The sequence below is a fragment of the Hevea brasiliensis genome, chromosome 10 (assembly GCF_030052815.1).
Source record: "Hevea brasiliensis isolate MT/VB/25A 57/8 chromosome 10, ASM3005281v1, whole genome shotgun sequence".
Classification (NCBI taxonomy): domain Eukaryota; kingdom Viridiplantae; phylum Streptophyta; class Magnoliopsida; order Malpighiales; family Euphorbiaceae; genus Hevea; species Hevea brasiliensis.
In genome coordinates this window covers 93,455,056-93,525,530 of record NC_079502.1, presented here as the reverse complement: position 1 = coordinate 93,525,530, position 70,475 = coordinate 93,455,056, and the positions used below count along the sequence as shown (strand labels likewise).

The following is a 70,475-nucleotide window of genomic DNA, read 5'->3' as shown; positions in this document are numbered from 1 at the left end:
ATCTCAAATTGAGGGGAGGATGAAGTACTATGAGGATAAGCTGGCCGAACAGACTCATGTTCTGGCTGAGAGGGATCATGCTCTTGGAGAAGTCCAGGCGCTCCGGGCCAACGAAGCTGCTCAGGTCGCTCATCTTATCGAGAAGCTTAAGGCAAAAGATGAAGAGATGGTGACAGGAATAGCCAGTGCTTACGTGAATGCTCATAAGGATCTCTTAGCTGAGCTCCAGAAGCGTTACCCAGAGGAGGACTTCTCTTGGATGGCCGACCTGGCTCCCGGAGGCGAGGGTGAGGATAGTGAGGAGGAGGGTGAGGGAGAAGACGGACAAAATGTAGATCAGACAAAATGTAGATCAGACAAAATGTAGATAGAGAATCAACATTAATCGGGACTTGATTAAAATTGGAAATTTGGTAAACCCACTTAAAATCAAGATCATCATTACATCGGATTGGAATCTTAATTATTCCTAAACTTAAAATGAGAGATCTACAATAAGACCAGTGACATAAAGATCTAGTATTGATTCAATTTTGTTTGACAGGAGAGATCGGGAAAGTAATCGACCGGTCAGGAAATTTGACAATAAGCTTGAGAGATCGGTGAGCAACTTGGCAAGACCTTAGATGATACGAGGGCTTAGCATTGATTCAATTCTCTGTGAAGAGAGATCGGTAATATGGCAAAGAGAGGTCGGAAATGTAGTTGGCTGGCAAAGGAAAATTTAGTGCTGGGGATCGGTTTCAAAGTTTATTAATTCTAGGGATCGGTTTCAAGGTTTATTGATTGTGGGGATCGGCCAAAATATGGTGTCGACAGCTGCCCCTCTTTACATAATTTCTATTAAGGGAAAATTTCCCGTGTAGGAATTATGTAAAGATTTAGACCCGTATTTTGGACGATTAGGTGTCCGAAACTAAAGCATACCTAAATCCGTGACCTAGGGATCAGTATCAGAAGTTAAATTAAAATCAACTTGGATCAAGGGACCAGAGGTTAATAACAGGAAATGTAAATTGCAAGAAATTAAAATCAACTTAGATCAAGGAACCAGAGGTTGATAACTGAAAATGTAAATGCATGAAATTAAAATCAACTTAGATCAATGAACCAGAGGTTGATAGCAGGAAATTTAAATTGTAGGAAATTAAAATCAACTTAGATCAAGGAACCAGAGGTTGATAACAGGAAATTTAAATTGCAGGAAATTAAAATAAACTTAGATCAAGGAACCAGAGGTTGATAACAGGAAATTTAAATTGCAGGAAATTAAAATCAACTTAGATCAAGGAACCAGAGGTTGATAACAGGAAATTCAAATAGCAGGAAATTAAAATCAACTTAGATCAAGGAACCAGAGGTTGATAACAGGAAATATAAATCGCAGGAAATTAAAATCAACTTAGATCAAGGAACCAGAGGTTGATAATAGGAAAAGTAAATTGCAGGAAATTAAAATCAACTTAGATCAAGGAACCAGAGGTTGATAACAGGAAATTTAAATCGCAGGAAATTAAAATCAACTTAGATCAAGGAACCAGAGGTTGATAACAGGAAAAGTAAATTGCAGGAAATTAAAATCAACTTATATCAAGAAACCAGAGGTTGATAACAGAAAATTTAAATCGCAGGAAATTAAAATCAACTTAGATCAAGGAACCAGAGGTTGATAACAGGAAATTTAAATAGCAGGAAATTAAAATCAACTTAGATCAAGGAACCAGAGGTTGATAACAGGAAATTTAAATAGCAGGAAATTAAAATCAATTTAGATCAAGGAACCAGAGGTTGATAACAGGAAATTTAAATCGCAGGAAATTAAAATCAACTTAGATCAAGGAACCAGAGGTTGATAACAGGAAAAGTAAATTGCAGGAAATTAAAATCAACTTAGATCAAGGAACCAGAGGTTGATAACAGGAAATTTAAATCGCAGAAAATTAAAATCAACTTAGATCAAGGAACCAGAGGTTGATAACAGGAAAAGTAAATTGCAGGAAATTAAAATCAACTTAGATCAAGGAACCAGAGGTTGATAACAGGAAACTTAAATCGCAGGAAATTAAAATCAACTTAAATCGAGGAACCAGGGGTTGATAACAAGAAATTTAAATTGCAGGAAATGAAAATCAACTTAAATCAAGGAACCAGAGGTTGATAACAGGAAATTTAAATTGCAGGAAATTAAAATCAACTTAGATCAAGGAACCAGAGGTTGATAACAGGAAATTTAAATAGCAGGAATTTAAAATCAACTTAGATCAAGGAACCAGAGGTTGATAACAGGAAATTTAAATAGCAGGAAATTAAAATCAACTTAGATCAAGGAACCAGAGGTTGATAACAGGAAATTTAAATCGCAGGAAATTAAAATCAACTTAGATCAAGGAACCAGAGGTTGATAACAGGAAAAGTAAATTGCAGGAAATTAAAATCAACTTAGATCAAGGAACCAGAGGTTGATAACAGGAAATTTAAATCGCAGGAAATTAAAATCAACTTAGATCAAGGAACCAGAGGTTGATAGCAGGAAATTTAAATCGCCGGAAATTAAAATCAACTTAGATCAAGGAACCAGAGGTTGATAACAGGAAATTTAAATAGCAGGAAATTAAAATCAACTTAGATCAAGGAACCAGAGGTTGATAACAGGAAATGTAAATTGCAGGAAATTAAAATCAACTTAGATCAAGGAACCAGAGGTTGATAACAGGAAATGTAAATTGCAGGAAATTAAAATCAACTTAGATCAAAGAACCAGAGGTTTATAACAGGAAAAGTAAATTGCAGGAAATTAAAATCAACTTAGACCAAGGACCCAGAGGTTGATAACAGGAAATGTAAATTGCAGGAAATTAAAATCAACTTAGATCAAGGAACCAGAGGTTGATAGCAGGAAATTTAAATCGCAGGAAATTAAAATCAACTTAGTTCAAGGAACCAGAGGTTAATAACAGGAAATTTAAATTGCAGGAAATTAAAATCAACTTAGATCCAGGAACCAGAGGTTGATAACAGGAAATTTAAATTGCAGGAAATTAAAATCAACTTAGATCAAGGAACCAGAGGTTGATAACAGGAAAAGTAAATTGCAGGAAATTAAAATCAACTTAGATCAAGGAACCAGAGGTTGATAACAGGAAATTTAAATTGCAGGAAATTAAAATCAACTTAGATCAAGGAACCAGAGGTTGATAACAGGAAAAGTAAATTGCAGGAAATTAAAATCAACTTAGATCAAGGAACCAGAGGTTGATAATAGGAAATTTAAATCGCAGGAAATTAAAATCAACTTAGATCAAGGAACCAGAGGTTGATAACAGGAAATTTAAATTGCAGGAAATTAAAATCAACTTAGATCAAGGAACCAGAGGTTGATAACAGGAAATTTAAATTGCAGGAAATTAAAATCAACATAGATCAAGGAACCAGAGGTTGATAACAGGAAATTTAAATCGCATGAAATTAAAATCAACTTAGATGAAGGAACCAGAGGTTGATAGCAGGAAATCAACTTAGATCAAGGAACAAGAGGTTGATAACAGGAAATTTAAATCGCAGGAAATTAAAATCAACTTAGATCAAGGAACCAGAGGTTGATAACAGGAAATTTAAATTGCAGGAAATTAAAATCAACTTAGATCAAGGAACCAGAGGTTGATAACAGGAAAAGTAAGTTGCAGGAAATTAAAATCAACTTAGATCAAGGAACCAGAGGTTGATAGCAGGAAATTTAAATCGCAGGAAATTAAAATCAACTTAGATCAAGGAACCAGAGGTTGATAACAGGAAATTTAAATCGCAGGAAATTAAAATCAACTTAGATCAAGGAACCAGAGGTTGATAACAGGAAATTTAAATCGCAGGAAATTAAAATCAACTTAGATCAAGGAACCAGAGGTTGATAACAGGAAAAGTAAATTGCAGGAAATTAAAATCAACTTAGATCAAGGAACCAGAGGTTGATAACAGGAAATTTAAATCGCAGGAAATTAAAATCAACTTAGATCAAGGAACCAGAGGTTGATAGCAGGAAATTTAAATCGCCGGAAATTAAAATCAACTTAGATCAAGGAACCAGAGGTTGATAACAGGAAATTTAAATAGCAGGAAATTAAAATCAACTTAGATCAAGGAACCAGAGGTTGATAACAGGAAAAGTAAATTGCAGGAAATTAAAATCAACTTAGATCAAGGAACGGAGGTTGATAACAGGAACTTAAATCGCAGGAAATTAAAATCAACTTAGATCAAGGAACCGAGGTTGATAACGGAAAATGTAAATTGCAGGAAATTAAAATCAACTTAGATCAAGGAACCAGAGGTTGATAACAGGAAATTTAAATCGCAGGAAATTAAAATCAACTTAGATCAAGGAACCAGAGGTTGATAGCAGGAAATTTAAATCGCAGGAAATTAAAATCAACTTAGATCAAGGAACCAGAGGTTGATAACAGGAAATTTAAATTGCAGGAAATTAAAATCAACTTAGATCAAGGAACCAGAGGTTGATAACATGAAATTTAAATTGCGGGAAATTAAAATCAACTTAGATCAAGGAACCAGAGGTTGATAACAGGAAATTTAAATGCAGTAAAATTAAAACCAACTTAGATCAAGGAACCAGAGGTTGATAACAGGAAATTTAAATAGCGGGAAATTAAAATCAACTTAGATCAAGGAACCAGAGGTTGATAACAGGAAATTTAAATTGCGGGAAATTAAAATCAACTTAGATCAAGGAACCAGAGGTTGATAACTTGAAAAGTAAATTGCAGGAAATTAAAATCAACTTAGATCAAGGAACCAGAGGTTGATAACAGGAAATTTAAATTGCAGGAAATTAAAATCAACTTAGATCAAGGAACCAGAGGTTGATAACAGGAAAAGTAAATTGCAGGAAATTAAAATCAACTTAGATCAAGGAACCAGAGGTTGATAACAGGAAATTTAAATCGCAGGAAATTAAAATCAACTTAGATCAAGGAACCAGAGGTTGATAACAGGAAATTTAAATCGCAGGAAATTAAAATCAACTTAGATCAAGGAACCAGAGGTTGATAACAGGAAATTTAAATTGCAGGAAATTAAAATCAACGTATATCAAGGAACCAGAGGTTGATAACAGGAAATTGAAATCGCATGAAATTAAAATCAACTTAGATGAAGGAACCAGAGGTTGATAGCAGGAAATCAACTTAGATCAAGGAACAAGAGGTTGATAACAGGAAATTTAAATCGCAGGAAATTAAAATCAACTTAGATCAAGGAACCAGAGGTTGATAACAGGAAATTTAAATTGCAGGAAATTAAAATCAACTTAGATCAAGGAACCAGAGGTTGATAACAGGAAAAGTAAGTTGCAGGAAATTAAAATCAACTTAGATCAAGGAACCAGAGGTTGATAGCAGGAAATTTAAATCGCAGGAAATTAAAATCAACTTAGATCAAGGAACCACAGGTTGATAACAGGAAATTTAAATCGCAGGAAATTAAAATCAACTTAGATCAATGAACCAGAGGTTGATAACAGGAAATTTAAATCGCAGGAAATTAAAATCAACTTAGATCAAGGAATCAGAGGTTGATAACAGGAAAAGTAAATTGCAGGAAATTAAAATCAACTTAGATCAAGGAACCAGAGGTTGATAACAGGAAATTTAAATCGCAGGAAATTAAAATCAACTTAGATCAAGGAATCAGAGGTTGATAGCAGGAAATTTAAATCGCAGGAAATTAAAATCAACTTAGATCAAGGAACCAGAGGTTGATAACAGGAAATTTAAATCGCAGGAAATTAAAATCAACTTAGATCAAGGAACTAGAGGTTGATAACAGGAAAAGTTAATTGCAGGAAATTAAAATCAACTTAGATCAAGGAACCAGAGGTTGATAACAGGAAACTTAAATCGCAGGAAATTAAAATCAACTTAAATCAAGGAACCAGGGGTTGATAACAGGAAATTTAAATTGCAGGAAATTAAAATCAACTTAAATCAAGGAACCAGAGGTTGATAACAGGAAATTTAAATTGCAGGAAATTAAAATCAACTTAGATCAAGGAACCAGAGGTTGATAACAGGAAATTTAAATAGCAGGAAATTAAAATCAACTTAGATCAAGGAACCAGAGGTTGATAACAGAAAATTTAAATTGCAGGAAATTAAAATCAACTTAGATCAAGGAACCAGAGGTTGATAACAGGAAATTTAAATCGCAGGAAATTAAAATCAACTTAGATCAAGGAACCAGAGGTTGATAACAGGAAAAGTAAATTGCAGGAAATTAAAATCAACTTAGATCAAGGAACCAGAGGTTGATAACAGGAAATTTAAATCGCAGGAAATTAAAATCAACTTAGATCAAGGAACCAGAGGTTGATAGCAGGAAATTTAAATCGCCGGAAATTAAAATCAACTTAGATCAAGGAACCAGATGTTGATAACAGGAAATTTAAATAGCAGGAAATTAAAATCAACTTAGATCAAGGAACCTGAGGTTGATAACAGGAAATTTAAATCGCAGGAAATTAAAATCAACTTAGATCAAGGAACCAGAGGTTGATAACTGAAATGTAAATCGCAGGAAATTAAAATCAACTTAGATCAAGGAACCAGAGGTTGATAACAGGAAATTTAAATCGCAGGAAATTAAAATCAACTTAGATCAAGGAACCAGAAGTTGATAGCAGGAAAAGTAAATTGCAGGATATTAAAATCAACTTAGATCAAGGAACCAGAGATTGATAGCAGGAAATTTAAATCGCAGGAAATTAAAATCAACTTAGATCAAGGAACCAGAGGTTGATAATAGGAAATTTAAATTGCAGGAAATTAAAATCAACTTAGATCAAGGAACCAGAGGTTGATAACAGGAAAAGTAAATTGCAGGAAATTAAAATCAACTTAGATCAAGGAACCAGAGGTTGATAACAGGAAATTTAAATTGCAGGAAATTAAAATCAACTTAGATCAAGGAACCAGAGGTTGATAACAGGAAAAGTAAATGGCAGGAAATTAAAATCAACTTAGATCAAGGAACCAGAGGTTGATAACAGGAAATTTAAATCGCAGGAAATTAAAATCAACTTAGATCAAGGAACCAGAGGTTGATAACAGGAAATTTAAATCGCAGGAAATTAAAATCAACTTAGATCAAGGAACCAGAGGTTGATAACAGGAAATTTAAATTGCAGGAAATTTAAATCAACTTAGATCAAGGAACCAGAGATTGATAACAGGAAATTTAAATCGCATGAAATTAAAATCAACTTAGATCAAGGAACCAGAGGTTGATAGCAGGAAAAGTAAGTTGCAGGAAATTAAAATCAACTTAGATCAAGGAACCAGAGGTTGATAGCAGGAAATTTAAATCGCAGGAAATTAAAATCAACTTAGATCAAGGAACCAGAGGTTGATAACAGTAAATTTAAATTGCAGGAAATTAAAATCAACTTAGATCAAGGAACCAGAGGTTGATAACCGGAAAAGTAAGTTGCAGGAAATTAAAATCAACTTAGATCAAGGAACCAGAGGTTGATAGCAGGAAATTTAAATTGTAGGAAATTAAAATCAACTTAGATCAAGGAACCAGAGGTTGATAACAGGAAATTTAAATCGCAGGAAATTAAAATCAACTTAGATCAAGGAACCAGAGGTTGATAACAGGAAAAGTAAATTGCAGGAAATTAAAATCAACTTAGATCAAGGAACCAGAGGTTGATAACAGGAAATTTAAATCGCAGGAAATTAAAATCAACTTAGGTCAAGGAACCAGAGGTTGATAACAGGAAATTTAAATAGCAGGAAATTAAAATCAACTTATATCAAGGAACCAGAGGTTGATAACAGGAAATTTAAATCGCAGGAAATTAAAATCAACTTAGATCAAGGAACCAGAGGTTGATAATAGGAAATTTAAATCGCAGGAAATTAAAATCAACTTAGATCAAGGAACCAGAGGTTGATAACAGGAAAAGTAAATTGCAGGAAATTAAAATCAACTTAGATCAAAGAACCAGAGGTTGATAGCAGGAAATGTAAATTGCACTTACAAAGCAAGCCTAATCTCGACACAAGTAGTTCTTCCCCAATGAAGTGTACTTAACAGATTCCCGAAGGCCGATGATGAATGGAGGACAAGTCGCAATACTTAACCTATGGCCTCATTTCTTCAAATGCCCCATTTCTGTTCTTCTGACTTTCTCCCGAAAAGTGCCCTTACGGATTTTCACTTCCCTTTCGTCTATTTGACTAGAAGCGCCCTTACGGGTTTTTACCTCTAGTTTTTTTTTTTTTTTTTTTTTTTAGGCTCGCTCTTTCAAGATGCCCTTTCGGGTTTTCATTCCTCACTCATTTTACAGAAAGCGCCCCTTCGGGGTTTTCACCTTCTTTCACACATTCTGCTAGGGGCCCCTTTTCGGATTTTCACCCCTACCCCCCTTTTTCCAAGTCATTCCCTGCAAATCTCATAGTAAAATACATGAGGTTATCGATTGTCAAATCCTAATCTTAAGGCAAAAATTTTAACTGATTAATAGCGCATTGAATAACGAGATTGCAGAAGGATAATGTTAAAGAATGAGTATAAGGGAAAGATAAAAGCATAGGGAATGAAGTATTATTTTATTACGGCTTTAATAAAAACAAAAATAAAGTTTCAAAGGAAAAGGGTACAAAGATAGATCTCACATATTCCTTGTAATTAGCTTTGAAGCCCCTTAACTGCCATTATTTCTAGTACTCTGAAGTCTCATGCCATGACGGTTTATTTCCCTTCTTGGTTTCATACTCCTTTCCTTATTTCTCCTTTTTGGTTCTTGGGATGCCCTTTCGGGTTTTCACCCCTAGATTTTTTTTTTTTTTGCTCACTTTTTCAGGATGCCCTTCCGGGTTTTCATCCTTCACTCATTTTGCAAAAGGCGCCCTCTCGGGTTTTCACCCTCTTTCACACATTTTGCTAAGAGCACCCTTTCGGGTTTTCACTCCTACTTTTTCTCTTTTTTTTTTTTTTTTTTAGGCATAATATTTCTTGACGGTGTCAGCATTCACAAGTCTCGGAAACTCTTCACCGTCTATGTGGGTCAAGATCAAGGCTCCTCCAGAAAATGCCTTCTTAACCACATAGGGTCCCTCGTAGGTTGGTGACCATTTGCCTCGGGGATCATTTTGATTCGGCAGTACTTTTTTCAGAACTAGGTCCCCGGGTTGGAATTCGCGTGGGCGAACGCTTTTGTCAAATGCCTTAGCCATTCTCCTCTGGTATAACTGCCCATGACATGCCGCTGTTAATCTTTTCTCATCCAGCAAGTTTAACTGATCCAATCTCGATCGGATCCATTCTGACTCATCAATCCCTGATTCCTTCAGGATCCTTAGGGAAGGAATTTCAACTTCTACAGGTAATACTGCTTCCATCCCGTAAACCAGTGAGTACGGAGTTGCCCCGGTTGAGGTTCTTACAGAAGTCCGGTATGCGTGAAGAGCGTAAGGGAGCATATCATGCCAATCCCTATATGTGACTGTCATTTTTCGGATTATCCTCTTGAGGTTTTTGTTTGCAGCTTCCACTGCTCCATTCATCTGGGGACGGTATGGGGAGGAATTGAGATGTCGAATTTTGTATTGATCACACAATTTTTGAATCTTTGGACCATTGAGATTCGTGGCGTTGTCAGTGACGATTTTATTGGGGAGACCATGCCGGCAGATGATATTGCTTCTGAGAAATTTGAGAAACGTATTCTGTGTGATGTGCGCATAGGATGTCGCCTCGACCCACTTGGAGAAATAGTCGATGGCTACAAGGATGAATCTGTGCCCATTGGATGCCTTGGGATTGATGGGACCAATCACATCGATGCCCCACATTGCGAAAGGCCATGGCGAGACGAGGTTGAACAACTTGTGAGGTGGCACATTTATCGGATCTGCATAGATTTGACACTTATGGCATTTTCAGAAATATTCGATGCAATCCTTTTCCATTGTAGTCCAAAAATATCTCCGTCGCATGATTTGCTTAGCCATCATGTGCCCATTGGCATGGGTTGCACAATTTCCCTCATGAGTCTCAAAAAGGATCTTCTTTGCTTCTTTTGCATCCACACATCTCAACAATTCGCCTTTGGAGCTTCTCTTGTATAGGGTTCCTCCACTGGGGAAGTATCCCAATGCTAATCTTCGGATCATTCCTCTTTCGTTTCTGCTGGCCCCTGGAGGGAATTCTCTGGTTCTGATGTAGACCAGGATGTCATGATACCAAGGTTTACCGTCTGGTTCTTCCTCAATCATGAAACAATACGCTGGCTCACTTCTTGCCTTAATCTTCAACATCTGAATCATCTGACCCTCTTCGATTTGAGCCATAACAGCTAGAGTAGCTAAAGCATCAGCAAATTGATTCTTGTCTCTGCTAAGGTGAGTGAAAGAGATTTCTTCGAATTTCTTAATTAGCTCCAGTAAGTACCTCTGATATGGGATTAGCTTGGGATCCTTGGTTTGCCATTCTCCCTTGACTTGGTATATAATCAGGGCTGAGTCTCCATATACCTCCAACTTCCTGATTTTCATTTTGATTGCAGCCTGTAGACCCCTCACACAAGCTTCATATTCTGCGACGTTATTGGTGCAGTCAAATCTCAACTTAATGGCTATCGGGAAATGTTTTCCATCTGGGGATATCAACACAGCTCCAATTCCATTACCGGACAAATTGACAGCTTCGTCGAAATACATTTCCCATACATCGGTTGGCCCCTCTTCTTCGCAGTCTACTTCATTAATATGCTCATCAGGGAACTCAAAATCTAGAGCTTCATAATCCTGGATAGGATTTTCTACTAGGAGATCAGCGATCACGCTACCTTTCACCGCTTTTCGGGTCATGTAGACTATGTCATATTGGGAGAGTATGACCTGCCACTTGGCTATCCTACCTGGCACGAATGGGCTTTCGAATGCATATTTGATAGGATCCATCCTGGAGATGAGCCATGTCTTGTGATTCAGCATGTAGTGCTTGAGGGGATTCGCTGTCCAGGCTAATGCGCAGCAAGTCTTTTCTAAGAAAGAGTATCTTGACTCACAATCATTGAATTTTTTGCTCAGGTAATAAATAGCCCTCTCTTTTCGGCCGGTATCGTCATGTTGTCCCAAAACGCACCCCATCGAGTTCTGTTGGACCGCCATATACAGGATAAGAGGCCTTCCTGCCACGGGTGGAACCAACACTGGTGGGTTTGACAAGTACTGCTTGATTTTCTCAAAAGCCTCTTGACAAACTGAATCCCATTGGGTGGTGTTGTTCTTCCGGAGTAGTCTGAAAATAGGCTCAGCTTTGGCAGTGAGATTAGAAATAAATCTCGAAATGTAGTTCAACTTTCCCAGGAAACTGCGCACCTCCCTTTCTGTTTTTGGGGATGGCATTTCTTGAATAGCTCGAAACTTGTCTGGATCAACCTCTATTCCCCTCTCGCTTACTATGAATCCCAACAACTTTCCCGATCTAGCTCCGAATATGCATTTGGCAGGGTTCAGTTTCAACTGGTATTTCCTGAGTCTCTCGAATACCTTCCTCAGTACCTGCACATGGCTTTCTTTTCCTCTGGATTTAATGATCATATCATCCACATACACTTCCACCTCTTTATGCATCATATCATGGAATAATGTGACCATTGCGCGCTAGTAGGTAGCACCAGCATTCTTCAACCCGAAAGGCATGACCCGATAGCAAAACACTCCCAATTGAGTGATGAAAGCAGTCTTATCCTTGTCTTCCTCATCCATCGGGATCTGATTGTACCCAGATGCCCCATCAATGCATGAGCACCTGCCCAATCCCGCAGCATTGTCTACTAACACATCAATGTGGGGGAGAGGGAAATCATCTTTTAGACTTGCTTTATTAAGATCCCTGTAGTCGACGCACACCCTGACTCTCCCGTCCTTCTTCATTACCGGGACGACATTAGCCACCCATTGGGGGTATTTGACCACTTCCAGGAACCCAACGTCATACTGTTTCTTGACTTCATCCCGAACTTTGAGCAGTGTGTCGGGGTTCATTCTTCTTAACTTCTGCTTTACCGGAATTGTCCCTGGAATTAAGGGAATTTTATGTGTCACTATCTGAGGGTCCAAACCCACCATATCATCATAGCTCCAGGAAAATACGTCGAGGAATTCTTTAAGCAGACTGATCATATCTCCCAATTCTTCACTCTCCACTACCTTAAGTTCCCTTTTTACTTCTTCTGTGCCTAAATTTATGGTGTGCATTTCGTCTCCACAAGGCACTAGGGAGGGTTCATCCTTTTCATTGCTTTCTTCTGTAAGGTCCTCCTCAGGATCACTTGAAGTAATGGCAGTTATGGGGATTTCAAAATTAACCAGAGGAATTTCTGAGTCAATTGGATTATTAGGTGTTAATTGATGAATGGTCCTGAATGAATAAAAATGGAACATATTATAAGGATGAAATTCAAAAGGAAAGAATTGGAAAGAATTGGATTTAAAATGCGCTATTAATTCATTAACGTTCATGCCATAAGAAAAAGGTCCATTTACAGTATTACACTTGTCACCATGGACAAAATGATCAAGTGTAGATAACCAAAGGTACTTTACTCGAAATTGAGTACGTGGATGTCCTCTGTCCAGCTTGTCCAGTTCTTACCCTCGCCATCGGGCGAGACCAGAGCTTCAGAGAAGGAACCTGTGTGAATGACATCGATGGATGGGTCATCAGGTGATTCTTCAACATCTGCCGGATTGTCAATGACCGGTTTAGTGAATACATCCGTAATTCTCGGGACTACTTTCATTCTCCCGATTTTCTGGTCGAATCTACGATCTCAAGTCTGCTTTCATCCGTAATCGCCCATCCATGAGAGCATCTTCCTCATAACCCAATCCGCAACGGCCTATCTTCTGGATAGCCGGTATCGGCTCAATGATCCCTTGCAATGCTGTGCCCAAGCCTTTGCCCTCCTGATATCCATTCTTTGACATCACTTTGGCCACCATAGCCATAGCCTTATCATTTCCGGTGTCTTGTAACTCAAGGGCCTGGAAAAAACTTTCCAACGACTCATCGGCCGCTTCCACATAAGGGAGTGATTGCGGCTTGGTGACTAATATGGCTTCTTCTCCTCTCACCGTGATGATTTTGCCGTCCATAATATATTTGATCTTTTGGTGCAAAGTTGAAGGAACGGCATTCGCAGAATGGATCCACGGCCTCCCCAACAACATAGTGTAGGCCGGCTCAATATTCATCACCTGAAATGTGACGTTGAAAGTACATGCACCGACTTGGATTGGCAAGTCAATGTCTCCTAGCACTTCTCTCCTGGTACCGTCAAAGGCTCTTACCACCATAGCACTCTGACGTATATACGATTGGTCGACCGGCAGCCTGGCTAAGGTAGCGCTAGGCAGTACATTGAGGGCTGATCCGTTATCAATGAGGACCTTGGCCACTATACAACCCTTACATTTCATAGTTACATGCAGAGGTTTATTGTGCCCTAAGCCTGCAGGGTCTATCTCCTCTTCAGAAAAGGCTACAAAGCTGGATGCCTGGATTTGTTCTACTATCTTCTCAAACTGCCCCGGAGTGATGTCGGGGTTTACAAAGGCTTGATCCAGGATTCTCTGCAAGGCTTGCCGGTGCACCTCTGAGCTCAAGATCAGTGACAGCAGTGAGATCCGTGCAGGCGTCTTCCTCAACTGTTCCACCACATCATACTCACTTTTTTTCATTATTTGGAGCAGCAGCTCCTCCTCTTCCTTATGTCCAGCAGGGTCTACTTCCCCTGCTTTCTCAACCTCCTCTTCTGTATTTCTTGATGACTCTCCCATTTTTACTTTCCCTTTCCTCTTTTCTCTTTCTTCGTTCCCGTAACACCTCCCACTTCGAGTTATAAACTCGACTTCTTGCTCAAGGGAGGAGGGTTTTGTGGTAGTGACAGGTTGAGGATTAACCTGGGGAGTAGCACTGGTGGTAGGTCCGGCGTAAGTCATTCTAAAATGCTCATGAGGAGTGAAACACGGCTTTGGTGGTGGTGGAGGTGAGGCAAGGCTAGGAGCCGGTGTACTGCTTGACGCTCCTTGGGTGAAGACTTGGAAATTGTAGTTCCAAGGTATGGCATGGGTGTTGGTAATAGGGAGCTGAGATGGGGCTCGGATAACCATTACTGGCGGCGAGGCTACTGGGGGTGAGAAGGTGATTCTGGGTTTGGAGGTAGAAGCAGTTTGGCTGAATCTAGTGGTGTTCACTCCCCCTTCCGTCTTTGACTTTGTCTGGCATCTCAGAACTTTGAGGGATAACAAGTTCTGGACCTCTTGTTTGAATCCCTCACAATCTCGCAGCTCATGGTCAGTTGCCCCTCCATGGTAAGGACATCCCGTATCTTTTCCCGACCCTGATATCCGGGGGCAAAGGTAGCCTTCTCTTACTGCCATGGCAAAAATCCCCTCAAAGTGAGGGATGAGCTCGTCTACCTCTGGTGCCAACCTCTCTCCATCTGGCTCTATCATATTTACTCAATTACCCGCATTATGGTTGGGCAATGGATTTGAGGTAACATTGGGGAGGGAACCATTTCCCTCGATCTTCAACCACCCATTCTGGATTAAAGCGTGCACTCTCCCTCTGAGTGCCCCGCAGTTATCAGTTGAATGCCCTTGTGCCCCTCCATGGTACTCACAACGGGCAGTGGCATCATACCACCTGGGATATGGCGGCTGGATCGGGTCTAAGGGAACTGGTATAATTTGGTTTATGCCGACAAGGTATCGGTATATTTCACTGAGAGGGAGGGGAAGAGGTGGATCAGGGTTCCTTGGAGGTCTCGGGTTGTTTTGTGGTGGTCTTGGTTGAACAGGAGGAGGAGGTAGTCTTGGTTGGTAATTTGCAGGCGGGGGATATTGTGGGCGCGGGTGTGGATAATTTGGGAGAGGAGGCGGAATGTTTGCGATGGTTTGGCCATGAGAGGAAGGATATGGCCGGTAGTTATTTTGGGAAAATAGGGAGTAATTATTCTGCCGAGTGATGGAATGCACATCACTCTCCTTTTTCTTGCCAAAATTGGCAGTCTTCTTTGCAGGGTTCTCAGCTGACTCCTGCAGTCGTCCCATTCTTAAGTTGGCCTCAATTCTCTCACCCGCCTGGATGATGTCAGAGAAGCTGTGGGAAGTGTTTCCAATCATCAAGTTTAAGTAGGGAGCCTTCAAAGTCTCGATAAATAGAGAGCATAGCTCATTATCGGTCACCGGGGGATGTACTTCTGCCGCCTTTTCTCTCCATCTCTGGGCATACTCCTTGAAGCTTTCCCGGTCTTTCTGCACCAGATTTTGAAGATCCCTCCTTGTGGGGGCCACATCGCAGTTAAATTTGTACTGCTTCAAAAAGGACTCGGCTAAATCCTTCCAGGAGCGTAGTCTGCTCCTGTCTAACTGAATGCACCACCTCAGGGCTGCTCCAGAGAGGCTCTCGTGAAAGAAGTGGATTAACAGTCTGTCATCATCTGTCATAGAGGACATCTTGGCAATATAGGTGGCCAAATGAATTTGAGGGTCCGAATTCCCAGTATACTTGTCGAAATCGGGGACTTTGAACTTGGGCGGCACCACCACATCCGGTACTAATCTTAGTGATGCCACGTCAACTGAGCCATACATATTCAGGCCCTCTATAGCTCTCAATGTCTCTTCCAGAGCGGACAGCTTCTCATTTTCTCTCATCTTACTTTCTCCTCCTGTTGTGTGAGGTACTCCCCCAACTGGGAAATGAGGGGCGGAATGAATTGGAGGGTTCGGGACCGAAAGGGATGGTTCGGCATTCGGGATGGCTGGATAATAAGAGAAAGGAGGTTCATTATTTAGTGGAACCGGATTGACAAAGGATCGCTTGATCCGGATTGATGGCTGGAAAGTGAAAGAGGTTGAAGCGTAGTGAGAATCAACCGTTGTAGGAGGTGGGGGAGGTAATGGTAGGTTAAGGTCTGAAGCTGGCTTATTTTGGGACATCTCCCTCATCAGCTTCATAAGTTCTGAAACCTGGTCTTTTAGTTCAGACACTTGCCCCTGTAGGTTCTGTACTTGTTCCTAGTCTTCCATTATCTTCTTTGTCCGGGATCTTGTTAAGTACACTCGCTGGGGTTGAATCGCGTGCTTGGTCAGACTTGCCTTGTTCGAAGCAATGTTGTTTTTCTGTAAGGAGTCGAAAAAAGAAATTTTTAGTGAATTTTGATCAAAATTAAATAGGGTCCTGATGTGGACGAAGGATACGGTGGCATTTGAGAGCCAGAAATGAAATCTGTTGAAGGATAACTACATCACTTTTATCATGGCATCGTTCAATAGTCTGACTGTGAATGACCGGATTGAATGCGTATTTATGATACCTGTCCATATGGCGCATTCAATTTTTCACATAACCCTAGCGAGAGAGTTCCTACGGGAGTCATACTATTCATTCACAATTTGCTAAACAATGGTCCAAAAATCATTTCATTAACTGAATAATTTGTACACCGTATTCTTTACATCGGCCTAGGCTCTGGGAGGTTTTTTATAATGAGATGACATTTTCTGAGATACTCATATAACCTTTCTTCTTGTTTGGCAGGGTTGAATGCTTTTAGAGCATACTCGGATTCAGGTAGGAGTTCTTGCTTTCCCTGTGCTATCGTTCTCTCCAGCTGGTCAACATTCTCTTTCAGCTCTTGATAGAGAGCAGCTTGTCTTTCTTTCTCCTTCCTTTCCTTAGCACATTCCTTCAAGATATCGTTGATGAGTAGTGTCTGTTCTTTTAATTCGAGCTTCTTCTTTTTGTTTTCCTGTTTATACTCTTCAACGAGTATCTCTTGGTATTTCATCTTTTCCTGAAGCCTACTATTCTGTGCTTCTACTTCTTTCATTACAGCGTGGAGAGAGTTTTTTTCCTTTTCCCACTGTATCTCTTGCTCTTCAAAACTCATTTTTTTGGCCCTTGCCTCTTCCCTGAGCCTTCTTACTTTCCTCTTGAGAATCTGTTGTTTGTCCTCCAACTGTTTTACTTGTTCTTGTAGTTGTGAGTTCTCGGTATTTGCCTTTTGTAGCGAGTCAACCAGGCGATCATCAGCTTCTTCTAATAGGACGTTCCGGCGAGGGTCGCTGTTTTCGAATTCTACAGTTGAGTGTTCTCGGTCCCTGCCAGCCCTCCATTCAAGATAATCGCGTGTGGCACTTGGACCTTTAGGCGACCTTTCCATCAGAGAGATGTTTTCCCAAGATCTGCGAGCCATTTTCAACCCTTCCTCTTCCTTGAGCTCATGGTAGAAATGACCTTGGTGGTATTCTTCAATGTCGATTATGGTCTGTGTCGAGCCAAACTGCCTCATTACCAATGCCGGAGTGTAACTTGTGTATCCGGTTACTCCGATTAGGGACACCGACTGATTACCTCCCGTGTTGATCAAAACAGATTGGCCTGATGGCCACAGCTTCCTCCAACAATAATCATGGCTATTGAAACTCAAAATCTGTTCCCGCCACTGCTGTTCATTCTTCGGACTGATTATTAACCGAGTCATCTTCTCGATGGGAGGCTGGTCAAGGTACCAAGTCAATCCCTTTGTCTCCACAGGGCACATGTGACTGATAATCCAGAGATATAACAATTGAGAACAACACTTGATGGACCCTTTACCCTGTTGTCTACAGTAGGTAAGGGTTAATAAGGTCTCCGCAAGAATAGCCGGTATCGGATTGACCTCCTGCCTTTCTACCGCCCAGAAAACTTCCACCGTGCTGCAGGTTATGATTCCTAATGGTCCTGGGAACAAAATCAGGCCATAGATTCCCAATGCGAGTGCTACTGAAGCTTGATCCCACTGTTTCTCTTAGAGGTATTGATCTAACCACTTCTCGAGGTAGGTCCAATACCATCCATGCGTGTTCCCTTTGACCGTTTCTTTTGACTTTGCCTCCTCCGAAGGAATACCCAACAAATGCATTAATCGTTTCCAGGTCTGCCTATGCTCAAGGTGTAGGTAGATCCGATTCTGTGTTGAGTAAGGAATCTCTAGTAATGCCTGATATTCTTCCATAGTGGGAACTGTATCAATGTCATTGAAAGAGAATACCCCGTACTTTGGATTCCAAACTGACAGCATGGCCTTTAATGCCGGGATTTGGACATTGACTCGCATTAGGGTGGCAATTTTTCCGTATTTCTTTTCAAATCGTGCCTTGACCTGATCGGGAAGCGACCTCCAACCATTAGACAGACCCTCGAGGCTGTTCATTCTGACCTCAATTTTATTCAGATCCCATGAGGGTAGTAAGCTAGCATGTGCCTTGGAAACATTATTTTGCGAGGATACTGGAGTATGAGTTGATTCGGACCAAAGTTTAGCATTCTGAACTTCTTCTACCGACTGACTCGAGGATGCCATGATAAAAATGATGCCTTATCCTTTTCACAGACTCTTGGATTGGTGATGCTCATGAAAACTCGTTAGCAAGATAAATTTGGGTAATTTTGAATCATACTGTTGGCAGGGTGACACATACACATTTATCAAAGTAGGAAAATGTGTAGGTGTTTTAGTAGAATTCAAGATTACCCTCACAAAAACAAACAAAAGGAAATTAAAGCAGCACAGGGTAAGAGTAAGTATGCCCCTTTTGTCCTAGCATAGGGAGACTCCTGATACCGGATGAGTGCTACCTAATTGGATAGTTCTATCTTATAAGGTAGCTTACTATGGCTTTCAGCTATTGTGATAGTTTAGCTCAAGGTCTAAATTTCTAAAAGCCACAGGTTCCCAAATTGCCCTCATCAGAATAAGAGAGCCCGTTCTATAACCATGATGTTATCGGGAAAATTCCACGAGTATCACAGTGGATAGAACGAGTTTCAATCTGAGCAGAAGCCTTCACGGATACTAACGGGGTAAAACCCACGGGTACCGCTACATGACCCCCTCCTACTTTCCTAATAGGGTAAGAAAGCCCGGGTATAGGACCAAAGTGTGTGAGGACATCGTGTGGGTGTTCAGTGTGTGAAGGGACACCTTTACCTCTTTCCAATTTAGGGGGATTTTATTCTTCCCATTTTTTCCTTTTTCCCTTTTTTTTCGAAACGAAGAGCACTGTAAGAGGATAAAACAAGCAAAACAAGCAGAACAGTTAGTAGGAATAAATAAAAATTAACACGTAAACCATTGCCGGGTGAGCCCACCTAACTATAATTTGATTGGAAAATTAAATCTACTTTTTAGACCTCTAGACCGGGGTTAAATTCGGATATGATTCCCCAGCGGAGTCGCCAAGCTGTCGCAAGGTGTTTTGCGGTTGCCTGAACGAACCCTCACCGAAGTGGGAAAGAGTGAGGAGTCGCCACCTTAGTTTTGAGGGAAACTAAAGAAAACCATTTGTGAAAATAGATTGAAATGAAACCACTTTAAGACAGAGATTCTAGGTTCGGGGTCCGTAAACGGGTAGGGAAGGTGTTAGGCACCCCACCACGTCCCTTAATAAGGGTAAGCAGATTTAATTTTGCATTAGTTAGGAGGGCTTGAATGGACATGTTAATCCTTTTGACTAAAGGAACATTTGATTTTTCACTAAATTTGGATCACCCAGATACATAAGTAAATGAGACAACCTTAGTGAGTTACTGTTGTATGTTAATTTTATTTGAAAGGAATATTTTATTTAAAATTTAATTTAAGAATCGGATAAGAACTCTTCTCCGAGCTCTTTAATATTTGTTAAAATTCTGAGTTGAGACCGGATAAGAACTCTCCTCCGATCTCTTTTAAATCATTAAAAATTTTGAGTTGAGACCGGATAAGAACTCTCCTCCGATCTCTATTTAATGTTTATTAAAATTTTGAGTTGAGAACGGATAAGAACTCTCCTCCGATCTCTATTTAATGTTTATTAAAATTTTGAGTTGAGACCGGATAAGAACTCTCCTCCGATCTCTATTTAATATTTATTAAAATTTTGAGTTGAGACCGGATAAGAACTCTCCTCCGATCTCTTTTAGATTAACAGGAGCCTGAAAGGGACTTTTCCAATCTCCCGAATTTTAATTTCAGCTACATGTCATAAGAGCCTAAAGCTAAGGATTCTGGCATTCAAAGATGCTGGGGATAAGGCTTCTTGATACCTTGTGACTAAACGGGGGATACTAGACTTGATTTACCGACCTTCCATATAGTCATCTTACCAATACCTATTAATGTTCGATCTATTCTGTTTCGTTTACTTTGGTTTTATTCCACTTTATGGCATCTTGCCGAATTGCCGTTTACGTCAGCCTAATAGTTTGGCTATTTTCCTGACGTGTTATTCAGGCTCTCTCTTTTAAAAGAGACCCTTAAGTTGCAATTACCTACATTTTACCCAACCACTTACACGCTACTAGGAGCTAGAAAACTTGCATTCAGAAATGACGAAGATTAATAAATGATGGACTGATCACTAAAGAGATAACTCGAGAGTAACATTCTTTGGGGTTCTTTTGCACAAAATGAACTTGGAGAAAATCGCATACGTAAGAAGAACAAAGAAAGTGCGAAAAGTAAACGTAAACGTAAACACTTAATAAAACAGCAATATGAGCTCTTACCTGTAAGGAGCCAAATCTATTGAAATAACTACGGGGTGACAAATAGTGATAAGACAATGGTGATTAGCTCAAGGTGATGTTCGTCGTGAACTGAAGGGTGCTTAGCTAAAATGCAATCAGATTAAGATAAAAACCGAGTGGAATGAAGTTGAGCTTGGACAATGGGAATGAAAACAGAGATGATAAAGGGCTGAAAGTGAGAGTGTGACCAGATAATGAACAAACTGAAAATGTAGAGTTCCAGTATTCAGAATCCTTTTCAAGAAAACACTTCAGAAAACTAGTTTCAAAAGTCTTTCTAATCAACACTTCTAAGTAGCAGAGTAACAAACTGAATGAAGTTTCAGAGTTCTTTCGCTATAATAACTACCTCTCTTTTTTGCCCCTCCTCTGAACAGTTTTTCATGCAGGTATTTATAGGAATCGGGTGCTCCCCATGAAGGGTCAGGATTTATTTTGAGGGAGATGGAGGGTCAAGATTTCGAAGGATATGATTGGATGTTCAGGAATTAAAAGAGAATCAAAATGAATGGCTGAGATCACTCTTCAGCATATTTGTCCTTTTCTTCTTTCTATCTGACGGTCCCAAATCTTCTTGTCTGGAACGATCTGAGGGCTAAGAGCGAAAGACGCTGGTCTTGTCGTCTTCTCTCTTGATCCAAGGGTTCCGGGTTTGTCCTTACAAGTGAGATCAACGGTGGAGATTGGGATGTACAGGACTGTCATGACATACCGCACTGCACAAGATTGCGGGCGATTCTTAGGCGTGCGGTGGAGATCTCGTCTGCCACGCTTTAACTACCTCGGCTCTGATTCTGACGACGGTTATTTGGGATTTGTCTTATTCTTTTTGCCTTCCGATCCCTCCCACGCTCTTATTTCGATCTCTCATGCTGATCTCCCATCTTCCGATCTCTTATTCCGATCTTTCCCTTTCTCAGGTTCGGTCCGGTCAAAGCATTAATTTCCCCTCGATTCCCGAAGCGTCCGCTTCGTTTTCTGCTTAGCAATAAATGCTCATTTTCCCCCTATATATACCCCTGACGAAAGAGACTTCCCTTCATCCGATTCTACTCTCTTCCTCTTTACTTTTCAGTTCTAGCTGCTCCGGCTGTCGTTCCAGCCATGATTATGGTTTTTGATCCCTCTCCGATAAACTCCTTTGTTCCTCGACTAAAAATTTACGATCCCGGTGATCGAATAATAGCAATAACCTTATCTGATGATGGTGAGAGAACTGAATCAATTAACCGATCTGGATTGCGGACCTCGATCGTGCCGATCTCGAGTTGTTCCACCGGCATAATCGATTTAACCGATCTTGGCCAAGCAAATTGCCGATGTTCCACGACTTGGCGGTTGCCCTTCCGAGTTTATTCGGCTTCTCACCACATTGGGTGTTCCGACAGCGTCTTCCCTCCACATTGGGTGTTCCGACAGCGGGTAAAGCTCCGGTCGGCGACACCCTTTGGATCAGTCACAATGTTGACTATTGACATGGGCCTCTTTAGATAGGATGTTCCGCTGGTCTTTAGAGATCGGCCTTTTGATGTAATCAGATGTAATCCGATCTTCAGATCGCCCAAATGATGTAATTAGACTTTTGGAAATGTATTCCGATCTCTTGAGATCGCCCAAATGATGTAATCCGATCTTTTGGAAATAAAGATTTTATTTTGTCAATTATTATCTTATTAATTATTTTTCGAGCTCTAATATGATTATCCGATCTGATTCTTTACCTGAATGACACTTATCCGATCTGTAATTCGAAATGCCTGGATCTGCCGCTCTATAATTAACCGATCTCTTTATGGAATTTGGAGTGTTTGAGAGATGTGTCAGAACAGCTGGCGAATCCCGATGCATTGCCTGGGACATCGTGAGCATTAAATGCTCGGACGAGTATAAATAGGGGTAGGGGTTAGCCAGTTTCTCACTTATCCCATTTTCTGTCTCTCGCGAGCAATTCCAAAACTCTCCCGATTTTTCAAGCTCTTCCGACTCCGTTCAAGCTCCGGTAAGGGTTTTAATCCTTCTTTTAGCTTTAAGTTCTTTGTTTTCCTTAAAAATGAGCGGCGCCGAAGGTCAGAGAGCGGCAAGCCCACCTTCCATTCAGTTCTCGTGGTTGTCTGAAGAAGAAGAGGTGGTCGGGCCGAGCGCACAACCAGAACCTCCTAGGGTCTCCGTTCCAGCTCGAGGGCGGATTGCACCATCAAGGCATGCACCTACTTCAGGGAGGGAGAATCTTCCTATGGACGAGCTGCCATCGATCTTGCAAGAATCCGATCTGCAATCGTGTAGCCAGGAGTACAACATTGAGCCCGATTCATATGAACTTATCCGGTGTCACGGCGATCACCGAGCCGATCACTCCTTTGAAGAGAATGACATGGTTATGGTATACAAGGAACAGTTAAAGGCTGGTCTTCGGTTCCCTCTGGACGACTTCTTCAAGGAGGTCCTAAAATTTCACCGAGTGTGCATTGCCCAAATTCACCCTAACTCATGGCGGATCTTGGTAGCCTTCCAAGGCCTGTGCCAAGCTAAGGGAATCAGACCTACGGCTAAGGTGTTCGTTGAACTGCACAGGCTAACTCGCCGAAAGGACGACGAGCACTGGTTCTTTCAGGCGAAGCCTCATTGTGGGCTCTTTACTGATCTGCCCTCCTCCCTTAAGAATTGGAAGAACCGCTTCTTCATTCTGAGGAGTAAAAATCCGACCTGCTTTGAGGACTTCCCCCGTAGCTGGTGGCATCAGGGGCCCTTGATTCCGAAGCGTATTACCCTGAGCAAGGAGGAGAGCTTAATAGTGTTGGAACTGAAGAATCAGGCGGCCACTCTAAAGTACTCCTGTTTAGATGCGTGATCGCCGAGCTGCATCATTGGACGATGGAGTTAATCACGGGCGAAAGTCGCGGGCTTCAGCTCTCTGATCTCGGCATCGGTATTTTCTATTTCTCAGATCTTTGGACCTTAGCGATCTCACTGACCTCTTTTTTGTGTAGGTTCCAGGAAGCGGAAGAAAGAAAGAGAGATTTCCTGGAAAATAAAGGAGATGAAGCGTTCGGCACTACTTCAAACACCCGGCCATGAACCTGGGGAGACGCAAGGAGGCCCGCCCCGACCTTCGGGACCGCCGATCACAGAAGCTGTCCGATCTCCTCCTCAACGGGAAGAGCCGGCTCCACCTCCCCCAGTTGCTTCAAGCACAGAAGGGGGTCGTTCTCGACCTCCTGCGAGGCCCTCTTCTCGTGGCGCCCAAGTGCTTATCAATTCTCTAGAGAACAACCGGACAATTCGGGAGAACCCCGATTTTTCCAAAGTCTTGGGGTCTTCCATCTGCCTCCGGGAGGATCGGGACAGACTGTCTCCGGACAATTTTGACGACATCCTAACCCGCTCCATGAGTCTGAATGTAGAGTGCCTGGTGAACCAGCACATAGTTCGGGAAAAGGCTTACCGCCTGGGTAAGGAGGTCGAGAAGAAGAGTCAAGAAGTCGAAAGGAAGAGTCAAGAAGTGGCATCCCTCCGATCCCAACTCTCATCCGCTCAAGATTACATATCTCAAATTGAGGGGAGGATGAAGTACTATGAGGATAAGCTGGCCGAACAGACTCATGTTTTGGCTGAGAGGGATCATGCTCTTAGAGAAGTCCAGGCGCTCCGGGCCAACGAAGCTGCTCAGGTTGCTCATCTTACCGAGGAGCTTAAGGCAAAAGATGAAGAGATGGTGACAGGAATAGCCAGTGCTTACGTGAATGCTCATAAGGATCTCTTAGCTGAGCTCCAGAAGCGTTACCCAGAGGAGGACTTCTCTTGGATGGCCGACCTGGTTCCGGAGGCGAGGGTGAGGATAGTGAGGAGGAGGGTGAGGGAGAAGACGGACAAAATGTAGATCAGACTGGGGGTGATCCTCCAGCTGAATGACTTGTACAATTTTTTTGAAATGAAATGGAATGCCTCTTTTTGTTCAAAGAATGATTGTGATAGGAAAATCTCTAAATTACTTAATACTTGATTGTCTGAGTACATCGAAGTAACTGAAAGAGATTATTAACCTAAGTGTGAGAGATCGGAAAACATAATGAGCATGAGATCGATAGAGAATCAACGTTAATCGGGACTTGATTAAAATTGGAAATTTGGTGAACCCACTTAAAATCAAGATCATCATTACATCGGATTGGAATCTTAATTATTCCTAAACTTAAAATGAGAGATCGACAATAAGACCAGTGATATAAAGATCTAGTATTGATTCAATTTTGTTTGACAGGAGAGATCGGGAATGTAATCGACCGGTCAGGAAATTTGACAATTAGCTTGAGAGATCGGTGAGCGACTTGGCAAGACCTTAGATGATACGAGGGCTTAGCATTGATTCAATTCTCTGTGAAGAGAGATCGGTAATATGGCAAAGAGAGGTCGGAAATGTAGTTGGCTGGCAAAGAAAAATTTAGTGCTGGGGATCGGTTTCAAAGTTTATTAATTCTGGGGATCGGTTTCAAGATTTATTAATTCTGGGGATCGGTTTCAAGATTTATTAATTCTGGGGATCGGCCAAAATATGGTGTCGACAATATATTTAAAGAATTTTATTAGGTATATAATGAGATGAGAGTTATTATTGAACTGAGCTGTTCAGATTGCATATATATATATATATATATATATATATAAATAAGCAGGTCATCTAATAAAATTTTTTTTGATAAATATATTAAATTATTATTAATTAATTAAATAATAATAAATAATAAATATATATGAGTTTTCATAATTAGAAAAAAAAATTCTCTACATTTTATGCATTCTAAAATTTTAATACATTCTGAGACATGTTTAAGAAAAATGTCATTTCAACTAACACTTTTATAAACAATTTGGCATACTATAAAAATGTAAGTTTGATTTGTGGTTTCATGTGTACTGACCACACAATTGCCAGTAAAATTACTTTTTAAATAATCTGTTTTGTAATTATTAGTCAAATAATAAAATTATTTTTTCAATTGATATTTTCACAAGTAAACATTATATTTATAAATAATTTTAGATTTATATTATTTTGATAAAATATTTTTAAAAATATATTATTTAAATAATTAACCCCTGTTTAAATGTATAAAAAATAAAAAGGGGAAAATGATTTAAAAAAAAGATAATTTTTATCCAAAAAAAATAAAATAAATATTATTTTTCCTTATTATTTTCTTTTTAATTTTAAGAAAAAAAATAAGTGTGAAATGCTTTTATAAAACAAATATAAATTATTCTTTTACTTAATTTCTTTGTACAAGTATATAGAATAAAATTATAAATTCATTACAATTTTTTTAATCCTTTTGAAAAGAACTTTATCTTCATTTTTTTTTCTTTCGTCCAAATAAAAATAATAATAATAATAATAAAAGGAAATATTCTCTATTTTCTATCTTCTCTGAAACGTTTTCCTAGCATGGTGAAGGAGAAGGCTAGCTTAGCCATTTCACTTGTCTTCTTCTTCTTCCCTAGTTCACTCCCTTGCTTCTAGTCATGGAAGCTTCAACGGCTCCCTCCTCTTCTCCTTCAGCTCCCCAGTTTCAACCAAACATCGATGCCATCAAACGTAGGCTTCTCAGGAAAGGCGTATATCCAACTCCCAAAATCACCCGCGCTCTGCGCAAGAAAGAAATTCAAAAACACAACCGCAAACTCACCAAAATGGCACAAACCCAGCAACCCCCACCCCTCACCACCCCCCAAAAGCAAGCCCTCGCCGAGGAATCCCATTTCCAAACCTTGAAACGGGAATACAGATGCTTCACTAAGGCAATAAAAACAGAGACTCGGTCTGGCAGTAGCGGTTTGTTGGTGGGGAGGCCATGGGAGGGTATAGAGAGAGCGAGACTGAGAGAGTTTGCGAGTGGAAACAAGGAGTTCAATGGACCGAAGTTAAAGACGGAGAATTTGAGAGAATTGAAGGAAATATTTGAGGATGGTTTGACATGGGTTTTGGATAATGATATTGAAATTGAAGATGATGGTTGGCTGAGGAGCGAAAATAAACGGGAATTTGATCCATTCAAGAGAAGACGCAATGATAGGGAGGCAATTCGGTTTCTTGTTAATAGGTTTGTGATTGTGATGAACTTTTTTTTATATTATTTTTAAGTCATTTTGGATGATTTGCGGTTCCTTCTTTTTCTTTTTAGAAACAATTTGCTATTATTTTTGGGTGTTCAGATTAAGTAGCAGAGAGGTGACTCTGAGAGACTGGAAGTTAGCAAGGATAATGAAGCAGTCCGGGCTGCGGTTTAGTGAAGGGCAGTTGCTGAAGATTGTGGAGGAGCTTGGAGAAAAGGGAAAATGGGAACAAGCTATGGTTATCGTGAAATGGGTGTATAATGATAAGGATCGTAGAGATTGTAAGAGCAGGTGTTTTTTTGTTTTAGCTATATTTTTCAGTTTGTTTCAAGAATTCCGATTGTAGAGTTAGGTTGTGGTTGTTGGAAGTTGGCATATAATTGTTACTTTAAGGCCTATGCAGTGCTTGTCTATTCCTTTTAAAGTTTAATGAAGAAAAGTAGATGAGCAACTGGTCTTTCGGTTCAGATTAGCAATAGAAACAGAAATTGCACTAACTAATTTTTGCCAAACTAGGTCTCCTCCTCCAATGTATCTTATTCTTACCATTATTGCTTTGTTGAAAGAGGTGTGCACATTTCTCAAGCAAGTTTAATTAAACAAAGTCTAAGTTCGGTTTGGCATTGCTTTTGGAGCTGTTGCTGTGAAAATTATTTTTTTAAATATATTAGTTAAAAATTGATTTAAAATTAAATTTGAGATGTTTTAGTTATAAGACCACCCAAATAACAAAACACCTTTTTTTTTTTTTCAACAAATCTAAAAATGGTGATTTTTCTAAACAGTATTTTTAGCCCCTGAAATTCAATGCCAAAAGGGACCTAAGATGTCTTTGGGCAATTCATCGCATTTTCTGAAACTATGCATTAGATTGTACAAGATGCAACTTCAAATGCTTTTTTCTATTATTTCTTTCCAATATGGTTATCATCTAGTGTAGTCAAATTTATTTTTAACTGTCTATTGCATACTTCTTTTTTGTGCTTGGAATTGTGTAATTACATTGTAAACTAGTTAGAACTTTATGTTTTACCATAGAAAGTAATCAATTCTTTTTGTAGGTTTGTTTACACAAAACTCTTGTCAGTGCTCAGGAAGGAAAGAAGGCCCCAAGAAGCACTTCGCATTTTTAATTTGATGCGTGTAATTATTTGTAGAATATTCTTCTTCACACTTTTTTTTTTCTTGTAATTTTTAGTCTTTTTTTTTTTTAAATTATAGTTTACCTTTCTGATGTTGCTGGATTGATTCTTACTCATAAGTCTTTCAGGAAGACTACAATATATATCCTGACATGGCCGCATATCATATCATTGCTGTTACACTTGGTCAAGCTAGCCTTCTCAAAGAGCTGGTTAAAATTATTGAATGTCTGAGGCAGAAACCTTGTAAAAGAATTAATCATATGCACCTCAAGAACTGGGACCCAATCCTTGAACCAGATTTAGTTATTTATAATGCTGTAAGAAAGCATCATCTTGTCGTTGTTCAAACTTCCTGAGGTACTTTAATCTGCATATCAATAATAACTTAGTCATTTATGACCTGTTTTGCTAGGTACTGAATGCCTGTGTTCCGTCCCAGCAGTGGAAGGGGGTGTCATGGGTGTTTGAGCAGTTGAGGAAGAGTGGTCTTAAGCCCAATGGAGCTACATATGGATTAGCTATGGAGGTAATTTTTGGATCAATACATCTGTAGACATATTCTACTAGACATTGATCTTCACAAGTCTTTGTTATACTTCCTAGATGAGTAACAAAAGCAGTTATACTCTGTAATGTATGCCTTGTTAGCAAGAGGCCGCGGGGGGGTTGGGGGGGGGGGGGGGTGTGGGGGTTGTGGTGTGGGTTGGATGTGTTGGGGTAGGGGGAGGGAGGGAGGGGGAGGGATGGGGAAAAAGAGGGATGTTACCCTTGAGAACTTGTTTGGGAGGAGATGAGTGATGGGGAGGGAAGGTTAAGTTGCATTCCTGTCTTTCCCCCAAATTAGCATGCAAGTGTGGGGAAGGTAAATTACCTTTTCTTTTTTTTGCTCCTTCCCAAACAAGAAGAGATTTAAATCTAACCTTCTCTCCTTCCCCTTCTCTTTCTTCTTCCCCACCCAAATAGAATGTAAGAAAAGATGAAAAGTAAATAGTAATTAGTCTTATCTGCATTCGTTTTTAATAAGTTGTATACCCAGCAGTGAAAGGCTGATGCTGAGACTTCAAAATGTTAATTGTCAGAGGTACAATTTTCCGTATTGATAAGGAAACTTGGGATGTTATTTTGGCTAAGAAAATGAATTTCTTCATGAAAGGTGCCATTTTCCCTCAAATTATGTTTATGCAATCAAGTCTTACAGGAGTTGCTTTTTTAAAAGGTAATGTTGCATTCTGGCAAGTACAACCTTGTCCATGAGTTATTTAGGAAAATGAACCGAAGTGGAGAAGCTCCGAAAGCACTTACATATAAAGGTAGTTTACTTGGTCCCTTTTTTTCCTTTTGTGGAAGGTGTTAATTTTGATGTCTGATGCATCTATCTTGGGACTTCCTAGTTCTTGTCAGAGCTTTTTGGGAGGAAGGTAAAGTCAATGAAGCAGTGGAAGTAGTGAGAGATATGGAACAAAGAGGAGTGGTTGGAACAGCCAGCGTATATTATGAATTATCTTGCTGCCTTTGCAACAATGGGAGGTGGCAAGATGCTATTCCGGAGGTTAGTCTTAAATTGTATCATTTGAATATGTTGCTCTTGGACTTTACATTGGTTAGATATGGCATTGCTGATTCATGTCTCATTTTAGTTAGCTTTTGATTCTCTTGTGTTGTGACTTGTGACCTATATGGCTAAGCTGTAGCTAATCTTTTATAGGCCAAAAAATTTCATTTTCTTTATAATAAACTTGCAGGTTGAGAAGATGAAAAAACTTTGTTATAAGAAACCTTTGGAGGTTACATTCACTGGCATGATAATGTCTTCCCTAGATGGTGGACATGTCAATGATTGCATTTCTATCTTTGAATACATGAAAACACAATGTGTCCCTAACATAGGGACCATAAATATTATGTTGAAAGTCTATGGCCGGAATGATTTGTTCTCGGAAGCCAAGGAGTTATTTGAGAAAATTAAGAGAGCCAGTGGCAGTGCTACTTCCTCTGTACCCGATGAGTACACATATAGCTCAATGCTCGAGGCAACTGCTAGTGCACTTCAGTGGGATTACTTTGAAGTTGTGTACAAGGACATGGTCTTCTCTGGGCATCAACTAGATCAATGCAAGCATGCATCACTACTTGTGAAAGCATCTAGAGCTGGAAAGGTGGTTATGCATGTCTTTGATCTTTGAAGTCTTGTCATTTAAATTTTCACATCATTGATCGTATGATCCGATTATCTTAAATTACTGCAGGAGCTCAATTCATAATTAGATATTAATTCTACTTGCTTGCTTTTTTCTTAATACAGGGTCATATTCTGGAGCATGCATTTGATTCAGCTTTGGAAGCTGGAGACATTCCTCATCGTTCCCTATTCACTGAAATGGTGTATGAAGCCACAACTCAACAGAATTATGAGAGAGCTCTCATCCTGATAAACACTATAGCTCATGCCCCATTTCAAATCAGTGAAAGGCAGTGGACAGCTCTTTTTCAAAAGAATGATGATAAAATCACTAAGGATATTTTAGAGAAGCTGCTCCATGTACTTGGTAATTCTGATGTGGCATCAGAGCCTACAGTAGCAAACTTGTCAAGATCACTGTGTTCTCTATGTGAATGTGGCACATCAGCATACTTATTAAGATCCATTGCTTCGGACATTGAAGACGCGGATGGTTTAGGTTTGGATATTGACAGTAAGGAAATGATCAGTGACGAGAGAAGGGAGATCCCAATTTCTTGTGCAAATACAGTAAATGGAACTCCAGAGATGCAAGAGGATGAGATTGTTGATAAAACTGATGGTGCATATGGCAAGTTCAGTGTTAATCACTACAGTACTGGCAGAGAGGGTGGTGAGGATAGATATGAGATCTCTAGCTCACAAAACTGCTCCAGTATTGACCAAGATGGAATATCCAACTATACAAGCATGGAGGCTTTTGTTAATGATGTGGCATCTGGTTCATCTACTGATCATTTAGATGGACCTTTCCAAGATTTTGATCAGATGGAATATGAAATACCCATAAATCAAATTGATGATTCTCATGCATCTAATTTGCCATCAGCAAATGAAATACTGGATGCCTGGAAGGAAAGCAGGAAAGGTGGGATATTCTTCCCCTTCCAACTTGGGCATAAGAATGGCCCAATTTCTTTGCAAAAAATGTAAGATAAATTAAGCATTGGCATACTGAACTACTGACTGCCTCTAATCTTCTCTTGGTGCTTGTGAAGTGCAAAATAGTATCAAAGAAATATGATGCTTGCATTACATATTAAATATACTGTGCCATTGCCTGGATATCCCTAAACCCCTTCCATAAAGGTATGTTGCATTGATCACTCTTGGAATGTCTCTGAATTAAAATTAGATAAACACCCATCTAGTCCATTATGAAAAGTATACAAGCACTTTGTAATATTTTTTTTAATTATCATACTTTATTTAATGGACAATAAGAAACTACATGTAATATCTATGCATTATAAAATTCATTAAGTGGCAATATACTTATATTATATGGATACTCTAAAGCTAGTTTTATAAAGTAATGGATTTTTTTCTTAAAGAATGTAAAATCTTGTGAGAATTTTAAAGTTTTTGGAAATTTTTAAAATTTTATCTTCTAATTTATCAAATTGATTGATTGAGAATATTTTTTTAAAATTTTCAAATATATTTAAAAAATTTTCAGATTCAAAAATATATATATAAAAAAAAAGCTTATTTTACTCATCTACATTGAAATAATATATGTGTGTGTGGGGAAGTCACAAATATGTTTTCAAATAAAGTATGGTACTTTTAACTTAAAAATTATAAAAATAAAATATTAAAAATATCAAAATATAAAATTTATTAGAAAAAATATTTCTTTTAATATTCACTAATAAGTTGACAGAATATTAAAACTTGCAACTTAAAAAAAAAAGGATGTTCACTTGGTGGCTATTATAAATCATAAATGATTTTTTATGTTTTTGAATGATTTAAATTGTTTCTATATTAATAATAATAAATTTTTTTTATTTAAATGAATTTGTTATAAAATTAAAATACAAAAAATTTATTTATTAAATTTATAAGTCCTATATATTTATATATAAATTCCATGATAAGAATTTCAATACCCCAGTGCCATCAAGATTTCAAATCTCAAGAAAAACTTTCATAAATAGTCTAAGAAAACCATATTTTACAAAAACTCTCATAAAAAGACTCAATATATCTCATGGAAGAATAAAAATAAAAATAAAAATAAAAATAAATTATGAAAAATAAATTTATATTTAAAAAATTTAAAAGGCATAAATTAACAAATCTCGATAGATTTATTTTTTATTGAAATTAAAAAAAAAAAAAAAAAAAAAAAAAAAAAAAGATGATATTGCCAACCAATGGAAGAGCCATGAGTGGCCCAAAAACAATTGATTTCAATCCCCATTTTAAATAGGTCCGATTCTGATTTCAAACCAGACCAGGCCCATCTCTAGATTTACCCTAGCTAAGCTTCCTTGTTCGCTCTGCATACTCCAAAATGTCTACCTTACTGATCCAATAAAATAAACCCTCTCAAATTCTCCGCAAAAATGCGCTCTGTAACCACAAAAATGAGCTCCAAATCCTTCATCAGACTCTTCACCTTCACTCCAAAACCCATCTCTCGTTCCCTCTGCACTGCTTCTGCAACCTCCACTGCCTCCGAGACTCGAACCCAGAAACTTGAGCGCATTGCCGACGAGCTCCTTGACCTTACTAAGCTCGAGAGACACGATTATGCGATTCTCTTCCGCCACAAAATGGGACTCCATCGTTATGGCCCCGCTCTTTCTGGGACCGTTTTATCGGGCCCAGCTGCCCCTGGATCCGCACCGGCGGATGCCAAGCCAGCGGCGGAGAAGACGGTGTTCGACATTAAACTGGAGAAATTCGATGCCGCGGCGAAGATCAAGATTATAAAAGAAGTTAGGACTTTTACAGATTTGGGTTTAAAGGAGGCTAAGGATTTAGTGGAGAAAGTGCCTGTGGTTTTGAAGAAAGGGATCACTAAAGAGGAGGCTAATCCCATTCTTGAGAAGCTCAAAGAATTGGGGGCTACTGTGGTACTGGAATGAAATTTCTTCCTTCTTTTTTTTTATTTTCCATTCTGGGTTCTCTGTAATTTTTGTTCTGATGTAGAATACTACAATATTTACCATAATTGATAACTGGAAATCATTATTGGAGCACTAACTTGGCAGGTGGTGTCAATGTTTTTCCTGGATTTTTTTTTCTGTTGCTGAGGTTTTCAGTGTTGAGGTGATTATCTGCTTCATGATTAGCTTTGAGCTTTGGGATTGAATATTAATGAGAAGAAATTCTGCATGAGTTCAAGGGGTTAGTTGATCATGTGAAAGTGATGCTATTCTTTTTGAAATGAGATCATCTTGAACTGCTTGCTGCTTGATGCACAGTAGTAGCTTGTAGTTGAGTCGATGAGTTTATTTTGGCATGTAGAGTTGTTAAAACTATGTTTATGTAAACATTATCTTTAAGTGTTTGTGATAAATGAAAATGTTAGGATAACCATCAAGGATTCAATGTTATGGTCTTACTCTCATGTCATTCCTTTTACACCATCTTCACCATATGTTTATACTATAAGGTTTACCATGAAAGCAACATCTATGTGATTTGTTGAGAGGCAATTCTCCTTTCATCATCTTTCTCTGAATTGACACAATCATTCATTGCATAAAGGATGAAACCGTACATAATGTCATTTTCTCTTTTGGTTTTGTGATAAATTCTGTATTTCATTCCATAATATTTATGGTTACCGATGTATACAAATTCCCTGACATTTTAGGGACTACACCTTTTATCCTTAATCCAAATGCAACCTCTACACTCCGGGGCTTGAAAACGATGGATTCCTGAAAAAAACCCAAATGCATTCTCTCTCTCTCTCTCAACAATTAATTGGTTTGGGAATTAAGAAGACTAGGTAAAAAGATTTTTAGCAGGACTTTTTAACTTGTTGAACTTATTGAAGGATTGGATTTCAATCCTTGGTTCTTTTGAAGAACTAGATATGGGGGAAAATATTGCACTAAGAATTTTATTGATAATAATTATTTGAATAATGAAATGTGCTGGTAGGAAGAAAAGGTTGATCAAGATGAGGGAAGCATCTAAGGACGTATCATTAGATATGTGGACTTCTTATCCGAGTTTGCCATTTTGGTTTTCATTTGCCTTCAACTGAAACTCGAAATCTTATAGTATTAAAAATGACTGAAGTATTGCTAAGCCAAAACTCATTAGATAGTGCCATGTTGTTCTGTGAATCACGACCTATCTATAAAGTGTAACTTACATGAAGATTTTCCCATTTTCTTCTGAACTCTGACATACATATGCAGCAATCCACAAGTATGCACACATACATGCAGAAGAAATTAAAGAGAGAGATGCATTTACTTTAAAATCACTCTTCCACTGGATTGACTAACCATAAAAAATACATGCATATAATAGCCAATCTAGTGCTCTATTTCTGATTGTCTACTCTTCCCTCATTATAAAGTTTTGAAGTAAAAAACAAAAAACTATATATTTCCAACGAAAGGAACATGCCTTCATAGTTTTTGCATTTGCGAGAAGACAAACCTCATTTACAGTTATGTACACATTAGGGGTTTCATACAGCTGCACCTGAAAAGTCCGATGCATATTTTCATGCCCACATCCCTTTGAAGAACTCAAAGTCACTGCAAAAGATACAAGCAGGATCAACAGCAATAAGAAACACAAATAGTGATTCTTTCCCTTTGTTATGAGTTATGGGTTTCGATTTGTTGTGGGGAAGTATTTGATTTTATGGATTTGGACTAATCAATGGAGAGGAAGGATGATTGTCATGCATTCATGGCGAAGAAAGCTAGGAGTGAGACAACTGATCACCATGAAAGCCGGGATAAAGCATTGGGAAGGGAAGAAGGGAAAGAATGACAACAAGAGTTGTCATTTAGGGCTTTGTTTCTTTTTTCTTTTTTTTTTTAAATATTGGTGAAAGTACGGGTAATTGTGTTTTTTCCACACAATTTAACAGCAATTTAGTTTGCTTTTGGATGTAAGGACTTATTTGTTAACAAAGTTAAACATTATGGACTCAATTGTCAGGTACTAAAAACAGAGGGATTGACTTGTGTATTTTGACATAATTCAAGGACTATTATGTACAATATCCCTGAATTGAATTAACCTGATTGTTGGATGAAATTTTATGAAGTTCAGCGTATATCCTTGAAAAAAAAATTAAAATAATAGAAAATAAAACATAAACTGAGAAAATTATAAATAAAATAATTCAAAACTCAGGCCTTTCAAACATCCACTAAATCACCTGAATTTTTCATTTGTAGGGCTCAAACAAGAAGTAAAAACCATGAAAACATTTTCTAAGTTGAATACTTATCTACAGCTTATGGTAAAAATACCTTTAGGAAGACTTGCTGAGAACAGCATTCAATAGATGGCGCGTCCTATACTTGAATGCCTTCATTGCGGCTTTGGCAAAAACTTGTGCTGCTTCAGCTTCAGCTTCTGCTGCCTCAGCTTCCCTTGCTGCCTCTTCAGCCTCTGCAATTGCAGCTTCTGCCTCTGCAACTGCCTTCGCTGCAGCTGCAGCAGCCTCGAGGGCAGTCATGCCCCTAATCTTTGATAGCTCTTGATCAACCAGGGATTTAGTCAGGATTTTGGTGTTACTCTTCTCTGATTTTGAAGAATCCTTCTGCTTTCCCTCTGCAAGTAAGTGGGGCGTGTTTCTTCTTCCTTCAGAAACTGTTGAACTAGGTGCAATCCTGTACTTATGCTTTACCTATCATTTGTCAAAACAAACAAACAAAAACAACAAGATGAAATGATCATCTTATGATCATATAACACACTCTTTCTAATAGTATTTTTCCAGTTTCATGGGCTCAAAAACACTCTTTGAAAATCCTTTCCACATTATGAATGTGTTACTGAGTCCACAGTAGCTAACCACTATTCTTTAAACCAAATTTTTAAAGTTTTCTATCCGCAACTTTTCATAACTATTTTCTGCTAACACCTTTCAGAAAATCTGTGACCGACAATGGCCAAGCATTTTCACCACAATTTCACTGTCATGCACCCTAGACTTCTAGAAATGACATTGAAAAAAAAAAAAGGAATTAATAGTTACTTTGGAGGCAGTGGATGTAATTTTAATTAGCTTCAAGTGGTCAGAAAATGTTCACGTTTTATGACCCTAACAAAGTGATTATGAAGGACAGAGCTGGCACAGCAGAAAAGAGAAAGAGAAAAGTTGAAATACATAGGAAATAAGTTCAGAAATAAAGAGATAGTGCTTGCAGAAATTTAAGGCTTACAGATCGTACCCAGTGTACTATAGGTCTATTGCAGCAGAACTATAGAGAAAGAAGAAAAGAATAAGTGAAAATAATCAGCAGAATTATAGATTTATGCTACTGATTTTCCCAAAAAATATATATATATATTTTCTACCAAGGACACTTGCTCTTAGACTACAAATTTGCCTTAGATTTCCAAAAAGGAAACATTTTTTTTCAAGCCAAGATAGAGCTGCAGCCTGCAGCATCAAATTACCTTGACCAACTTTCCATTTGCAGCCAGAAGCTTTAATTTTCCTGCCAATAACTTCCTGAGATTTGAGGGTGCACAGTATTTTTCCTACAAATTTAAAAGCTGATAAGGTCAAAATCAGTTTGAAAAAATATATTAGTTTATGAAAAAAAGAATGGCAGTCTTGACTTTATTTTATTCCAAAATCAGCACACACTATTATTTTCTCATGCATATAGTTAATTTTAAATTCAAGAAACAAAATCTCTGGTTTACATTATTTATATGGACAATTATTAGGGAGGGAGAAAAGGAGGCTGTGAGAGACCAAGCGAGCGCAGACGGGAGAGGGAGAGAGAAAGTAGAGCAGAAAAGATAAAATCTTCACATTATGTAAGCATGTAGTACCACTTTCTTGAGTATTTCATCCAAAAAAGCAAAACAAACAAACTTCCCCAAAGAAATATATGTGAATGTACCTCTATGTACGAAGCAATTGAAGCCCTGTCAGTACCACTTGGCTCCTTCAATGTTGTAATAGCCTCTAATATTAGATTATCCAACCTACAACCACAAAAGTTGTCCCAACAGAGTTAATCATTAAAAGGACAATGTGATTTCCAATACAACAATATCAGGAACTTGAACCACAATAATCTCCCACCTTCACTTTCAAGCAAGTTGCAGGAAATTGTAGCTTTCTTTCTCTGAATGTACAAATCATTCATAGATCATAACAATCAAGGTTCTCAGTTCTCACAAACTTTGATATCATTCTATCTATGTCACGGATGGCATTTTCTACATAAACAAAATATCCTATCTCACCAATCACCATTTAAATAATAATGTCTTCATTTAAAATGTCTCCTAAAAATTTGTAGTCATTTACATTATTTTGCCACCCCAAATGAATTTGACATAATTAAATACAAAAACAAAATCTGTAGACCCTAGTGGTCATGCAAATGACACAAGGGCCAAGTGGGGCATTAAAGTGTTTGGAGGAAGAGAAAGCGGCAGGGAAAGACAAACAAGTCACAAGGAGCTGATAACATTTTGTCCAACAGGGCTGTATATGTCCCAGTTTAGAATAAAAGGTATTTTATTAACAAGGCTAGTGAATTTAAAATGGTTATCCGGTTCACATATGCTCCCAAAAGTAAAAATTCTTATGCTACTTTTTTTGCTGCTTCTGATTCAGTTTTTGAATCCATGAAGCTCATGAATCAGTCCATCAGCAAACTTAAGAACAGCCTAAAAAAGCTATGAGAACTTCATGTAAGAGGACTTATGGGCATAACTTTAAATTTCTTGTTGAATTAATGTGCTCGTTATCGTGCCATGAAGAGAAAAAGAACTAGTTTACAATACTTTTTTTTTAAAATTTTTTTATTGACCTTCATCAACAAACATATTTCATGCTGAGATTCTTTTCATTTATAACAGCCTGTTTACAGATTGTTGGTCACAAAATTGAACCCTGTTTGGGACAGCCTAACCCACTCCCCAGCTTGTCCATGTAAAATACTTGGCTGCACCTATTGAATTATATGATATACGCATAAACCATTTGATATGATTCCAATTAAGGAAAAAAAATACCCACATTACAAGCCACCATCAAAGAAATTCATATTCAGTAAATTAACAAAGTGCAAATATCATGTCATCAGAAGGAATGTAACCTTGCAAGTAGTTCTTTTGAACCAACATTCCTCGGTGTTCCACTAGAAATTGCTATAGGCTTAGCATCAACAATTTCTTCATTTCCTTGAACTATAACGCTCAAAGCCTTAGGATTATCATCACGTTTAGGGGTCTGTGCACTCTTTTTAAGTGCAAGCTTAGCCTTCTGCCTGGACCCCCATATTGCAGTTACATTTATATTTCTCCATTTATCCTGTCCAGAATTAAACCGCATGGTTAATACACTATAAACAGCACCCTAAAAATCATATAAATAAAGACAGCTATTTTTTCTTGTACTTGGGAAACTTGTAAAGGGAAAGAAGCGTGGCTGGGATTTGAACCTTGAGCTTCTGTGTTGAGACCAGCACTTAACCACAGAAATACTAGCCTTTTTTTTTTTTTTTTTGCATCAATAAGGTTGCAATAAACAGAACCTAAACACATAAAATTCTTGGTATTTAACCAGAAAAAGGTGAGCTTTTTTACCATACATTAATACACGTACTAAAGGTTTTGATCGTAATACCTTCAAATCAACATTTGACCTTAGCCGCAAGATGGCACTAAACTCAGGATCCACAAGTATTGTACGCCATTTGCCTGTCCCATGCTTAAGCACTCCAGCTTTAAGAGCTGCCTCTTCTTCTGCTGTCCACTTTTGCTTAGGAGCACCCATCAAGGGAGGTTCAACAATCTCACAGCAAATATCTGCACAGTTGAATTCTGCCACCTTTAAACAAATCCGCCCATATAAATATAATCAAACACCAAATAGTACACGAACCTTGGACATACTTCGACCAAAGCACAACACCACCAACGAGCACTTAAATTAACAGGAAATATGTAACAAGAAGATAACATTTTCAAAAAAAAAAAAAAGCAGCAAAACAATTGCCCGGCAAGTTGGGCCTATAGAGGCAGTGACAAATTCCTTCAACATTGAATTTGTGAATGCATACCAGTACAGAAAAGTAGATAAAATTAATTTGCCTACTCTCTTAGTGACAAAATCGAAATCGATAGCACTTCTTTAAGCTGGAATTAAGCAACAAAGTATATAAGCTAAAATTTGATACAACAGAAATTTTCTTCCAGTACCCATTTCCACAATGGATTTCTATAAATTATGTTCAGATTAGGTAAAATCAAGCCTTTCCTCTACACACATCACATAAGAAAGAAAAAACAAAAACGCTTATGGCATAGAACTAAGCAACCCAATAAGGCAAGAACTCCCGTTTCTTTGCAGTTAGACCTGAATCCTGATTCAATTAAAATCAAGGAAATTTTACCACAGATCACACAAGAGATGAATAAATTCAGCTGATAAATTGAAAAACACAGAATCTGATCATCATATATTTGGAGAAGAAGAAACCAAATGGAAAACCAAATTGCTGTGAAGTTTTTGGTTGGTGTGTGGGGGTAGTACCTAATCAGAGGAACCAACGATAAGTTGGAAGAGAATGTGAGAGAAGTGAAGAATTCACATGAGGATCATCCTGAAAATTTTTTTACGTTTCTGGGATTTGCAGACAAGAAAGTGAAAAATACATAAATGAAAGGACTTTATTTTTGGCCGTTCAATGGAAATGTAAAATAATCTCATGCCCCTTGGTTCCTCCTCTGCAACTATGTAATACATGTTTCTTCACTTCGGCCCCTGAAGTTTTTAAAATTTTCAAAAGTTCCCAATATTATTTACATGAAATCCAAATACACCCAAAATTGCTCAAATATTCCTAGCCAACGTTCTTAAATATCCTTGATTTTAAAATATTTTTTATATTATTTTTCATAGATTAAAATTATATTTTTTAAACAATTTTAAATAATACAAATTTAATACATTTAAAAAAATATTTTTAAAATATTTTTAATAAAATTAAATCTAACTAATAAATGAATGAATATTTAACCAAAAATATATTATTAGGAATTTCTTGTTTCTATAAGTTTGCATTCAAATCAAAGAACATTTAAAAAATAAATAGAGTGCGTCTATAAAGAGCTCAACCTTATATAAATTTAAAAATTTTTATATATAAATTTATAAACTTTACATAGATATTTTAATTAATTTTACGTATATATCAATATAAATATTTAATTTAATTATAATTAAACTCATTTTCATATAAATTTAAATTTATATTAAATGCATCCTTCTTTATTTTAAAATATAATTATTTAAATGACATATTTAATTTAAATAGTCTGTTTTATAAAAAAACCTACTTTAAAAATGTAATTTAATTGAGTTACGGTTATATAATTACTTTTTGTATAATTAAGAAAACGAAAGTTTTGACTTTTCAAAAAGTCAAAATATGTAACCAATAAAACAAATAAATTTTAAGCAATTCTTAAAAACTTAAAATTTTTGAAATAATTTATTTCCAATTAAACAAACCCTAATTATGAAATTAAATATAAATATTTGGAGAATTGTTATAGATAGAATTGAATATAATATAAAATGAGAAGCATTTCTTTCATATATCTTAAGGTAGAAGGGCATATTTGCAATTTTTGAGACAGGTCAACAAAATCTTTTTGGCTAAGAGTTGAAATTAGCTCCATAATTTTATTTTTAAAAGTCTTCATATTTTTAATTTAGTTTAATTAAGTCTTTAATATATTCTAGATTAATAACAAAGCTTTATTTCATCTAAATTATAATAGGTGTAACATGCAAAATGTTTTAAAAAATAAAAAATTTTAAATTTTTATTCAAAATTTTTTTATTTAAGGTGAATTATAAGTAATAATTATTTTACAAGATTAATATTTAATCGTCTCTAATTAATTTTAATTTATATAATATAATTGTTATATATATATATATATATATATATATATATATATATATATAATATGAAAATATTTTGCCCATAAAATTTATATGAAATTTATTATAATTAATCATTGAAATAAAATAATTAAAAATACAGTTAGATATGATAATATATAAGGTACATGTAAAAATTAATATACCTAAATTTAAACTCAATTAATATTTTTAAAATCTAAATCTTGAATCTGATTATTATTATTAAAAAAATACTGAAATTCATTTAATTTTATATTTTTTAATTAAGATTTTATATAAAAATAATTTTTTTTGTAATTTATATTTTAAAATTTAATAATTTCACAAAATATTTTAATTTTATTTTATATAAAATAAAAATATAAAAATTTATAAATATTATTATAAAAAATATATTTTATATTTAATTAAATATTTATATAAATAAATTTAAGTAATAAATACTTAATATGTAAAATCTAAATCCTAATCAAATTAATTTTTTAAAACTGAATATATTTTAAACCTTATTATATAATATCTAAATCTATTCTATTATACCTTGGTTGGATCGAATACATATAATATTTGACCCATTATCCCTATATAAAGTAATTTTATTTTAATTTTTTTTTACTTTGTTAATAGAAAACGATTTTAAGTTATAATTTTAAATTTTATAAGGATTTGATTGAATTAAATCAAAAGATAAGGATCTAATTGACATTAGAAAATAGTTTAAAAGGGCTTATTTAAGTTTTGTCCAAATCTTCCTTAGCACTGATGCTGTTTTCCCCATTACCTCCTATACTCCAAGGACGCGCCCCATTTTCACTAGTCTACTAGAGCCAAGATGGCAAGCTCCCTGCATCGACTTTGGAGTCATGGTCGCTACCTGGGCACGAAACTGGGCACACTCTCCAGACCCTTCTCTGCGACCACGGACGCACTGGTGGAGACGCAGGCCAAGCCCGGCGAGATCGGTATGGTCTCTGGGATCCCCGAAGAGCACCTTCGCAGGAGGGTACCGCGCTTCTCTCCTTATATATATTTAGTCTGGCTCGTTTTCGCTGGATCATTCTTTTGTTGATTCCTGAATTGCACAGTTAACGGATGATGTGGATGCGTTTCTACTTCAATTTTAGGTGGATTTGATTGATTAGGGTTTTGGAAGTTTACCATTTTAATTGTGATAGCTGTATTTAATAGGCCATTTTGGAATTTCTTTTCAATCCATTTTGAACATTGATACTCGGAGCTTACAGGGAGAAGTGTGAATTATGATGTTTCTGTCACACACAGTGTTAGGTCGCTCGTAGATAATTCTTGAGGCAAGGTCTGGAAGAGATTTGTTTATCTTTTGCAAGTTACTGATATGGAAGGCTGGTTGCTATTCTTATTAAGTTTGTTTTTGGGGCAAGCTAGTTCTTTACCCATTTTGAAAGTATGCGATTTCCCCTTTATCTTTCACGTAATCTGTATATGTTGGCATGACGTTGATGAACATTGAGGTCTGCTACTCTGCACTGTTTTGTTCTTTATCTTTCACCACTGGATTGGCATTGCTATTTTAGCATGCTTTCTGCTCCCTTTGATGATTTCGTTACCATTTTAGTTCTGATATTAATCACAGGTGGTAATTTACTCACCAGCTAGAACTGCAACACAACAAGGATCTGGAAAAGTTGGAAGGTGGAAAATCAATTTTATGTCAACGCAAAAGTATGTTCTCTTTTGGCTTTTTAGCTCTTGGGAGGATTTTCATTCATCCTCGTGTCTATGTTTTTCTGTGGGTCATTATGATTTTTCAAATGATTTGTAGTGGCTAGGCAGGCTTTCGAATGAGGAATTTTGATGAATAATGATCCCTTTGTAGTGATGCTTGCAGATGCTGACAATTCCCATGTTTATGCTAAGAAAAAAATTTATTTTTGGAAAGTCTGTGGACCATCCAAGACTTTGTTTTTGAAATCCTGAAGCATAATTTTTTTCTTCTTATCATATGACTACTGAGTATCCTTTATTTTGCAATATTGAGTGGTTCCTTTACCATCTGCCGACATCATTGATTTCCAAGTAATTTTTCTTGGAAATTCATCTAATTATTGTACCCATTTGTTTAAAGTAACGGTTTATAAAATTTTCCAGTGCTCCAGTATTTTATGAAAATTGCTACCCTGAACACTTGATTAACTGTTATTTATCTCTGATTAATATTTATGCAGGTGGGAAAATCCATTGATGGGTTGGACATCCACAGGGGATCCATATGCCAATGTTGGTGATGCCGGACTCAGTTTTGATAGTGAAGACGCTGCAAAGGCATTTGCTGAGCGACATGGTTGGGAATATGTGGTGAGCTTTAATTGTTTTCATTTCCCAATATTTACAACCTGAAACAAGTTTGTTTGGTACTTCTTTTTGTCCATTCTGATTCTTTGTAGTCCCGTCATTCCTTGGGGGCTTTTTTTTTCATTAAAAAAAATTAGGATTTTGTTCTATCATGCTTCTTAATGATTTTACTAGTTTTGTCTTTGTTCCGATTATATGCCTCTTCTTTGTTTTTTTCATTTCTCAAAATACTACACAAATGAATATTATTGCTAGTTGGAATTCCACAGACAGGAACACAACTTGAGATGCAATTTTGATGTTGTTGTCCCTTTGTTGAAATATTCTGAGATACCTCTTCCCTAAAAATGGGAAGGGGCAGTGTTTTCTTTCATTTCCATCTCTTGAACAATTTTTTATCTTTTTTTTTTCTAGCTTTTTAATTTTTTTACCCTTGAAATTTTACCGTTTTAGTAAATGTGTTGCCAAATTCTGAATGAGGCTAGATTAGTTTTTACGTTTTAATAGGCGATTAGTGTTGTAACTTTTAGTGCGATTTTAAATTCCCTCAATCAGGAGATGAAAAAGCCAGTTGATAATGTTCAGATTAATTCTTCTTGTTATGGTGGTTGTTGTCATTTGCATTATTTCACCTTTTATCTTTTCCTCCTTTTCTATCATTTACAAATATTGGTTTCCATTTTTCTTGCTTTTGATAGTAATTCTTGAAATTATTTACAGGTTAGAAACCGTCAAACGCCACTATTGAAGGTTTGAAATTCATCTCACTATTTTTACGTAATTTGTATTAGCAGATTTCCATTTCTTCCAAGGATAGTTCATGAGTGTCTTATTTATTTGAGGTTATAGTCTAGGTTGGAGCAAGTCTGAATGATCATCTTAAAGATTTGTACAATTTTGGTTGAATACGGATGTAGATTTCCATTCCTCATAAAGTCTACAAACAAAAAGAATGAAATAATACGCTTAATTGATTGTTCAACCATTTTTGTTATCTTCTTTTATAAGCTAAGGCATTCTTTGAGGATACGAGAAGCTTTTTTTAAGTTCCTGTCCACACATGCCTTACTGATGAACCTTATGTTTGTTATAGTATTTTTCAGTAAGGTTGTCTATCAATTTTTTGGGTTGATACTAATGGACTATGTTACTAAAATTCCATTTGCATAATAGTTGAAGGTGGTAAAATTATATGCTCCAACTTAACGGGGGGTGTCTTATAGATCTAAAATCATGCTAATATTGGTTTGATAAATGTTCAGGATGTGATGCATAACTTCGAAAATTGAGGCATTGTAGTATTGTACCAAGTGCTTAAAGAATCTCTGTTCCATAGGCTGATAGTTAATTTGATGCCTAGATTAATGCTTCTTGCACTGATATTGACTACACTTTCATTTCTGTTTATGCTTGTAAAATGTGACTTATATTATATCTCTTATCATTCGGAACTTATTTTCTTCTGCTTTCAGGTCAAGTCATATGCAGATAATTTCAAGTTTAAGGGTCTTCCAAAAACAGAGGACAAATGATTGTATTTCTCAGCAACTCTATTTCCTGGCTGCACAAGAGAAGCGCAATATGGTTTGCATTTTTTTTCACTGCACATTTTCGGCATGTAGCGACAATGTACTTTCTTGCAAAACCTCTGTCCCAACTGAATTCTTCTCATAATAAACGGGATTGATGGGTCTGCTCTTTTGCATTTTTTCTTTTAGTTTTTCTCTTGATATGAGGCTACAATAAACTTATTTTCATGTCCTTGGATTATTGGTAGAAATTTTGTGATCACAATTTCTATATCACCTAACATCATGAAATTGGCTGGAAAAAAGGAGGCCTTTTAGAGTGATCGTGTGGGATGAGATCATGGGGTTAGAGTATTTATTATTCAGCATTCCATGGGTTTGGCATTTCTATCATTTGAGTAAATTACCATTGAATCTCTGAGGTACAGTAAAATCCATATGTTAGTCTCTTGTTTAATTTTGTGTAATGAAAATTAGTGAAATGAAAGAGTGAAGGAAGGCCTGTGGCGACCGCGTTTCATGCATTGGGCTTTAAGCAGCTGGAAGTCCTCTAGAAACCATCCATCATCATCATCGTCTTCTTTTTTCTTCTTTTCGAGTGGGCCAGTGGAGCAATGCCAAACACTATTGGCTTGCTCAAACAAATTGGCACCTTCTAGAGTACTTCCATGAATCGTGATAAGGAGTAAAGTGAATGAAGAAAATTCCTGAGATCATTTATGTATATTCAATTAAAATTTTAATAAGATTGGTTTATATTTTTGTTTATAAATCTTGTAAATTATTAAATATCTTTTACGTCGTACTATTAAAATAAATTTATTTTTTTTCTTGAAAAGGATAAAATAAAAATTTGAGAGATATCTGAAAATTACATAACACTGCTTAATTAGAATTAGTGTCACCATACAAAAACTGAAGAAAGTTGACAACACTACAACAGAGATTTTTGTGTGATCCCATTGCTCCTTAATTTAATAATGTATCTATGGAAACGCTATCCCACTACAACAGTCCAACAAATGGCTATAGCATAGAGATCCTCACAACTACCTTGTTTACTAAATACTACAAATTTCATCAAAAATTTTATCTGAACTAGCTAACTTTGTCGTGTATTTGCGTTGGGCTGTTGCATCAAGATTTTTGTCTTGAATACCAACTTCACAGTCATAAAGAATCACGAGGAAGACACAGCAACCAACCTTCTGATTTACGATTTGTTCAACCTTCTAACCAAAGAGATAAATCAGGCGCCAAACTCATTCAAGATGCCTACAAAAATTTCCCCTCTATTCTGCCCCTCTCAAAAACAAAAAAAATATATATATATTTTAACTAACGTCAGTAAACACATAACCTTTGTAGGATGCCAATCCTTAACTAAATGCCCTATTAACAGTTATTCCACTTGTATTAGGCAGCAACTTCTTCATATAATACTTGGAATTACGGGATAGATTGATCTTCTTCCTCCTTTTCTCTGGTATCGTATCAATTGAACATTCTGAGAAGCCACGCCTCTTGAACCTGTAAAACAAAATGCATATATTTAATTGGCCCTCATTTAAAATCTTAGGTAGATGGAATGCATTTGAAGTTCAGACAAGTTTTTATACACAGCAAATTTTTATTTTGTTCTCTACATCTCTCAAATGCGCAATCCTATAATAAAAAATGATTTATCAAAATTAATAATTGCAGTCAACCATATGAAGTCCGCAACTAATTGTATTGGAAATAACCAATTCGTTCAAAACTGCAAAGATCTAGAATCAACCTTGGTTCAAAGGGCCTGGTTCAAAAGTGACAATCCAACAGCTAAAAGCAAATGACAGTTATACTTACCTCCACAATTGAGTAAGTTTTAGCCATAAATGTAGGGTCAGCAGAATGAATTCATCCCATAACCAAATACCAGAATTATACTCTTACAACAAAACAGTACCTCTAAGTTATGTTTATTATAGTCTTAAAAACAGAATTATCATACTGGAAATAACCTTATCTTTGAAAACCAAAGGGAAGAAACTAAAAATGATTCGAAGTGACAACCTACCAGAGGACATATGTCATTCCCCTGCATTATGCCATCAAGTTACTAAAGACATCTCAGTCATGAAATAAAGTAAATTTTAAAAATGCATATGAGATGAAAGGATAGAGTGAATTCCAGCACAGTAATGGCCAGAAGAAAAATCACTACTCTCAAATTCTTTTGATATATTATTTCTAACGCACTATGAGTTAAAGTGATTATTAAGCACATGTATTTTAAGGTATTTAACAAAGAAAATGTACCAGTCTGCTGCACGGGTTGTAAGCAGAAAGAGCATTTCCAAATTTAGGGAGGAGGCTTTCTTCTCAATGAAATCTGCAAACATGGTCAAAATCAATACACTATTCATACAATAACAACAATAACAACTAAACCTCAATCTCAAACTAATTGGGGTCAGCTATATGGATCATTTTTCACTATTTAGTTCTGTTAGATACCGAGTGCACATCAATACACCATTCATAATATGTTTTAAAGTCCACATGGTAAAAGGATAAGAATTATAGACAAGGGGAAAAAAAGTAGAATAGAAGTGTCATGGTCTGATGGAGAGGATAAAGGTCTTCACCATTTGTATAGGTACAATCCTAGTAGAAGTAGTTTACACATAAAAGTTAAAATTTTGGGCAAATCCGAAGAAGGTTTTCCTATATGTTCATTGCAAAATATTTCCAGATCCCAAATACTAAATGCCAAATAGATGTTCAGTTCATGATTCATGGGTTATATATTCTTCAATTTTCTACCAACCATTAACGGCATCGGGCCATTAATATGTTTAAAGCTGAACTGCTTGAAGTTTACAGCAAGGCATTATCTCTATTATCTAATACTGAGTCACTGCAAAAATGGGCAAAAACTATAAAATTAGTCAAACACTTCCTTCAAAAAATTACAAACCACATCCCACTGCATCCTCAACATTCTATTCACAAATTTGTGTTTATTTTTTGGGTAACATAGTCCTACTCTTGAATTCAATAAGCTAAACTAAAACTATAAAATTTGCAGTTATATTTAGGAAAAAAAATAGTCCAAAATTTTGACCATTACACAAGATTTTTACAGACATTTGGTATGGCCCAAACAAAGTTGTATACCACCATTGTGTTTACATTCAACATTTCACATCTCAAATATCCATGATCTTAGCAGCAAAAGAAATAAAAATAGAGACACTATAAAACATACTACAAACAGACATCAATAAACATACCAAGCAATTTGTCTCCCTGTCCTTGTCCACGGCACTCAGGAGACACTGCAATAGCCGCAACTTCTCCACATTTCTCCTCAAAGAAAGGGAAAAGAGCAGCACAAGCAATGATTTGACCTTCTCTTTCCACAACAACAAATGAATCCAAAGTTTTAAGCAGCTATAAACACAAACAAGAGAAAACCAATTAATTCCAGTTCAAACAAAACATAACTGCCCAGCAGTGTCAGCTATCTTTTCCTGTCTCTGCCTTGCAATGATAAGAATATCATTTTCTTATCATTGCAAAATTATAATTTTATCAGATTAAGAACAGTAGCGGTCTGGCAACAGCAAACCTCTTCATCAGTCCGTTGCACCAATACACCAGAATCTTCTAAAGGTTGTACGATTCGTTTTATTCCTGAGAGATCTGTCACCATTGCCATCCGAGTTCCTTCATAAACATCACTAAGCACACAAGATATTAAACCACAAATCAATGAAGGAATAAACAAAATCGGAACTCGGAAGTGTGATTCAGCATATCATATCACAACAACATCATTTTAATCAGGTAAATGAACTTTTATCAGATAGCCTGGTATCTGGAATACAGCTTTCAAAGTGAAGTGCTTCACATTTTCAAATTTATATGTTTCATCAAAAGCTACTTTAAGTCTAAATCCAAGTTAATAATAGATTTGATATTTCTAATATGCCTTCTATCACAAAAACCTATTTAGCTTGAATGTGTGAACAAGCACAGGTCTGCCATCGCCATGGGTTAAAATTTGATCATAAGAATTGGAGATGTTTATGATTCAAACTTTGAACCACTTGATCAAAGAGATTTCATTACATATTAGAAAACCACTCACTATAATCATGAACTTATAGTGGAGCTCAAAAACTGGTTTATACATCCAACACAATAAATTGGATCACATCATACATTTACAATTTATGCATTGTGTCCCATAAAAGTAGTCCATAGAAAAAAGCTTCCACATTTTAGAGAAGGGGAAAAAATGCATTCACGTTCATTTCATTTTAGTTTTTAAACTTTTCTCTCAATTATACTTGATATTTCAAAGGCCAAATGACCAAGAGAGAAGGAAGAAGGGAGGAGGGGAAACAAAAAAAGAGGGGACCTTTGCATGCTTCTTCAACTTTATACAATATTTCTAATTTCATTGATTGTGGTCATAAATTTGACAATGGTAAAAAATGGGGCCATTCAGTGAGGGAGTGATATATATATATATATATATATATATGATATATATATATATATATGATATATATATATATATATATATATATATATATATAGTGGTTGATAAATAAAATCACTACTTTTACAAATTAAAAGGTTTCTAAAGAATAATAGTTTGCATTATCAACATTGAAAACAAAAAGACATTTTTTGGTCATTTGAGCTTACAATGTAAATTTATCACATAATGAGAGAGCTATAATGGGAAATGAGAAGCAGACTGGACAAAGCAGGATAGGGGGGAGAAAATGCACCAATTTAGCATAATAGATTACCAAAACTTCCTCAGAGGAGAAATCTAATCAATCTACTTTTCGTAGTATTTTAATGTAAATGCCATCTCTGCAGCACATATGCAAACAAATGATGCAGGGTAAGCCAATATCGATGACGAAAACTAAAAGAACTTCCTAAATGAAAAGGATATAAACCTGGAAATCACTCAACTACATGCTGCAGAATCACTTCATGTTGCTAACCACAGGAGGAAAATTTTCTTTCTAATTCAGTTTTCTTTAGCTCTCTCTCTCTCTCTCTCTCTCTCTCTCTCTCTGACATTTCCACATTTATGATAAACAGCCTTGATTAAGGTTCAAACATGCTAATTAAAGTTGAAAGCCAAAAAGCATTATGTCAACCTCTTGTAATTAGAAGACAGTACACAACACCAAAAGCAATAGCTTATAGCTAAGCAACTAAAATATCATAAAGGTTCAATGAACACAAAACTTGGAAATCTAACATTTGAACACAATGTGCATCAAGGACAGGAAGATGTTAATAAGGAATGCATGCTGTTTAAAATTTTGTTATCAAATAGTTAAATCAACACTAGACATCAAAAATGAGTAAGTTATCACATACCTAGCCACCATTGTCCCCATCCCATCTCTTTTAAAAAGTTCCAACAATAGAACCCCACCGATTGTCCCATCTAAAAGATGTACTCTTTGAACACCTCCCTGAAAATATAGCACAAAAATTAATCAGCAGATAGACACCAAACACAAAAGTAATTGAAACATAAAACAGAATTTCCAAGGATTTCAATATCAAGAAATCTAAATAATCATCTCTATGACATATTTAGTTTAAAACATAAAATGTTACATTCAAGATAACTGTTTCCAATCTGCATTATATAGCTAAATGAAGTTCACATGCAAATTGATATTAAAGACTGAAGAGGACAATTGATTTTCAGAAAAAAAAAATATATATATATTTTTGAAAGAAAAAGAAATATCTTAGAGATTCTCATATCAGATATATAACAGAAAAGTAGTGTTGCATTCTCTTTTTTGTTAGCCACTGTTCATTTATTTGTTTATTTATATTCATGAGAAAATTTTAGTTTATTATTTCTTTTAGCCCATTAGTACAAATGCTTAATAATGTATATAAGCCTGGAAAAGAGTTACAAAAGACTTACCCATCTCTAAAACAACAGAATTACTACATTCAGCAACAGTCAGCACCCAACTCTTAGTGCATACCAGCAGAAGGGTCAAATTCAATTATTTTTCACATTAAAATTTGCAGAATATATAAGAGAAAAAGGAAGCACCCAGGGAGAGAAGGTTGTAAAGCAATATTTGGGATCAGAACACATCATGGATTGCATCCATTTCAATATCTAATTAATTTGAAGACCGTTTTAAAAGGTCAAAAACGTGATACCAGACATCATTTATTTAAAAGCATCCATCATGAACTTACTTTACAAACAAAAGCTGCTGCAGCTAATTCTGAAAGGTACCCATTTGATCGACTTTGCCGTTCATGACCTCCAATGGCAAAACCTTGTTCCCCAGATAACCCATTCCCATTGTCAAAGCCAACACCATTCTGGAAGGTAGCACTATGCCTTCCACTAAGAGGCTTACCATTCTGTGACATAAGGGAAACTCTAACAGAATCATTGTGTTCGAAAGAAGAAAAATCTTCTTTGCCAACAGCTTTCACATAGTGAGCTGCTATCTCACTTTGCTTAGCTCGCTCACGAATCAACATATCTGCTTCGTCAATAGCCAAGAAGCGAATAAGGTGTCCACTCTCATCAAGAATTGGACCATCTACAATGCATAAAAGCTTATCTGCCTCAATAGCCAGGGCACATGCTGTAGCAACTTCATACGTGCTGAAATATATGAAACCATAAAGCATTATGCATCAATCTTTTGGAACAAACAATTGTGGATGCCAAAAGCCAAAAAAAAATGATTATGCAGGTATTTCTTGTATCAACAGACTTCAGTCAGTTCATTAAAGAGTTAGGTTCGCTCAACTTTAAGAAAACAGTCAAAAGCACAAATAAGGACAGTTTACAATACGTAGTTTTCTTTCAAATTACTCATCCATTCAAATAATGATAGAAAGAGAGAATAAGTTAGCATACTTGCAATTTAGAACTTCTCCAGAGCTAGAATAGCCCAGGTTGCTCAATAGAACTATACAACCACCATCAAGCCTTTCACGCATGCGAGTAACATCTACTTTCTTTACTTCACCAGTTGCTCCAAAATCAACGCCACCAACAACTCCTCTTCTCTGGAAAAGAACATTAGAGAAACTCATAGTGACATTGACATTGAGTAAGCAAACTATGCCAGAGCCCAGAGGTAATGACCATCTCACATAAATAAATGCCTGAAGTAAGGAAAAGAACTAAGGATATTAAAATACCGATGTAATAACCAAAACAGTACCTTGGCGGCAAGAAAATTACCACTGGCAACACTGACACCAACATCATGCAAACGACTACTGTCACCATGTCTACGGATATTACATACGGAAGGCCCAGGAGAGAGTTTTGCCTCTATCATCATGCGAATCTTTCCAGCTGCCTCCATTGATGCAGCTAGAGCCTCGGAGTCGGTTATTCTGTATTGACCAAAATATTTAGGCTCATGCCCTGCAATAAAAGAATCGCCACTCACTAGGTGCTACCTAAGCAATTCAGATAACAGATAAAGACTATCAACAACAGCTAGTTTAACACAGAACCAACGCCAAATAAGTCAATCAAGTAAATCAAGAATCAGTAACAATATAGGGGGCAGGGGGAGGGGTGTGACCATAAACTGCACAAATTGATTAAGAAATATGAATTTCAAACAAATACAACCAAAAATGAAAATTTGCAGTTACCTCTCTCGGCCAACAGGTTATCAATTTGAACATGGGTCCCCGGGACAAGCACAAACCTGATTCCCAGATGATGAAGGAATGCTATATCCTGCATATAGATATAACTCTTCATTTTATACTTCAATCCCAAAATTTCACTTTACTGGAAAACAAAGAACTCCTACTAATGTTACTTTTCTAATGAATTCTCCAGCAATTTCTCACTCGTTGGAGCACATATTATATTTATAGTTAAAGAAATAAAGTGCTTGCCTTCAAAATGGGATCCAAGAAGGGACTAGAAATAATTTCACCAGAAATAATGACTACAAAAGTACCGCCCCTATATGCCCACAGGTATGGCCAGACCTCGCGAAACCACCGCACGAATTGCCCGTCCTCGACGGAATTATAAGTCTCTTCCTCAACAGTAGCACCGGTCTCCGACTCATTAAACACATTGCGCTTCACCGAATTTCCCTTCCCCCCCTGGTTATAGACCAAAGCAAAGGGTTTGGGAGGCCTAGATTGAGGACGTAATTCAACAGTTCCTTTACTATCCTCGAGAATGAAGCGGTGGCGGCGAGAGAACGGGCAAGGAGATAATTCTGCGAGGTTTTGTAGAGTAATGCAGCGGGTTGAATAGGAAGCGGCCATAAAATGAGCAAGAGAAGAAAAGAAGAAGAAGGAGAAGAATACAGGAAAATGAGTGTGTAAAGAAAGAAGCTTGATTGCTGAATATACAAGAAGATTCACCAATGGAAAAAAATTACAGACCACCCGCCTCCGTTGCCTACTTGCCTTGCTTTGCTTCTAAGTTTCTACCTTATTTAGTATTGTGTTAGTCAACGAGGAAGAACTGGGGTCGCGCGGTGCGTAACCAGGTCGGCATCTGGTGAGGATTTTAGTTTGATTCGTTTTTAAAAAATAAAAAATCAATTTGATTAAATTCGATTTGATTTATTAATCTTAATTTCATCTTAACGTTTTCTTCTACTTGTTTTTGATTCATTTAAAATTTAATTTCAGCTGTATTTTTTCTTTTTAACTCTAATTTAAAATTTAATAATAATTAATTTAAAAATTAACTATTTGACCTGATATCATTTTTTTTAAAAAAATTAAATCAAATTAAATATATAAATTTTTAAAATAAAAAATTAAATTAAATTAATTTAATTTTTAAAACATATATAATTAATCAAGTAATCAGATTTTTGGATAGTCTACGAGCCTCGCGATATTTAATCGTTCAACAGCATATTTTGCTGTTCGAATTTGAAAAAGAAGCCTTATTTTGTGGTCAATGCCCGTTATGTTCTTGCTTTTCCTCGACCTCTTCAAAAGTTCACGAGTTTTGTTTTATATATATATATATATATATATATATATATATATATTAAACTCACATATTAAAAATATAAATTTATATATTTATATTTTTAATTAATAATAAATTAAATCAAATAAAAATTTTTCTTTATGTATATATATTATATATTAAAATTTATTTTGTCGTTTTATTAACAGTAAATTATTTATGTTAAAATTTTTAATTAAAAAAGAAAGATCAGCATTGATTCACATATATAATTTTTAACTTAAAGAGTATAATTAATAATTTTCTGTACTGTTTGAACTCTCTCATTGACAGTGTTAAAGCTGTAAACTTGAGAGAGAGAGAAAGAGAGATACCCTGAGCGAGTCGTCCAAGTAAGGACTATGAACAAGCTCCCCAGATAAGACAACGACAAATGTAGTGCCTCTATGCAAGAAAATATGAGGCTGAACTTCCCTCAGCACCTCCAAAAATCTCCGGTCATCCTCTGAAATACCGCTGCCACTGCAGCTTCTACTACACCTGCACGCTTTCCCCACCCCCACCAACTCTTTTCTTCCAAAATTTCTCCTCAGTTTCAAGCCGTGACAGAACACATCTTTTAGGTGGTTGTAACCGAGGAGATTTGGTGTGCTGTGACATGATGAAGAGCTAGTTTCTGCATGATTTTGCAGAGAAATCCACGACCTGGACCTGGATAGGAACGTGGCCATGGTTTTTCTCTTTTCTTTAGCACTGTGAGGAGGATGGATGACTCATAAGAACGGAGACAGGTCGCATACACATATAATACCTCATAATGGGATGGAGTTAAGCATATAATACCTCATTATCATATAATGGGATGGAGTTTTCTCTGCCACCAAACATTCCGCATCTACAATGGCAGTGAGTGGCAGATCATTAACTGTTGTAGATTTTAGGGAGGTGAAAAGAATTATGCTCAATAATATGAGAAAATTCCAATGGCATGTAAGTATGTGCCTTTTAATCAAATGGAATCTATACTATTTTGTTGGACAATATTTGTTCAACTCCATTATTTTCCTTGATTGTTTGTCCTTTCTCTCTTTCTCATTTTGTTGGTTCCATGTTAATGTGCCTTTAAAAAAATAGATTTTATTCCCTCTAATTCAATTAGTTTATACTCAAAAAGCGAGACGAGCTTGATTGGTTCCAAATTCCATTTTTTCCATTTTTTAAAGAAATATTAAAGAAAATAATATTTTCCATTTTTTAGACTAGTTTTTCTCTCGAGCTTTCCGTCGAATGTCTGCCCTCTGAGGGCCTTCTCACCTCCTCTGGGTGAGGGAACGCTCTTCCCTACCCAACACCCAGAGTGTAGGTAGTCCCTCCCTACCTCTAGGTTGGAGTGCATATATCTTTTGGGTTTGGCTTCATATCTTTGTGCTTCTTGTGAGGGTTCTTTTGTAGATCTATGGTTCGATGTTGGTTATGAGGGTGATCTTGGCCGGAGCAAAGAGGTGGAGTAATGAGCGGTTTCCGACGATGGTTACCGGGCCGGGGTTAAAAAGGTTGTAGGTGTTAGTTACCAGTTATCATCCAGCGCCCCATATCAGAAGCTTGGTTCAGCTATCCTTGTTTGGTAGAGCCTCAATATTGTTTACAGTGCAGGATGTTCGGTAGAAGGAAGAGCTCGTTGTCTTCTCAGGCGGCAAAGGGGGTTAACGATATAGCTATTAGAGTGCTCTCCTTGGATTGCTGGGTTTGTCTGTACTGTTTCCTTTGTGTTCTTGGCCTTGACTGAGGCTTCGGTATTTTGGCTTTTGTTCTGCTGTGATGTGGTGCTGGTGGATGTGGGTAGGCACTTTATGCGGTGTTTCCTTCTTTTCTACCGGTGGTGGGTTGCAGCAAAACCCTGAAGGAGTTTCGCCGAAAGTTTTCTTTGGTGACGGCTTCTGGGGATTTCTCTAGAGCAATGTATTGGGCTGGGTTCATCCTTTGGGTTTTATTTTTTTTTTATTTTATGTATTATTTGGATGGGCTGGGTCCTTAGCCCCTCTTGTACTGTTCTTTAAAAAAAAAAATCCAATCAAATCAAACGCTGTGTTTCATGTCCCACTCTCACTAAATAATTACTACCTAGGGAATCAATCTTTATTAAATATTTTAAAAAAAAATTTTGAATTTTTAATCTTTTAAAAATTTTTTACTACTATAAAATATTTTGATTTAGTTAGAAATATAATATAATACAAGAATAAGATAAATTAAAGTATGATAAATAATTCGAAAAAAGTTAATAAATTATTTTTGAAAAGTTATATTTAATTAAATTTACATAATGTGGAATTCTTCATGGAGAGAATATTAAGATTCAACTAATATATTTATTCTTAAAAATTTAAAATTCTGAGAATTCAAATTTTAGTCTACAATATTAAAAATAAATAAATAAAAAGGAAAAAAAATTAGAATTGGGCAAAACTAAAACAGAAGGAATTGGTAAAGTAATAAAAAAGAACAACTAAATTAAAAAATAAATAAATATTTTCCAATTATTTTAATGCTATACCAAATAAGGGAAATTAATACTTTAGAAAACAATTTTTATAAAAAAATATTTTCTATATACGCCAAACAAACAAAGCTTACATGCAAAATATAGAGTTAAATTTTATATAAATAGGAAAATTCATAATATTGTCACATGATATTATTCTTTGTTATATTGTCAAATGATATTCTCTATTATATTGTCATGTGACTTTTTCTATTAATTTTTTTATTTTTTATTAATTAATTATTTAACTGCTTTAAATTATAATATAAAACAATAAAGTATTTCTATAATGTTACTACGCGACATTATTTTTCATAATATTGTGTGTGGTATTCTTTATTATATTGTTATGTGACTTTTTCTATTTTTTTATTTTTTATTAATTAATTATTTAATTATTTTAAATTATAATTAGATTATTAATGCTCCAATTATGTATGCATAAATTATAAGTTATTTAAATAATTACTCTCTTAATATTATAATTATTATAAGATATATACTTATTACATATATTTATATTTATATTTATATTATATAGAGATTGACTTTAAATATTTCTATTATGAAATCTTTAAAAAGTTTGAGAAATAAAATATAATAAAAATAAAATATAATAATTAATTTAAATTATAATTAAATTATTATTATTTAATTATGTATATATAAATTATAAATTATTTAATAGTTATCCTTTTAATATTATAATAAGTAGTCATTTATTATAAGTAAATTACAATATATTATTTATATATACTTATACTAATTACATATATTTATATCTATATTATATATACAATAAATTTTAAATATTTTTATTATGAGATTTTTAAAAAGTTTGAGAAATAAAATATATAATAATTAATAAAATTTTAAAATATTGTATTATTTTTATATATTAAAATTAAAAAATATATATATAAATTAAAATTATTAATAATTATGTGTTCTAACATTCCCTATTAATGATTAAGGGGGTGTTTGGTTTACCTGTTAGGTGCAGTTGATAACTGATAGACACCCAAATAGGTAAATTGTGGTGTTTGGCAAGTTTAAAAAAATAGAGCTGATAGCTGATGGGCAACTGATATGATACCCATCAGCTGCAGTTTGTATCAGCTCTATTTTTAGAGCTGTTTCTCATCAGCTGATAGCTGATCTGGTTTTATTTTTTATTTTGACCATATTATACTTTTTTATTTAACTTGAAAATTAATATTATTAATTTTTTTATTTTTTTTATTTGTAATTTTAATATTTTAATTAATGAATTTCAACTTTGTTAAAATATTTTTTATTAATAACATAAAATATAAAATATTTATTTATATCCAAAAACTTAAAATTAATTATAAATTTTTGTATTAACAAGAATAATTATTTTATTATTTTATCTATATTTTTTAAATTATTTAATTATCTTAAAAAATAATTATTTTCTTATTTTAATAATAAAATAAATGATATAATATAAAAGATTAATAATTATATATTTATTTAAATAATATAATATATTAATTTAATAATTATATATTTAATTTAATAATAAAATAAATAATATAATGTAATAAATTTATAATTTTATATTTATTTAAATAATAAAATAAATTATATGATATATACCCTTATTAGTCATTTCACATATTAACAGTAACAGCTAAATATAATTTTATCAAACATTTAATATAAAACAGTTATAATTAGCTATCAGCTATCAATTAACAGTAACAGCTATCAGTTAACAGCTATCAGTTGTATTCAACGGTTAATCCAAAGAGGCCCTAGAGGTCCAAACTTCAACCCAAATGCTTTTCACTGTGCGCCAGTGGTCTTCATGGCCGCAAACATCCAATCAGACCCCATTTACAGTCACCACACACATCTCTAGTCTCGCCAGAAAGTTCTTCCAATGTCAAGTCCCTCTCATCATCGTCATCCAATGAAATTTATTGGCACATAGATTCCAGTGGGCAATCATTTTCAGTCGAGCTCGCCATATTCACTAAACAGAAAAACGAAAACCAAGAAACTCAAACCTGTCACCAAAGAGAACAAACCAACATGTCACAGAGACGAGACATTGTTGATTTTGTTCCGATATAGTTCAAGATTCAAAGGACTGGAATCGACATTTTCTCAAGACATTTTCAATTTTATTTCATCTCATAAATTTTAATCAATTTAACATTATCGATTACAATCTAATTTCAAATTCAATTCAAACCAAGATCAGGTTAGCGTTTTAAAAAAAAAAAAAAAGTAAATTATGAGAAGGGTAAAGCTTGATTTTCGATGTGGTCCAATGATTTAATGAGGTTCGCGATTAGTAGGCATACTTGTTAACGCTAAGCCTTCAAGCTCTCACATCAGTTGTGAACATGCATGTGCATGAGTTCACAAGCGTGCCAAGACTTTTTCTAATCAACAATTACGTGAATGTAAATATTGATCAATAAGTCTTATATTCCCTTATTTGCGTGTTCTTAAAAAAAAAAAAAAAAGAAAAAAAATGTCACGACCCAACCTATGGGCCGGACCGACACTAGGACCTGGGCCAGCCTAAAGCCCCCGAGGCCCGTAGTAAGCCTAACTATTCATTAACCCAACTCTAAGGCCCATTGGGCCCAAATTCAAGAAAACAAACGGACAGAGTCCGGCCATAAAATAGACTTTCCAACGGGGAGTTTTCGACTCACCCGACCTGTAAACACAATAAACCATCCATTGGGGAGCTCAGCTCACCCTCCACATACTCATCAACATAATAATAAATGGGAGCTCAGCTCCCTCATCCAATCCATCAAAACAGACTTAAAATATTAAGTTTACAGGTCCAACATGAATATAATATTACAGACCAAATTCAAATAATTACTGCTAACACATGCGGAAATTCTAGGAGTAAATAAAATTACACAAATATCGATAAACAACCTGCGAAGTATAAAAGCAGGTTAACCCAGAATAAATATCCTCCTGTGGCCTGTAAAAATTTTTGAACAGGAGTGAGCATTCGACTCAGAGAGTAAAATATCAATCTTAACTATAATCTCTATAACTATCTGAACTAATGCACCCTGTAGAGTGAAATGCAACATAAACAACATTTTCACATCATAACATCAAAAAGGTAATTTGGAGCACTCACACACCCTGTAGTATCAATCATAACATATGGGAGCTGATCCCCTATACAGCTCTCTTAAATCCAACCCGGTGCGGTGAATTACTCAAGCTCGGACTTCCACTTAATAACCAAATCGAGGGTCCCGAATTCCTCAAGCCGTGAGTACCCCTGGACGGAACGGGTCCCGGAATTACTCAAGCCGTGACTACCCCGTCCTATCCATAGTCCACACCACATCACACGCACGCCAACGCACGCACACTGCTCCAAATTACCACAACAACATCCATGGCATATTAACAGTTATGAATGCAACATAAATCGTGCCTAGAGTTTAACTAAATAAATATATGCATATAAGTGATGCATGGGCATGCTAAACATATAATAATATCGAAATTACAATTAAAATTAATATTTTACTCACAGACTTGACGACAATCACTGTGGCGGCTGGGTGGAGGAAGAAGGTCATCGCTCACACGACAATTATATTACAATTATTTAATACAATCGACTCAATACAAACAAAGAAAAAGACCAATTACGTCCTAAGTCGTGCAGAAAATCCGTGAGTCTTCCCTATACCTAGGACCTACCCAACCTGCAAAAGGGTTCAAAACACACTTCTATACTCACAATCCATATATCAACAGTTCAATCATATCACACAGCCCCTCCTGGGCCCATCAAATCAGTCATCCATCACAATACGCAAAATTTCAATTTAGTCCTTATTATTGATCATTTTTGCAAAAACTGCCCAAACAAGCTCTAAAAATTATAAAACTTTGCCCCGCGGTCCTTAGCAATATTACTAAGCTATTGCAAAAAGAATCGTAATTTTCTAAGCTACCACGAATATTTTATGGATTTTTAATCCTATTTAAGCACTAGAAAATTACGTAAAAACAAGGTTCGGGTTTACCTTTGCCGATTCAGACTTGAGAACGCTCGGGACGTCGACAATGGGGGCTAGCCAAAACCTCGGCCCAATTCGAGACTTTTCCGTGAAGTGCATGCGGCGAAATTTGCGAACCGGTCAATCGCCGAATTTCCGCGAATCGAGGATACCTACACGAAGCCCATAACACGGGGGTTAGTACATAAATTTTTCAGAATTTTCTAAGCTCATTCAATGCTCGAAAATATACTGCAAAGTTCCGTGGGACCCACCGAAAAACGGTGTCGGAAAAATTCGAAATTTATGTCGTTGCGAAGCTCTCGACGAATGGAGCGTGCTGGTGGCCTCGATTTTCTCGTGGGATTCACGGTTTTCGAGAAATCTAGCCCAAAAGTCGAAATGGGCTAAAATCTTCCCGAGCAAAAATCGGACAATCCGCTCGATGGATTTCGGCGTTCTTGGTGTCTATGGAAAGCTCTCGCCGAGTAGATGATTTTGGACACAAGACCCGGTCCAATTGGTGGCGGATCGGCGGATTTGGCCGAGGAAGTCGGCTGGCGCGGCCGCAGAGGATCGCGCGTTTTCGCGGCCGTTCACGGCCGACTACCGGGAGGGCGCGGCGGGGAGGACGCAGGGGAGGCGCCGGGCGTGGCGAGGAGGAGAGAGAAAGCGAGAGAAAAGGGAGAGGGACGCGCGGGAAAGAAAAAGGAAGAAGGAAAAGGGTAGGTCCGATTCGACCGGTCCGATCCGATCTGTTCGATTCGGCGGTTCGATTCGAAATACAAAATTTTGAATTTTTACTGCGCCTCGGGGACCAAAACGAGGTCCAAAAATTTCAAAAATTCGTAAAACTCGAGAAAAATACGTAGACTCCAAATATATTTTTAGTTTTGCCACGTGGTCTTTAAATTAATTTTTAAAAATCATTAAAGTTTATATTTTGGAAAATCGAACCCGATTTTTAAAATCGAAAAATCTCAAAAATTCCTAAAATTTAAATAAAATTAAAATACCAAAATGCTCATAAAAATTAAAATTTCGGGGTGTTACATTCTTCCCCCCTTACAGAAAATTCGTCCTCGAATTTTTACACAAGGCAGAATAAAGCACATGATTATACATTGAACAAATAAGGGTACTTGCTACGCATGTCCCGTTCTGACTCCCAGGTGCACTCTTCCACCGACTGACTCCTCCACAAAACCTTAACCATAGGGATCTGTTTTGATCTCAGCTGTCTCACTTGGTAGTCCACTATGGCTCTGTGCTCCTCAAATGTCAAATTTTCTTTTAGCTCTATCACATCCTAGTGCGATTACATGAGAAGGATCGGGAATGTATTTCCTGAGCATGGAGATGTGAAACACGGGATGAACGTGAGAAAGGTTGGGTGGTAGCTCCAACCGGTAGGCAACTGCTCCAACTCTATCAGTAACCTCAAAAGGTCCGATATACCGAGGTGCCAACTTGCCCTTCTTTCCGAATCTCATGACTCCCTTCATTGGAGATACCTTCAGGAATACATAGTCGCCCACTGCAAACTCCACATCCCTCCGTCTGGGGTCTGCATAACTCTTACATCTCTTGAAAATTGTCCTCGATCGTTCCACGATTAAAGGAACTACCTCTGAAGTGTACTGCACTAGGTCTACATCATGCACCCTTTCTTCCCCCATTTCTGTCCAACACAGAGGAGACCTACACTTTCTTCCATATAGTGCCTCATAGGGTGCCATCCCTATCTTTGGAGTGATAATCGTTGTTGTAGGCAAACTCCACCAAAGCTAGCTGCTCATCCCATTGACCTCCAAAATCCAAGACACTCATGCGAAGCATGTCTTCCAGTGTTTGGATTGTCCTTTCGGACTGTCCGTCTGTCTGAGGGTGGAAGGCTGTACTGAAGTTCAACTGTGTGCCAAGTGCCTCCTGCAACTTTCTCCAAAACCGAGAAGTGAACTGGGGCCCTCTGTCAAATATTATGGAAGCCGGAACTCCATGTAATCTGACTATTTCTCGAATGTAGAGCCGGGCATACTGTGCCACAGAATATGTAGTCTTCACAGGTAAGAAGTGAGCTGATTTGGTCAAGCGGTCTACAATTACCCATATCGAATCATATCCTCGCGTGGTACGAGGCAACCCAGTCACAAAATCCATAGTGATCATTTCCCACTTCCATTCTGGGATAGGGAGCTCTTGCAGCTTCCCTGACGGTCTCTGGTGTTCAAACTTCACCTTCTGACAAGTCAAGCACTTGGACACAAAGTCTGCGATGTCTCTCTTCATGCCATTCCACCAATAGCTATCTTTCACATCATGGTACATCTTGGTGGAACCTGGATGGACACTGTAAAGTGTGTAGTGTGCCTCTTGCATGATTTCATTTCTGAGATTGTCCACATCGGGCACACATATCCTAGAACCTTGCACTAGGGCGCCATCATTGGCAAACCCAAACTCACCACCTTCACCTTGTTGTACTCTTTCTATGATCTTCATCAATTGTTGGTCTCTGTGCTGGGAAACTCTAACTCTGTCCCTCAAGTCTGGCCTCACTGAAAAGTGAGCCAACAACACCCCCTCATCTGACAGATCTAGGATTAAACCTTGATCCATCAACTCATGTACTTCCTGAATCAACGGTCTCTTCTCTGCTGAAATGTGCGCCAAACTGCCAGAAGATTTTCTGCTCAGAGCATCTGCCACAACATTGGCCTTCCCAGGGTGGTACTGGATGGTGCAATCATAGTCTTTCAGAAGCTCCATCCATCTCCTCTGTCTCAAGTTCAAGTCCCTCTGTTGGAAGATGTACTTCAAACTCTTATGGTCGGTGTATATCTCGCACGCTTCACCATACAGGTAGTGTCTCCAGATTTTTAGTGCAAAGATTACAGCCGCCATTTCCAAATCATGGGTGGGGTAGTTCTGCTCATGCCTCTTCAACTGCCTTGAAGCATAAGCCACTACCTTTCCATTCTGCATCAACACACACCCTAGGCCAACTCTGGAGGCGTCACAATACACGGTGTATCCTTCACCACTCACAGGTAGTGTCAACACAGGGGCAGTGGTTAGACACTCCTTAAGCTTCTGGAAACTCACCTCACAGTCATCTGTCCAAATGAATGGAACATTCTTCCTGGTCAACTTAGTTAGGGGAGCCGCTATCCTGGAGAAATCTTGTACAAAATGCCTGTAGTAGCCAGCTAAACCCAGAAAACTTCGCACCTCAGTGACTGTTGTAGGCCTAAGCCAATCAGTTACAGCTTCAATTTTCTTGGGATCCACTTGAATACCGTCTCTAGAAACCACGTGTCCCAAGAATGAGATGCTTTCTAGCCAAAATTCACATTTCGAAAATTTAGCGTATAGCTGGTGCTCCCTCAAAGTCTGCAACACCATCCTCAAGTGCCACACGTGTTCTTCCTCGGTCCGAGAGTACACCAAAATGTCATCTATAAATACGATGACAAAACGGTCCAAAAATGGCTTGAACACCCTGTTCATCAGGTCCATGAAGGCTGCTGGTGCATTAGTGAGTCCAAAAGACATCACCAAGAACTCATAATGACCATATCTTGTCCTGAAAGCCGTTTTGGACACGTCCTCATTCCTGATTCTCAAGCGATGGTAGCCCGATCGCAGTCTATCTTGGAAAAGAATCTAGCCCCTTGGAGGTGATCAAACAAATCATCGATCAGGAAGTGGATACTTGTTCTTCAGATCACCTTGTTCGGTATGCGTAGTCGATACACAACCTCAATGACCCATCCTTCTTTCTCACAAATAAAGCAGAGCACCCGGTGAAGTGCTCGGACGTATAAAACCCTTGTCCAAAAGCTCCTGTAGTTGCTCCTTCAGCTCTTTCAATTCTGCTGGTGCCATCCTGTAAGGTGGCATGGATATGGGGTTTGTACCCGGCACAACATCAATGCAAAACTCTATTTCCCTTCCTGGTGGCAACCCTGGAAGCTCTTCAGGGAAGACATCCATGAATTCTCTGACAACAGGAACATTTTCCATGCTGACACCTTCTACAGAGGTATCTCTCACCAATGCCAAATACCCTTGGCATCCACGCCTCAACATTTTTCTAGCACTAATTGCTGACACCAAATTATACGGAGCCACGCTCCTGTCACCATCAAAGCTAAACTCTTCCACACCAGGTATGTGGAAATACACCTTTTTGTTCCTGCAGTCTAAGGTGGCAAAATGAGTTGCCAACCAATCCATCCCCAGGATTACATCGAAATCCATTACTGGTAGAGGAACCAAGTCTGCTGGGAGGATCTTTCCATCCACTACCACTGGGCTACCCGGAAAAACCATATCTACATCTATGTTTTCACTAAGTGGGGTAGCTACTGACAAAGGGCACTCTAAAGTTGTAGGGTTTCTACCCAACCTCATGGCAAACACAGGGGAGACAAATGAGTGCGTAGCACCCGGATCTATTAAAACACGAGCCTCATAAAAACAGACCAGAAGAATACACGCCTGGCGCATTTGAAGCTTGAGCATCCCGGTGGGTCGGGGTGAAAACTCGAGCTTGACCCCTACCGAGTGGCGGAACCACGATCTCGACTTCTACCTCTGACCGCCTCCAAATCCACGTCCCCCTTGTCCTCGGCCTGTTTGCTCGATCGATCACCGCCATGTTGGAAGCACCGGATACAATCGAGGAACATTCGCAGAACCTGTGACCCCATCGTGGCTCGTGAACATGGGGCATTCTCTAGCAAAGTGACCTGTTGGCCACACAGAAGCATACTCTGATCCCATCAAACAAGGTCTGAATGTCCTCTTCCACACTGTGCACAAGGTGCCAAGGAGGATCCTAAACTGGACCAGGCGATGTACCCAGCTGTGACCCTTCTTTGGATCCGTACCACAGTGCAGATCCTCGTGGTGCGTATGCGAAACCACTTCTCTTGCTCCTACCCTTTCCTCTGTAATTACCACGGCCACCACCGTCAGGAGTACCCATGGAAGGGACACACGAGAACCCTCGCTCTGTTTTTCTTTGCTCTTCCATTGTCATCCACGGCATAGCTAATCTCAATCTGCATGCAGCTCGATCAACCACCACATCAAAAGCGATCCGACATCATGGCAGGTTCGCATACCTCTGTCAAGCCCCTTTAGGAACCTCTTCACCTTCATAGTTTCGTAGCTCTGCTTGTAGAGGCATATCTGCTCAATTCGAGTGCAGAGCATATTCATCTCTGCACTGCCATTACGTCTTAAGGCCTCAAAGGCCCACGCTTCGATCTCTGAAGCTTTCGCACAAACCGATTGATAAAAGTTCCACAACCGAGCCCATGTCAAACCCTCCATCCGGGTAACACGTAGTCATTCATCCATTGTCTAGGCATAGGCCCCATGACATCCGCACACACTCTATCAATCTTCTATCACCAATCAGGTAATTGCTCTGCTGTCTGCGAGAATCCAAACCGATATGCATCGTCGACACATCATAAGTACCGTGCACCAACTTCTTAAAATTTATGATCTGTTTGTACGGTTCCCCTCTTGGTGCGGTGGACTGCTGCTGCTGTGGAGGGTGGACCATATACTGGGCCATCATGTCGATGGTTCTCTGTAGACCAGCTAGAGTAGCTGCCATGGGGTCCATGGGACCCTGTGCCATAAAGGACTGATCTCAGTCGGGGTGTTGCTCCTCTACTTGAGCGACTCTAGGCCTCCTACCCGCCTCCTGGCGGGCGCCTCATCTGCTTGACACCTCGTCGGACACATCGTTACAGTGTAGTGGCAGCTCTCACCTTCTACGCATTTTCTGAAATTCAGTGACATTAGCCCACAAAAATTCAAAGCGCTCATTACACACTCTATAGACTCATATTTATACATAACATATGGAGCGAAACTAGAAGCAAAGATGACAATGCAAGACGAATGTGGACCCTATATTTCGCATGTGACTCTAGTAGACTCTTCCCAACACTTTAGACAACATTCCCTAAGAATGGAGCCTAAGCTCGATACCACATTTGTCACGACCCAACCTATGGGCGGACCAGACTAGGACACAGCGACCTAAAGCCCCGAGGCCCGTAGTAAGCCTAACTATTCATTAACCCAACTCTAAGGCCCATTGGGCCCAAATTCAAGAAAACAAGCGGACAGTCAGGCCATAAAATGGACTTTCCAACGGGAGTTTCGACTCACCCGACTGTAAACACAATAAACCATCCATTGGGAGCTCGGCTCACCCTCCACATACTCATCAACATAATAATAAATGGGAGCTCAGCTCCCTCATCCAATCCATCAAAACAGACTTAAAATATTAAGTTTACAGGTCCAACATGAATATAATATTACAGACCAAATTCAAATAATTACTGCTAACACATGTAGAAATTCTAGGAGTAAATAAAATTACACAAATATCGATAAACAACTTGCGAAGTATAAAAGCAGGTTAACCCAGAATAAATATCCTCCTGTGGCCTGTAAAAATTTTTGAACAGGAGTGAGCGTTCGACTCAGAGAGTAAAATATCAATCTTAACTATAATCTCTATAACTATCTGAACTAATGCACCCTGTAGAGTGAAATGCAACATAAACAACATTTTCACATCATAACATCAAAAAGGTAATTTGGAGCACTCACACACCCTTTAGTATCAATCATAACATATGGGAGCTGATCCCCTATACAGCTCTCTTAAATCCAACCTGGTGCCAGCGAATTACTCAAGCTCGGACTTCCACTTAATAACCAAATCGAGGGTCCCAGCGAATTACTCAAGCCGTGACTACCCCTCGAAGGAACGGGTCCCAGCGAATTACTCAAGCCGTGACTACCCCGTCCTATCCATAGTCCACACCACATCACACGCACGCCAACGCACGCACACTGCTCCAAATTACCACAACAACATCCATGGCATATTAACAGTTATGAATGCAACATAAATCGTGCCTAGAGTTTAACTAAATAAATATATGCATATAAGTGATGCATGGGCATGCTAAACATATAATAATATCGAAATTACAATTAAAATTAATATTTTACTCACAGACTTGACGACAATCACTGTGGCGGCTGGGCGGAGGAAGAAGGCTGTCCCGGCTCACCTGACAATTATATTACAATTATTTAATACAATCTGACTCAATACAAACAAAGAAAAAGACCAATTACGTCCTAAGTCGTGCCGAAAATCCGGCAGAGTCTCCCCTATACCTAGGACCTACCCAACCTGCAAAAGGGTTCAAAACACACTTCTATACTCACAATCCATATATCAACAGTTCAATCATATCACACAGCCCCTCCTGGGCCCATCAAATCAGTCATCCATCACAATACGCAAAATTTCAATTTAGTCCTTATTATTGATCATTTTTGCAAAAACTGCCCAAACAAGCTCTAAAAATTATAAAACTTTGCCCCGCGGTCCTTAGCAATATTACTAAGCTATTGCAAAAAGAATCGTAATTTTCTAAGCTACCACGAATATTTTATGGATTTTTAATCCTATTTAAGCACTAGAAAATTACGTAAAAACAAGGTTCGGGTTTACCTTTGCAGATTCCGACTTCGGGAACGCGCTCGGGACGTTTGACAATGGGGGGCTAGCCAAAACCTCGGCCCAATTCGGAGACTTTTCCAGTAACGGGTCTGTCTGACCTGAAATTTGCAGACCTGGTCAACTGTCGAATTTCCGCGAATCGAGGATACCTACACGAAGCCCATAACACGGGGGTTAGTACATAAATTTTTCAGAATTTTCTAAGCTCATTTAATGCTCGAAAATACACTGCGAAGTTCCGTGGGACCCACCGAAAAACGGTGTCGGAAAAATTCGAAATTTATGTCGTTGCGAAGCTCTCGACGAATGGAGCGTGCTGGTGGCCTCGGTTTTCTCGTGGGATTCACGGTTTTCGAGAAATCTAGCCCAAAAGTTGAAATGGGCTAAAATCTTCCCGAGCAAAAATCGGACAATCCGCTCGATGGATTTCGGCGTTCTTGGTGTCTATGGAAAGCTCTCGCCGAGTAGATGATTTTGGACACAAGACCCGGTCCAATTGGTGGCCGGATCGGCCGGATTTGGCCGAGGAAGTCGAAGCGGCGCAGCGAGAGATCGCGCGTTCCGGCCGTTCTGGCGCTGCCGGCAGGGCGGGAGTAGGCGCCGGCGGGGAGGACGTGGGAGGCAGCGGTGGCCGTGCGGGGAGGAGGAGAGAGAAAGCGAGAGAAAAGTGAGAGGAGGGCCTTGGGAAAGAAAAAGGAAGAAGGAAAAGGGCCGGTCCGATTCGACCGGTCCGATCCGGTCCGGTTCGATTCGAAATACAAAATTTTGAATTTTTACTCTGCCTCGGGAGCGAAAACGAGGTCCAAAAATTCCGAAAAAATTCCGAAAAAATTTCGTAAAACTCAGAAAAATACGTAGACTCTAAATATATTTTTAGTTTTGCCACGTGGTCTTTAAATTAATTTTTAAAAATCATCAAAGTTTATATTTTCGGAAAATCGAACCCGATTTTTAAAATCCAAAAAATCTCAAAAAAATTCCTAAAATTTAAATAAAATTAAAATATCAAAATACTCATAAAAATTAAAATTTCGGGGTGTTACAAAAAAGTTAGATCTCCATTTCACAAATACCAAATAATAAATTAAAGCACCGGGCTCCAAAAGGAGTTGAACTCCCCATTTAAGAAAAGAGACCCACTCAAATGCCAATCATAAGGCTCACTTCACTGAGCTCAGAAACAGATGTGCCATTTGGGCTTCTTAAACAAGCTCCAAGGCTCTCTCAACTTTTTAATATACACACAGAATTTTTCTCACTGAATTTTTCTGGTGAGTTTTTTACAAAGAATTTCTTTAACGACGTAATATTTTTATTGCGTATTCTATAAAAAAATAATATAATTTTTTTTCTTCACTGAGATATTTTTCCTCAATGAATTGCTTTTTTTATCGACTGTTAGAAAGCTTGATGCAAAAATTATATAATTTTCCATGCAAAATATAGAGTTGAATTTACATAAACAGGAAACTGGAAAATTCTTCAACAAAAAATTAAAATCATCCAATCCATTATACAAGTAACAATTTCCAACTGAATTAGAAAGAAACTATTATTACAGACAGATAATGCAATTGTTATGGCCTATAACAATTAAAGAGAAGAATTATGAACAATTATAGAGCCTCAAAAGCAAGCATCCAAAAGGCAACAACAGCAGAGTGCTGCTAAGCTGCAAAAATGCATCAGAAGAAGAAAAAAACAAACATCAGAAAAGCTACTAGCTAGAAAAGATTCAAGGCAGCAGCAGGGACAGGCACTTACCATCCTTCAAGGAAACCAGTCTCTTGCCTGGGAGGCTGGGCGTAGCCTGGAGCATACCCTTGAGGAGGGTAACCCTGGGGAGGATACCCTTGTGGATAACCTTGAACAGGATACCCAGGTGGTGGATATGCATCTTTTGGATACCCTGAAATCAAGAGTTGCAAAAACAAATTAAACCCATCTCCAAATCCAAATGATAAGATCCTTAAAACTATCAAAAATCCACATACCTTGTGGTGGAGGAACACCCACCGGATGCTGCTGGTCGTAATAACTCATTTTTCTTTCCTATCTGTGGAGCCCTGAAGCTTTTTCTTTCAAATGACTAACTGGGTATTAAAATTGGCGTGTTTTATAGCGAAAGATGGCCTGCAAGGCGCCAAGCGAAGGAGGAGAAGCTCAGAGGAAATTTCTAGTTTCCTTCGGAAAGAGGAATTGAAAGTGGAGATGCAAATACTCAAGTTAAACCCGGTGTAAGCCTTTATGGAAAGAAGAGAGGATAAAAAGATGTCATCCACTAAGCGAATGAAAGAATCTTACCACAGTCCTTTATGCTATAAATCTAGAAGAAGCTCTCCACAGTTAGCGATTTAAACGGGTCGAGTATTGTATGTATTTGATCTAGCTAATCCTAATACAATAGATTTAAATAATCGAATTGATGAT

General features: G+C 37.4%; 6 protein-coding genes across 11 annotated transcripts; 3 read left to right on the top strand and 3 right to left on the bottom strand.

The window, feature by feature from the left end:
• The first annotated feature begins 26,067 nt into the window (after positions 1 to 26,067).
• Positions 26,068 to 31,188, top strand: LOC110654628 (pentatricopeptide repeat-containing protein At5g67570, chloroplastic). Of its 2 annotated transcripts, XM_021810661.2 has the most exons (9): positions 26,069 to 26,747; positions 26,860 to 27,051; positions 27,822 to 27,903; positions 28,031 to 28,222; positions 28,318 to 28,431; positions 29,122 to 29,215; positions 29,297 to 29,454; positions 29,648 to 30,061; positions 30,208 to 31,188. In XM_021810661.2, exons 1-9 carry the CDS (start codon positions 26,170 to 26,172, stop codon positions 31,075 to 31,077), a joined length of 2,694 nt encoding a protein of 897 aa, XP_021666353.2. In that variant the 5' UTR covers positions 26,069 to 26,169; the 3' UTR covers positions 31,078 to 31,188. The 2 variants fall into 2 exon arrangements, with proteins under 2 accessions (XP_021666354.2, XP_021666353.2); XM_021810662.2 differs by lacking the exon at positions 29,648 to 30,061 and having other exon boundaries at positions 26,068 to 26,747.
• A 1,209-nt stretch (positions 31,189 to 32,397) lies between these two features.
• On the top strand, positions 32,398 to 33,489 carry LOC110654627 (uncharacterized). The gene has a single exon (XM_021810660.2). The coding sequence runs from the start codon at positions 32,499 to 32,501 to the stop codon at positions 33,021 to 33,023; it is 525 nt and encodes a 174-aa protein (XP_021666352.2). The 5' UTR covers positions 32,398 to 32,498; the 3' UTR covers positions 33,024 to 33,489.
• Positions 33,490 to 34,366: 877 nt separating this feature from the next.
• Positions 34,367 to 39,821, bottom strand: LOC110654625 (telomere repeat-binding factor 2). Of its 3 annotated transcripts, none has more exons than XM_021810657.2 (8): positions 39,650 to 39,821; positions 38,741 to 38,944; positions 38,211 to 38,425; positions 37,002 to 37,086; positions 36,547 to 36,630; positions 36,318 to 36,347; positions 35,391 to 35,770; positions 34,367 to 34,661 (listed from the first exon to the last, which is right to left on the bottom strand). In XM_021810657.2, the coding sequence occupies exons 2-7, from the start codon at positions 38,888 to 38,890 to the stop codon at positions 35,393 to 35,395; spliced, it is 942 nt and encodes a 313-aa protein (XP_021666349.1). In that variant the 5' UTR covers positions 38,891 to 38,944; positions 39,650 to 39,821; the 3' UTR covers positions 34,367 to 34,661; positions 35,391 to 35,392. The 3 variants fall into 3 exon arrangements, with proteins under 3 accessions (XP_021666349.1, XP_021666348.1, XP_021666350.1); XM_021810656.2 differs by having other exon boundaries at positions 38,741 to 38,922; XM_021810658.2 differs by lacking the exon at positions 36,318 to 36,347 and having other exon boundaries at positions 38,741 to 38,922.
• A 1,969-nt stretch (positions 39,822 to 41,790) lies between these two features.
• On the top strand, positions 41,791 to 45,074 carry LOC110654624 (NADH dehydrogenase [ubiquinone] iron-sulfur protein 4, mitochondrial). The gene is made up of 5 exons (XM_021810653.2): positions 41,791 to 42,053; positions 42,663 to 42,751; positions 43,255 to 43,384; positions 44,102 to 44,131; positions 44,854 to 45,074. Exons 1-5 carry the CDS (start codon positions 41,883 to 41,885, stop codon positions 44,911 to 44,913), a joined length of 480 nt encoding a protein of 159 aa, XP_021666345.2. The 5' UTR covers positions 41,791 to 41,882; the 3' UTR covers positions 44,914 to 45,074.
• A 697-nt stretch (positions 45,075 to 45,771) lies between these two features.
• LOC110654623 (probable amino-acid acetyltransferase NAGS2, chloroplastic) lies at positions 45,772 to 54,892 on the bottom strand. Of its 3 annotated transcripts, none has more exons than XM_021810652.2 (10): positions 54,274 to 54,892; positions 52,600 to 52,687; positions 52,155 to 52,363; positions 51,845 to 51,996; positions 51,166 to 51,586; positions 50,311 to 50,408; positions 48,527 to 48,638; positions 48,189 to 48,348; positions 47,212 to 47,284; positions 45,772 to 46,440 (listed from the first exon to the last, which is right to left on the bottom strand). In XM_021810652.2, exons 1-10 carry the CDS (start codon positions 54,628 to 54,630, stop codon positions 46,290 to 46,292), a joined length of 1,821 nt encoding a protein of 606 aa, XP_021666344.2. In that variant the 5' UTR covers positions 54,631 to 54,892; the 3' UTR covers positions 45,772 to 46,289. The 3 variants fall into 3 exon arrangements, with proteins under 3 accessions (XP_021666344.2, XP_021666343.2, XP_058010415.1); XM_021810651.2 differs by lacking the exon at positions 54,274 to 54,892 and adding an exon at positions 52,852 to 53,439; XM_058154432.1 differs by lacking the exon at positions 54,274 to 54,892 and having other exon boundaries at positions 52,155 to 52,398; positions 52,600 to 52,684.
• A 14,606-nt stretch (positions 54,893 to 69,498) lies between these two features.
• Positions 69,499 to 70,342, bottom strand: LOC110654619 (cysteine-rich and transmembrane domain-containing protein WIH2). Its single transcript, XM_021810648.2, has 3 exons — positions 70,040 to 70,342; positions 69,810 to 69,954; positions 69,499 to 69,717 (listed from the first exon to the last, which is right to left on the bottom strand). The coding sequence occupies exons 1-3, from the start codon at positions 70,086 to 70,088 to the stop codon at positions 69,672 to 69,674; spliced, it is 240 nt and encodes a 79-aa protein (XP_021666340.1). The 5' UTR covers positions 70,089 to 70,342; the 3' UTR covers positions 69,499 to 69,671.
• Positions 70,343 to 70,475: the final 133 nt, after the last annotated feature.

Coding starts and splice junctions, on each gene's coding strand:
- LOC110654624 (XM_021810653.2), top strand. CDS start 41,883: ATGGCAAGCTCCCTGCATCGACTTTGGAGTCATGGTCGCTACCTGGGC. Junction 43,385..44,101: donor GACATGGTTGGGAATATGTG/GTGAGCTTTAAT, acceptor AATTATTTACAG/GTTAGAAACCGTCAAACGCC. Junction 44,132..44,853: donor GTCAAACGCCACTATTGAAG/GTTTGAAATTCA, acceptor TTCTGCTTTCAG/GTCAAGTCATATGCAGATAA.
- LOC110654628 (XM_021810661.2), top strand. CDS start 26,170: ATGGAAGCTTCAACGGCTCCCTCCTCTTCTCCTTCAGCTCCCCAGTTT. Junction 27,052..27,821: donor CGTAGAGATTGTAAGAGCAG/GTGTTTTTTTGT, acceptor TTCTTTTTGTAG/GTTTGTTTACACAAAACTCT. Junction 29,216..29,296: donor GAAAGCACTTACATATAAAG/GTAGTTTACTTG, acceptor GGGACTTCCTAG/TTCTTGTCAGAGCTTTTTGG.
- LOC110654619 (XM_021810648.2), bottom strand. CDS start 70,088: ATGAGTTATTACGACCAGCAGCATCCGGTGGGTGTTCCTCCACCACAA. Junction 69,955..70,039: donor GGGTGTTCCTCCACCACAAG/GTATGTGGATTT, acceptor TCTTGATTTCAG/GGTATCCAAAAGATGCATAT. Junction 69,718..69,809: donor ACTGGTTTCCTTGAAGGATG/GTAAGTGCCTGT, acceptor GCATTTTTGCAG/CTTAGCAGCACTCTGCTGTT.
- LOC110654623 (XM_021810651.2), bottom strand. CDS start 53,235: ATGGCCGCTTCCTATTCAACCCGCTGCATTACTCTACAAAACCTCGCA. Junction 52,364..52,599: donor TAACCTGTTGGCCGAGAGAG/GTAACTGCAAAT, acceptor CTTTTATTGCAG/GGCATGAGCCTAAATATTTT. Junction 47,285..48,188: donor ACAGGGAGACAAATTGCTTG/GTATGTTTATTG, acceptor CCATGTTTGCAG/ATTTCATTGAGAAGAAAGCC.
- LOC110654627 (XM_021810660.2), top strand. CDS start 32,499: ATGCGCTCTGTAACCACAAAAATGAGCTCCAAATCCTTCATCAGACTC.
- LOC110654625 (XM_021810657.2), bottom strand. CDS start 38,890: ATGGGTGCTCCTAAGCAAAAGTGGACAGCAGAAGAAGAGGCAGCTCTT. Junction 36,631..37,001: donor CAATTGCTTCGTACATAGAG/GTACATTCACAT, acceptor TTAAATTTGTAG/GAAAAATACTGTGCACCCTC. Junction 36,348..36,546: donor CAAATGGAAAGTTGGTCAAG/GTAATTTGATGC, acceptor CTTTCTCTATAG/TTCTGCTGCAATAGACCTAT.